The 72,089-nt window shown below is 39.0% G+C and overlaps 3 protein-coding genes across 3 annotated transcripts; 1 reads left to right on the top strand and 2 right to left on the bottom strand.

Moving 5' to 3' along the window:
- Positions 1–25,720: 25,720 nt before the first annotated feature.
- Positions 25,721–29,008, top strand: SPRR1B (small proline rich protein 1B). The gene is made up of 2 exons (XM_017955214.3): positions 25,721–27,339; positions 28,435–29,008. The coding sequence occupies exon 2, from the start codon at positions 28,454–28,456 to the stop codon at positions 28,721–28,723; it is 270 nt and encodes an 89-aa protein (XP_017810703.1). The 5' UTR covers positions 25,721–27,339; positions 28,435–28,453; the 3' UTR covers positions 28,724–29,008.
- A 6,805-nt stretch (positions 29,009–35,813) lies between these two features.
- On the bottom strand, positions 35,814–39,538 carry LOC100997976 (small proline-rich protein 2D-like). Its single transcript, XM_009181585.3, has 2 exons — positions 37,159–39,538; positions 35,814–36,446 (listed from the first exon to the last, which is right to left on the bottom strand). Exon 2 carries the CDS (start codon positions 36,425–36,427, stop codon positions 36,209–36,211), a length of 219 nt encoding a protein of 72 aa, XP_009179849.1. The 5' UTR covers positions 36,428–36,446; positions 37,159–39,538; the 3' UTR covers positions 35,814–36,208.
- A 10,909-nt stretch (positions 39,539–50,447) lies between these two features.
- On the bottom strand, positions 50,448–55,286 carry LOC100998324 (small proline-rich protein 2E). Its single transcript, XM_021923836.2, has one exon. The coding sequence runs from the start codon at positions 51,885–51,887 to the stop codon at positions 51,669–51,671; it is 219 nt and encodes a 72-aa protein (XP_021779528.1). The 5' UTR covers positions 51,888–55,286; the 3' UTR covers positions 50,448–51,668.
- Positions 55,287–72,089: the final 16,803 nt, after the last annotated feature.

Consider the following 72,089-nt stretch of genomic DNA (forward strand, 5'->3'; position numbering starts at 1 on the left):
TCCATTCAGAAAATAGAACACAAAAGAATCAACAATGTTTCAAGTAAAAATCCATATATAGTATAATTGTGCTTCATCAATTCATCTGGTACCTGAAACTAATTTTTGTTCTGCCTGATCTTGGGTTAGCAGTTTTATCAACCCATCAGCTTCTCCAATAGAGTTCTGGAAATCCTTACTCAGTCTAGTGGGATGGTCTTAAAGTCATTTAAGCAATGCCATCAGAAGCCTGTGCCCTAGTGTATCTGTTATAGTTTTTTTTCCATGTGTCTCTGAGACTTTTCCTTTTTATTTAAGATTAAGCACTTTGGCTTGTAGCTTATTAAAAACGTTTTCATACAGGAACCAGAGTAAAACAAAAACTATCTGTGGGTGACAAGACTTAAAATGGCTATGGTTAAAGATATGATCATGTGTTTGGAATTTATTCCTTCCAGTGGGTTCTTGGTCTCACTGACTTTAAGAATGAAGCCACGGATGCTTCCAGTGAGTGTTACAGCTCTTAAAGATGGTGTGTCCAGAATTTGTTCCTTCAGATGTTCAGATGTGTCCAGAGTTTCTTACTTCCAGTGGGTTCGTGGTCTCACTGACTTCAGGAGTGAAGCTGCAGGCCTTCGCAGAGAGTGTTATAGCTCTTAAAGGTGGTGTGTTCAGAGCTGTTTGTTCCTCCCGGTGGGTTCATGGTCTCCCTGACTTCAGGAACTAAGCCACAGACCCTCGCAGTGAGTGTTACAGCTCATAGAGGTAGTGCAGACCCAAAGAGTGAGCAGCAGCAAGATTTGTTGTGAAGAGTGAAAAAACAAAGCTTCCACAGCATGGAAGCACACCCAATCTGGTTGCCACTGCTGGCTCCAGTGGCCAGCTTTTACTCCCTTATTTTTCCTTGCCCATGTCCTGCTTATTGGTCCATTTTATAGAGCGTGGATTGGTCCATTTTACAGAGTGCTGATTGGTCCATCTTTACAGATTACTGATTGGTGCGTTTACAAACCTTTAGCTAGACACAGGGTACTGACTGGTGTGTTTTTACAGAGTGCTGATTGGTGCATTTACAATCCTCTAGCTAGACAGAAAAGTTCTCCAAGTCCCCACTGGATCCAGGAAGTCCAGTTGGCTTCACTTGTCAGTAGGAGTTTATTATTAAGTAATTGACAAGGAAATTTGGTTGTCTCTGTAATAGATATTTAAAACAACAACCAGATTTGTAACTAAAATTATCCCAACACATACCCTGAGCAGTGGAGATATCGATAAATTCCTATGAATGTCATACAATTTCTGAAATAGTCATATTAAAAATATTTACCCATGCAAATATCATATAGAGAAGGTTAAGCATCTCTTCTCATTTGACAACACATTTAATGCAATTGAACTATGAAAAACCATTATTTTGTTTAAAATGTCTCTTTTTACAAGGTGAAAGAAAAAAATATTTCACAATTTTCCAGGGACCCTCTGGGAACTATCAAGGTCAATTTGAGATCAAGATTTCATTTCACATTTTATTTTGGGAAGGCAAAACTGCCAAAAATGTTAAAAGGGTTGAACACTTAACTAAATAAGATTACTGATCACTATGAGACCATACTTGCCTACCTAGTTAACCAAAGTGACTCTAAAAAACTGCAAAAGTAACTATAGGAAGGAATCTTATTGTAAAATATCTCAGTTTTTTTTTCAAAGAGAGAAGACTTGGTTGTTTAAAATAGTCAGAACACGACAAAGGTCAACGTTCAACCATTATGGAAAACAGTATGGCGATTCCTCAAGGATCTAGAACTAGATGTACCATATGACCCAGCCATCCCATTACTGGGGATATACCCAAAGGATTATAAATTATGCTGCTATAAAGACACATGCACACGTATGTTTATTGCAGCACTATTCACAATAGCAAAGACTTGGAATCAACCCAAATGTCCATCAGTGACAGATTGGATTAAGAAAATGTGGCACATATACACCATGGAATACTATGCAGCCATAAAAAAGGATGAGTTTGCATCCTTTGTAGGGACATGGATGCAGCTGGAAACCATCATTCTTAGCAAACTATCACAAGAACAGAAAACCAAACACCGCATGTTCTCACTCATAGGTGGGAACTGAACAATGAGATCACTTGGACTCAGGAAGGGGAACATCACACACCGGGGCCTATCATGGGGAGGGGGGAGGGGGGAGGGGGGAGGGATTGCATTGGGAGTTATACCTGATGTAAATGACGAGTTGATGGGTGCAGCAGACCAACATGGCACAAGTATACATATGTAACAAACCTGCACGTTATGCACATGTACCCTACAACTTAAAGTATAATAACAATAAATAAATTTTAAAAAAAAAGAAAGAAAAAAAGAATCCATGTAAAAAAAAAAAAAAAAAGCATAGCACGTCATTCTGATAAGGCACAGAACTTTTGTTTCCCAGGCAGTTACATACAAGGTAAATTACACAAACCATTTTATAAGCTCTCATTTTTTTCTTTTTTCCCTCTGCATTCCTCTAGTCAATCTTGGCTGCCACAATCACAGACAAAAAGCATAAGGACCTTTTATTTCTTACATCTGTGGTGGAAACTTTAGCAGTAGACAGTACCTGCTACAGGCATGTCAGATAGATGCATTTCAATCTCATAAGGAGCAGGACATCCAACCACGTGATTACAACTCCTGGCTGGCTGACCACTGTGCAACTATAAACCTTGATGATCAAATGCAGGAAGGTCCTTGGTTATAATAGACACGATATGGCAGTAGGATGCCCAACATGCTACCGTGCGCTGTGAACAAATGTATATTACCCTTTTTGTTGTAGATGGAAAGTTATTAAACAGAGTCTAAAATTACAACCAGTTTCTGTTGGGGTTAAAGAAGTAGGCATTCTATGGTAGATCCAAATTATCCTGGAGAATGCCCCACCCAGAAACAAGGGAGACACTGAGGGGACTTATGAAATACTCAGACTAAACCACATCTGGATGTGACCACCACTCCTTTAACCCCAATGTAGGTGTCCAACATTTTGCATACAAAACATGGCTAACTGTGCTCTCAGGCCATTAGTACACAATGGCAACAATAAGCATGGTGGATTAAACGATATTGGCGTACCTGACAAAAAAGGGCTTTAGGAAACATAGGTGCTAATATAAACATTGTGGGACAATCTAAATTTCCCACCCTTTCTTAAACAGCTTTATGAAGCTATAATTGACATACTATACAATTCACCAATTTGAAGTATACAATTAAATTAATATATTCACAGATATGTGTAACCATCACAACAGTGAATTTTAGGACAATTTCATCACTGAAAAAAGAAAAATGCCACCTTCAGCTATTGTCTTCCTATTTTTTTACCCTCTCCCCAAACCCTAAGCAGCCACTAATCTACTTTCTGTCTCTGCAGATTTTCCTACCCTGGAAATTTTAAATGAATGACATGATATAATACATGGTCTTTTGTGACTGCTTTCTTTCACTTAGAATAAAGTTTTCAAGGCTCATTTATGTTTTGATATTAATCAGTTCTTCATGTCTTTTTAAAAATTTTTTGTTGTAATAAAAAATATATAACTTATCATTTTAAGCATTTTAAATATATAGTTCAGTAGCATTAATTACACTCGTATTGCTAAGTAATCATCATCACCATCCATCTCCATAACTCTTTTCATCTTGTAAAACAGAAATGCTATACCTATTTAAAAAACAAGCCATTTTTTCCTTTCCCCAGGCCCTGGCAACCACTACTCTATTTTATGTCTCTAGGATTTTGACTATTCTATGTACCTCATATAAGGGGAATAATAGAATATTTGTCTTTTAATGACAAGCTTATTTCACTTAGAATAATATCCTCAAGACTCATCTATGTCATAGCATATGTAAGAATTTCCTTCCTTTTTAAGGCCAAATGATATTCCACCATAGGTATATGCCACATTTGTCTTATTCATACCTCCATTGATGAACACCTGCATTGCTTCCACATTTAAGCTATTATGAATAATGCTGCTATGAACATGGGTATATAAATATCGCTTCATGTCCTTGCTTTCAATTAATTGAAGTATATACCCACATATGGAATTTATCGATCATATTGTAACACGTTTTAATTTTTTTTATTATACTTTAAGTTCTAGGGTACATGTGCACAACGTGAAGGTTTGTTACATATGTATATATGTGCCATGTTGGTGTGCTGCACCCATTAACTCATCATTTACATTAAGTATATCTCCTAATGCTATCCCTCCCTCCTCTCCCCTCCCTACAATAGGCCATGGTGTGTGATGTTCCCCTTCCTGTGTCCAAGTGATCTCACGTTCAGTTCCCACCTATGAGTGAGAACATGCGGTGTTTGTTTTTCTGTTCTTGCGATAGTTTGCTGAGAATGATGGTTTCCAGCTGCATCCATGTCCCTACAAAGGACACGAACTCATCCTTTTTTATGGCTGCATAGTATTCCATGGTGTATACGTGCAACATTTTCTTAATCCAGTCTGTCACTGATGGACATTTGGGTTGGTTCCAAGTCTCTGCTATTGTGAATAGTCCTGCAATAAACATATGTGTGCATGTGTCTTTATAGCAGCATGATTTATAATCCTTTGGGTATATATCCAGTAATGGGATGGCTGGGTCAAATGGTATTTCTAGTTCTAGATCCTTGAGGAATCGCCACACTGTTTTCCACAATGGTTGAATTAGTTTACAGTCCCACCAACAGTGTAAAAGTGTTCCTATTTCTCCACATCCTCTCCAGCACCTGTTGTTTCCTGACTTTTTAATGATTGCCATTCTAACTGGTGTGAGATGGTATTTCATTGTGGTTTTGATTTGCATTTCTCTGATGGAGAGTGATGATGAGCATTTCTTCATGTGTCTGTTGGCTGTATGAATGTCTTCTTTTCAGAAGTATCTGTTCATATCCTTTGCCCATTTTTTGATGGGGTTGTTTTTTTCTTGTAAATTTGTTTGAGGTCTTTGTAGGGTTTGGATATTAGCCCTTTGTCAGATAAGTAGATTGCAAAAGTTTTCTCCCATGCTGTAGGTTCCTTGTTCAATCTGATGGTAGTTCCTTTTCCTGTGCAGAAGCTCTTTAGTTTAATTAGATCATTTGTCAATTTTGGCTTTTGTTGCTGTTGCTTTTGGTGTTTTAGACATGAAATCCTTGCCCATGCCTAAGTCCTGAATGATATTACTTAGGTTTTCTTCTAGTGTTTTTATAGTTTTAGGTCTAACATTTAAGTCTCTAATCCATCTTGAATTAATTTTCGTATAAGTAGTAAGGAAAGGATCCAGTTTCAGCTTTCTACATATGGCTAGCCAATTTTCCCAGCACCATTTATTAAATAGGGAATCCTTTCCCCATTTCTTGTTTTTGTCAGATTTGTCAAAGATCAGATGGCTGTAGATGTGTAGTTTTTTTTCTCAGGGCTCTGTTCTGTTCCATTGGTCTATATATCTGTTTTGGTATCAGTACCATGCTGTTTTGGTTACTGTAGCCTTGTAGTATAGTCTGAAGTCAGGTAGCGTGATGCCTCCAGCTTTGTTCTTTTGTATTAGGATTGTCTTGGCAATGCAGGGTCGTTTTTGGTTCCATATGAACTTTAAAGCAGTTTTTCCAAGTCTGTGAAAAAAGTCTTTGGTAGCTTAATGGGGATGGCATTCAATCTATAAATTACCTTGGGCAGTACGGCCATCTTCACAATATTGATTCTTCCTATCCATGAGTATGGTATGTTCTTCCATTTGTTTATGTCCTCTTTTATTTCACTGAGCAGTGGTTTGTAGTTCTCCATGAAGAGGTTCTTTACATCCCTTGTAAGTTGGATTCCTAGGCATTTAACTCTCTTTGAAGCTATTGGGAATGGGAGTTCATTCATGATTTGGCTCTCTGTTTGTCTGTTACTGGTGTATAAGAATGCTTGTGATTTTTGCACATTGATTTTGTATCCTGAGACTTTGCTGAAGTTTCTTATCAGCTTAAGGAGATTTTGGGCTGAGATGATAGGGTTTTCTAATTATACAATCATGTCATTTGCAAACAGGGACAATTTGACTTCTTCTTTTCCTAACTGAATACCCTTGATTTCTTTCTCTTGCCTGATTGCCCTAGCCAGAACTTCCAACACTATGTTGAATAGGAGTGGTGAGAGAGGGCATCCCTGTCTTGTGTCAGTTTTCAAAGGGAATGCTTCCAGTTTTTGTCCATTCAGTATGATATTGGCTGTGGGTTTGTCATAAATAGCTGTTATTATTTTGAGATATGTTCCATCAATACCAAATTTACTGAGAGTTTTTAGCATGAAGGGCTGTTGAATTTTGTCAAAGGCCTTTTCTGCATCTATTGAGATAATCATATAGTTTTTGTCTTTGTTCTGTTTAGGTGCTGGATTACGTTTATTGATTTGCATATGTTGCACCAGCCTTGCATCCCAGAGATGAAGCCCACTTGATCATGGTGGATAAGCTTTTTGATGTGCTACTGGATTCGGTTTGCCAGTATTTTATTGAGGATTTTTGCATTGATGTTCATCAGGGATATTGGTCTAAAATTCTCTTTTTTTGCTGTGTCTCTGCCAGGTTTTGGTATCAGGATGATGTTGGCCTCATAAATGAGTTAGAGAGGATTCCCTCTTTTTCTATTGATTGGAATAGTTTCAGAAGGAATGGTACCAGCTCCTCCTTGTACCTCTGGTAGAATTCGGCCGTGAATCTATCTGGTCCTGGACTTTTTTTGGTTGGTAGGCTATTAATTATCACCTGAATTTCAGAGCCTGCTATTGGTCTATTCAGGGATTCAACTCCTTTCTGGTTTAGTCTTGGGAGAGTGTACGTATCCAGGAAATTATCCATTTCTTCTAGGTTTTCTAGCTTACTTGCATAGAGGTGTTTATAGTATTCTCTGATGGTAGTCTGTATTTCTGTGGGGTCAGTGGTAATATCCCCTTTATCATTTTTTATTGCATCTATTTGATTCTTCTCTCCTTTCTTCTTTGTTAGTCTTGCTAGCAGTCTATCAATTTTGTTGATCTTTTTAAAAAAACAGCTCCTGGATTCATTGATTTTTTGGAGGGTTTTTTGTGTCTCTATCTCCTTCAGTTCTGCTCTGATCTTAGTTACTTCTTGCCTTCTGCTAGCTTTTGAATGTGTTTGTTCTTGCTTCTCTAGCTCTTTTAATTGTGATGTTAGGGTGTCAATTTTAGATCTTTCCTGCTTTCTCTTGTGGGCATTTAGTGCTATAAATTTCCCTCTACACACTGCTTTAAATGTGTCCCAGAGATTCTGGTATGTTGTAGCTTTGTTCTCATTGGTTTCAAAGAACATCTTTATTTCTGCCTTCATTTCTTTATGTACCCAGTAGTCATTCAGGAGCAGGTTGTTCAGTTTCCATGTAGTTGAGCGGTTTTGATTGAGTGTCTTAGTCCTGAGTTCTAGTTTGATTGCACTGTGGTCTGAGAGACAGTTTGTTATAATTTCTGTTCTTTTGCATTTGCTGAGGAGTCCTTTACTTCCAACTATGTGGTCAATTTTGGAAAAAGTGTGATGTGGTGCTGAGAAGAATGGATATTCTGTTGATTTGGGGTGGAGAGTTCTGCAGATGTCTATTAGGTCCACTTGGTGCAGAGTTGAGTTCAACTCCTGGATATCCTTGTTAACTTTCTGTCTCATTGATCTGTCTAATGTTGACAATGGAGTGTTAAAATCTCCCATTGTTATTTTATGTGAGTTTAAGTCTCTTTATAAGTCTCTAAGGACTTGCTTTATGAATCTGGATGCTCCTGTATTGGGTGCATGTATATTTAGGATAGTTAGCTCTTCCTGATGAATTGATCCATTTACCATTATAATGGCCTTCTTTGTCTCTTTTGATCTTTGATGGTTTAAAGTCTGTTTTATCAGAGACTAGGATTGCAATCCCTGCCTTTTTTCATTTTCCATTTGCTTGGTAGATCTTCCTCCATCCCTTTATTTTGAGCCTATATGTGTCTCTGCATGTGAGATGGGTCTCCTGAATACAGCAAACTGATGGGTCTTGACTCTTTATCCAATTTGCCAGTCTGTGTCTTTTAATTAGATCATTTAGTCCATTTACATTTAAGGATAATATTGTTATGTGTGAACTTGATCCTGTCATTATGATATTAGCTGGTTGTTTTGCTCATTAGTTGATGCAGTTTCTTCCTAGCATCAATGGTCTTTACATTTTGGCATGTTTTTGCTATGACTGGTACTGGTTTTTCCTTTCCACGTTTAGTGCTTCCTTCAAGATCTCTTGTAGGGCAGGCCTGGTGGTGAGAAAATCTCTAAGCATTTGCTTATCTGTAAAGGATTTTATTTCTGCTTCACTTATGATATGTAGTTTGGCTGGATATGAAATTCTGGGTTTAAAATTCTTTTCTTTAAGAATGTTGAATATTGACCACCACTCTCTTCTGGCTTGTAGAGTTTCTGCTGAGAGATCTGCTGTTAGTCTGATGGGCTTCCCTTTGAGGGTAACCTGACCTTTCTCTCTGGTCACCCTTAACATTTTTTCCGTCATTTCAACTTTGGTGAATCTGACAATTATGTGTCTTGGAATTGCTCTTCTCGAGGTATATCTTTGTGGCATTCTCTGCATTTCCTGAATTTGAATATTGGCCTGCCTTACTAGGTTGGGGAATTTCTCCTGGATGACATCCTGCAGAGTGTTTTCCAACTTGGTTCCATTTTCCCCATCACTTTCAGACACACCAATCAGATGTAGATTTGGTCTTTTCACATAATCCCACATTTCTTGGAGGCTTTGTTCACTTCTTTTTACTCTTTTTTCTCTAAACTTCTCACTTCATTTCATTCATTTGATCTTCAATCACTGATACTCTTTCTTCCAGTTGATCGAGTCAGTTACTGAAGCTTCTGCATTTTTCACGTAGTTCTTGTGTCATGGTTTTCATCTCTATCAGTTATTTTATTGTCTTCTCTGCATTGATTATTCTAATTATCCATTCATCCATTCTTTTTTCGAGGCTTTTAGTTTCTTTGCTCTGGTTACGTAGTTCCTCCTTTAGCTCTGAGAAGTTTGATCAACTGAAGCCTTCTTCTCTCAACTCGTCAAAGTCATTCTCTGTCCAGCTTTGTTCCATTGCTGGCGATGAGCTGCATTCCTTTGGTGGGGGAGATGTGCTCTGATTTTTTGAATTTCCAGCTTTTCTGCCCTGCTTTTTCCCCATGTTTGTGGTTTTATCTGACTTTGGTCTTTGATGATGGTGATGTACTGATGGGGTTTTGGTGTGGGTGTCCTTTCTGTTTGTTAGTTTTCCTTCTAACAGTCAAGACCCTTAGCTGCAGGTGTGTTGGAGTTTGCTTGAGGTCCACTCCAGATCCTGTTTGCCTGGGTATCAGCAGCAGAGGTTGCAGAAAATAGAACATGGCTGAACAGAGAGTGTTGCTCTCTGGTCCTTGCTCTGGAAGCTTCATCTCAGAGGTGTACCCAGCCATGTGAGGTGTGAGGTGTCAGTCTGCACCTAGTGGGGAATGTCTCCCAGTTAGGCTACTCAGGGGTCAGGGACCCACTTGAGCAGGCAGTCTGTCTGTTCTCAGATCTCAACCTCCATGCTGGGAGAACCACTGCTCTCTTCAAAGCTGTCAGACAGGGACATTTACATCTGCAGAAGTTTCTGCTGCTTTTTGTTTAGCTATGCCCTGTCCCCAGAGGTGGAGTCTACAGAGGCAGGTAGGCCTCCTTGAGCTGCGGTGGGCTCCACCCAATTTGGGCTTCCCAGAGGCTTTGTTTACCTACTTAAGCATCAGCAATGGTGGGCACCCCTCCCCCAGCCTTGCTGCTGCCTTGCAGTTAGATCTCAGATTGCTGTGCTAGCAATGAGGGAGGCTCCGTGGGCGTGGGACCCTCTGGGCCAAGTGTGGGATATAATCTCCTGGCGTGCCATTTGCTAAGACCCTTGGTAATGTGCAGTATTAGGGTGGGAGTTACACGATTTTCCAGGTGTTGTGTGTCTCAGTTTCCCTTCGCTAGGAAAAGGAATTCCCTTCCCCCTTGTGTTTCCCAGGTGAGGCGATGCCTTGCCCTGCTTCAGCTCTCACTGGTCGGGCTGCACCCACTGACCAGCACCGATTGTCCAGCACTCCCCAGTGAGATGAACCCAGTATCTCAGTTGAAAATGCAGAAATCACCCATCTTCTGTGTTGCTCACACTGGGAGCTGGAGGCTGGAGTTGTTCCTATTCAGCCATCTTGGGCACCTGCCCCAGTTTTAATTTTTTAAGAAAATGTTGTACTGTTTTCCAGAGCAACTGTACCATTTTAAGCTACTACCAACAGTGCATAACAGTTCCAAATTCTCCATGTCCTCACCAACACTTCTTATTTTCTGATGTTTTGATGGTAGCCATCCTAATGGGTATGAGGTGGTATCTCATTGTAGTTTTAATTTACATTTCTCTAATGATTAGTGATGTTCAGTATCTTTTCATGTTCTTATTGGCCATGGCATACCTTGGCCAATGTTTTCTGAACTTATTTAAATAAATGCTTTGGCATGTTATTTGCCTAATTTTTCTATTTTTAATTGGGACATTTGGTTTTTTTTGTTGTTGAGTTTCAGGACTTCTCTATGCCTTCTGGATATTAATCCCATATGATATATATGACTTGCAAATATATTTTCCCATTCAGTGAGTTCCTTTTTTCTCTGTTGAAGACATTCTTTTGTATACATATATTTTTTTAATTTTCTAAGTCCAATTTATCTATTATTTGTTGTTGTCTGTGCCTTTGGTGTCATATTCAAAAACATCATTGCTAAATTCAGTGTTGTAAAGTTTTTACCCTATGTTTTCTTTGAAGAGCTTTATAGTTTCAGGTCTTACATTTAGGTCATGGATCCACCTTGAGTTTAATTTTTGCATGAGTTCTTAAGCAAGAATCCAACCTTATTCTTTTGCATGTGGATATCCAGTTTTCCCAGCACCATTTGTTGAAAAGGCTGCCCTTTGAAAAACAACTTTATCATATATTTGATGGTTTCTTTCTGAGCTCTCAGTTGTATTCTACTGGTTTAAATGTCTGTATTCATGCCAGTACCACACTGTTTTGATTATTAGAGATTCATAATAAGTTTTGATATTAACAGGTGTAGCTCTTTCTGCTTTGCTCTTCTTTTTCAAGATTCTTTTGGCTATTCAGGATCTCTTGAGATTCCAGATGGATTTTAGGATGAGTTTTCATATTTCTACAATAAATATCATTGGGATTTTGATAGAGATTACACTGAATCTGTAGGTCACTTTGGGTAGCATTGACATCTTAACAATATTAAGTCTTCCAGGTCATGAACACAGATGTCTTTCCATTTATTTTATGTCTCCTTTAATTTCTTTCAACAATGTTTTATAGTTTTATTGTAAAGTCCATAACTCCCTTTGTTAATTCCTAAGTATGTTATTCTTTTTCATTCCATTATAAATAAAATTATTTTCTTAATTTCCTTTCGATTGTGTATTGTTAGTACATATAGACATAATTGATTTCTGTGCATTGACTTTGTATCCTGCTATAATTTGTTACTAGTTCTAACAATGTTTTATAGAATCTTTAGGTCATATCATCTATTAACAGAGATAATTTTTACTTCTTTTCCAATTTGGATGCCTTTTATTTTTTCTCCTGTCTAATTACTCTGGCTAAAATGTCCAGAACTACATTGAATACAAGTGGCAAAAGAAGGCATCCTTGCCTTTTCTTCATCTTAAGGAAAAACCTTTCAGTCTTTCACCATTTAGTATGATGTTTTCTGTGGCTTTTTCATGACTTTTAGAATGTTGAACACTTTCTTCTATTCTTAGTTTGTTGGGAGTTTTTATAATATAAGAATGTTGAATTTTGTCCAATGCTTTCTTTGCATCAGTTGAGGTGATTATGTGATGCTTTTCTTTGTTAATTTAATGTGATATATTACAAGGGTCAATTTTCATATGTTGAACCATTCTTACTTTCAGGAATAAATCCCACTTGGTCATGGCATATAGTCCTTTTAACATATTGCTGAATTCAGCTTGCTAATATTTGTTAAAGATATTTGCATCAGTGTTCTTAAGAGATATTGGTCTGTAGTTTTCTTTTCTGTCAGTGCCTATATCTGTGCTTGTCATCAAGATAATGGTGACCTCATAAAAAGAGTTAGAAAGGGTTCCCTCTGCTTTAATTTTTGGAAAAGTTTGAAATAGATTGCTGTGAATTCTTCCTAAAGTGTTTGATAGAATTCCCCAGTGAAGCATCAAGTCCAAGACTTTTCTTTACAGGAATATTTTCAATTACTGATTCAATATCTTTACTAGTTATAGATCTATTTGGAATTCCTGTTTCCTTGTGATTTGGTCTCAGTAGGTTTTGTGTTTCTAGGAATTTATCCATTTCATCTAGGTTACCCAATTTCTGGGTGTACAATTGTTCATAACACTCCCTTATAATCCTTTCATTTCTGTAGAATCACTATAATGTCCCCATTTTCATTTCTTATTTTAGTGGTTTGAGTCTCTCATCTTTTTTTCCCTATTCCATTTAACTAAAAGTTTGTCAATGATGTTAATCTTTTCAAATAACTATTGTTTTATTGATTTTCTCTATTGTTTATCTCTGTTTCGCTTATCTCTGCTCTAATCATTATTTCTTTCCTTCTTCTAGCTCTGTTTAGTTTGTTCTTTTTCTAGTACCTTAAGTTGTAAAGTTAGGCTGTTGGTTTGAGATCTTACTTGTTTTTTTAAGGTAAGCATTTATAGCTATAAATTTCCCCCATGGTACTGCTTTCCCGTTTTAGGTTTTGATATGTTGTGTTTTTGTTTTCATTCATCTCTAAATATTTTCTAATTTACATTGTTATTTCTTCTTTGATCCACTGTTTAAGATTGTGTTAATTTCCATAAATTGGTAAATTTTCCAGTTTTTCCTGTTATTGACATCTAACTTCATCCTGCTCATTGAAAAAGATACCTTGTGTGATATATATCTTTTTTAATCTACTGAGACTTAATTTTTGTTCTAACATATATTTTATCCTAGGAAATGTCCCACATACACCTGAGAAGAATGTACATTCTGTTGTGGGATAGAGTGTTCTGTGTATATCTGTTAGATCTAGTTGGTTTACTGTGTTGTTCAAGTCCTCTATTTCCTTACTTATTTTCTGTCTGCTAGCTCTATTCATATTGAGAGTGTTATACTGAAGTCTCTGGCTATTGTTGTGGAATTGTCTATTTCTCCCATCAATTCTGTCAGTTTTTACTTTGTATGTTTGATGGTGTGATATTAGGTACATAAATATTTGTAATTGTTATATCTGAAAGATATATATAGCTGAAAGCTGTATTATACCTTTGGATGTGTGTGTGTGTATATATTTTTATATATATATATGTGTGTGTGTGTATATATATATATATATATCCTCTTTTTCTCTTACAACTTTTTTCCATTTAAAGTCTGTTTTATCTGATAGTAATATAACCGCCTCTGTTCTCTTTTAGTTACTATTTGCATAAAATATCTATTTTCATCCTTTCACTTTCAACCAATTCGTATCATTGAATCTAAAAAGAATTTTTTCTAGACAGCATATAATTGGATCATGTTTTCTAAATCATTTTGCCCATCTCTGTCTTTTGATTGGAGAATTTAATCCACAGACATTTAATTCAATTACTGGAGGGGAGGAGCCAAAATAGCTGAATAGGAATAGCTCCAGTCTGCAGCTCCCAGCAAGAAAAACACAAAAAGTGGGTGATTTCTGCATTTCCAACTGAGGTACCCAGTTCATCTCATTGGGACTGACTAGGTGGATGGCATGACCCAGAGAGAGCAAGGAAAAGCAAGGTGGGGTGATGGTTCACCTGGGAGGTACACAGGACAAAGGGACCACCCTCCTCCAGCCAAGGGAGGTGGTGAAAGACTGTTACCCACCCAGGGTACTATGCTTTTCCCATGGATTTTTGTAGTCCAAGAATCAAGAGATCCCCTCATGGCCCTACACCATCAGGGCCTTGGGTCTCAAGCACAAAACTGGGCAGACTCACCACAGCTGCTCCCATTGGAGGCTGTTTGGGCAGGTACTGAGCTGCAGGAGTTTTTACCTACTCCAATGGCATGTGGAACTCCAGTGAGGCAGGAGAACCATCCACTCCCATGAAAATGGGACTGAAACCAGGGAGCCAAATAGCCTCACTCAGCAGGTCCTGTTCCCAAGGAACCCTGCAAGCTAAGATCCACTGGCTTGAAATCCCTGCTGGCCAGTACAGCAGCCTAGAGTATGCCTTAGATGACTGAGTTCCTGCGGGAAGGGGTGGCTGCCATTACTGTAGTTCTACTTGGTGGTTTTCCCCTGTCAGTGTTAAGGAAACTGGGAGGTTTGGACTGGGCAGTACTCCCCTAGCACAGCACAGCAGCAATGGCAGATCATGGCCAGACTGCTTCTTTAGGTGGAAACTGGATCCATCCCTCCTCACCAGGCAGGGCCTCCCTGCAGGAATTCCAGCAACTCCAGCTAGGGGTTTACAGACAGAACTGTCATCTCCCTGGAACAGAGCACCTGGGGAAGTGGCAGCCATGGCCTCAGGTTCAGCAGACTTAATCTTTCCTACCTGCTAGCTCTGAAGAGTCCAACTGATCTGGATGAGAGGGATTCTCCCAGCACAGTGCACCAGCTCTGCTAAGGGACAGTTAGATGGCTTCCTTAAGCAGGTCCCTGATCCCATGCTTCATGACTGGGTGAGACTTCACAACAGCTGTTGCCAGACACCTCACACAGGAGAGTTCCAGCTGGCATCAGGTCAGTACCCCTCTGGGACGAAGCTTCCAGAGGAAGAAGCAGGCTGCCATCTTTGCTGTTCTGCAGCCTCCACTGGTGATATTCAGGCAAACAGGGTCTGGAGTGGACTCCCAGCAAACTGTAGCAGACCTGCAGAAGAGAAACCTGACCGTTAGATGAAAAACAAACAAACAGAAAGTAACAAAAACATCAACAAAAAAGACCCCACAAAGGCGGGGCATGGTGGCTCATGCCTGTAATCCCAGCACTTTGGGAGGCTGAGGTGGGTGGATCACGAGGTCAGGAGATCGAGACCATGCTGGCTAACACAGTGAAACCCTGTCTCTACTAAAAAATATAAAAAATTAGCCGGGCGTGGTGGCGGGCACCTGTAGTCCCAGCTACTCGGGAGGCTGAGGCAGAAGAATGGCATGAATCTGGGAGGCGGAGCTTGCAGCGAGCTGAGATCGCACCACTGCACTCCAGCCTGGGCGACAGAGCAAGACTCCATCTCAAAAAGAAAAGCAAAAAAAAAAAAGACCCCACAAAAACCCTATCCAATGGTCAACAGCCTCAAACGTCAAAGGGAGATAAATCCACAAAGATGAGGAAAAAGCAATGCAAAAAGGCTGAATATTCCAAAAGCCAGAATGTCTCTTCTCCTCCAAATGATCGCAACACCTCTCCATCAAGGGCACAGAATGGGGCTGAAGCAGAGATGGATGAACTGATGGAAGTAGGATTCAGAAAGTGGGTACTAACAAGCTTCACTGAGCTAAAGGATTATCTTCTAAACCAATTCAAAGAAGCTAAGAACTATGATAAAAGATTCCAGAAGCTGTTAACTAGAATAACCAATTTAGAGTGCAACATAAAGGACCTGACTGAGCTTAAAAACACAGCACCAGAATTTCGTGATGCAAACACAAGTATCAATAGCCAAATTGACCAAGCAGAAGAGAGAATATCAGAGCTTGAAGACTACCTTGCTGAAACAAGGCAGGCAGACAAGATTAGAGAAAAAAGAATGAAAAGGAATCAATAAAACCTCTGAGAACTATGGAACATGTAAAAGACAGAACCTATGACTGATTGGAGTACCTGAAAGAGACTGGGAGAATGGAACCAAGTTGGAAAATGCACTTTAGGATATCATCCAGGAGAACCTCTGCAAACTACCAAGACAGGTCAACATTCAAATTCAGGAAATCCAGACAACCCCAATAAGATACTCCACATGAAAATCTGCCCCAAGACAGATAATCTTCAGATTCTCCGAGGTCAAATAAATGAAGGAAAAAATGTTAAGGGCAGTCAGAGAGAAAGGCCAGGTCTCCTACAAAGGGAAGCCCATCAGACTCTCAGCGGACATCTCAGGAGAAACCCTACAATCCAGAAGAGATTGGGAGCCACTATTCAATAGTCTTAAAGAAAATAATTTTCAGCCCAGAATTTCATATCCAGCCAAACTAAGCTTTATAAGTGAACAAGAAATAAAATCCTTTTCAAACAAACAAATGCTGAGGGATTTCATCACTACCAGAACTGCCTTGCAAGACCTCCTGAAGGAAGTACTAAACATGGAAAGGAAAATCCGTTACCAGCCACTACAAAAACACTGAAGTACACAGACACTATGAAGCAACTACATTAACAAGTCCACAAAATTAACCAGCCAGCATCATGATGACAGGATCAAATTCATACATAATAATATTAACCTTAAATGTAAATGGGCTAAATGCCCCAATTAAAAGACACAGAGGGGCAAGCTGCATAAAAAGGTAAAGGCATTAACTAACTCCTTAATAAATGTCATAAAGATTATAAAAGGTTTCTGGAAGTTATATCTTATGGTCAAGATTAAAATTTTATAGATGGTTTATAAAATTTTGAAAAACAAATTTAATTGACTTCATGCTGTTTTTATTAGGACTTATTATTTGGAAAATTAAGTATCCTTATTATGCTTCAAAAACTACAGTATACCTGTTGTTAGATTCCAGTCTTGCCTAATGTTCCTCAACTGTTATTATTTTCTACAGTTTGGACCAAATTCTAATTTTCTTGGCTACAAGTCTTCAAAATAATGTTTTCAATTCTTTTCCTTCTTTTTCCCTTCATTTTTCCTAATTGAGAGTCACTGAAACCTAAGCTGTGCTTTCTTAAAACCCTACAAACTGAAGCTAGACAACTTAAACTTCGGAAGAAAATAACAGCAACCTATTTACATATATAAACCACTTTCATACCTGCCTACTAATGTATGGACTTCAGAGTAATGTACCCTATATCGATTTTCCAGGGTTTTCCTTTTGTTTGTTTTTCTCCCTTCCTCTCACTATTTTCTCTTCATACAACAAGAGATTTCACAACCTGCTAAAATGAGCTTTCCTAATAACTCAGGACCTACCCATCTAGGAATAAACCATCCTAGCCATGAGAGAACAGATGAAACCTGGGAACAGAGACTCAATTTCTTCTAAAATGCTTTCTCCAAAAGATTTTTCAAAAGAAAAGGGGGGAAGAATGAAAGGAAAATAAATCTTGGGGCCCCCAAATCACTAAGCTAAAGGGAAAAGTCAAGCTGGGAACTGCTCAGGGCCAACCTGCCTCCCATTCTACTCAAAGTCACCCCTCTGCTCACTGAGATAAATGCATATCTGATTGCCCCCTTTGGAGAGGCTAATCAGAAACTCAAATGAATGCAACTATTTGTCCCTTATCTACCTATGATCTGGAAGCCCCCATCTCTGCTTCCTGTTGTCCTGTCTTTTCGGACTGAACCAATATTCATCTTACATGTGTTGATTGATGTCTGATATATAAAACCAAGCTGTGCTCTGACCACCTTGGGCACGTCTTCAGGACTTCCTGAGACTGTGTCATGGGCATGTGTCCTCAACCTTAGTAAAACAAACTTTCTAAATTAACTGAGGCCTTCCTGATTTCACAGCTGGAATGAAGGTAAAGCAGCCCTCCCCAGATCCACTTCCTTATAGCAGGGATTATGAAAGCCCACTTGGCCAGAGACTCCTAACCAGACCTGAGAGGCCAGGGAGCTCAATCTTCTGAGGTAATACTTCCCACCCGAAACTGCTTAATATTCACTTAATTGTATCTTATTTGGATTGGGGTCTCCTTGCAATGCTAAGGCTATAGTTATTTGAAATGGATTTGCAGTTTGTACTTAAGGGTACTAAAGCAGTTCTTCTTGACTTCCCACTCAGATTACAGCTGTGGGACAGGGACTCAGAACTGGGAAGTGATTTATTTTAGAGTGCCATTCCTTGAGCAGGAGGAATGAATTAGACTCCATGCCCAGAGCACTTTTAGTGATATTTTAATCATCTGTATGATTTTGAGAATCGTCAGCATCAAAGACACTGCACTAGGCAATTTGGATGTTCAAAACTTAAATCTAGGTGCAGTGGCACATTCTGTAGTCCCACCAACATTGGAGGCTGAGGCTAGAGGATCACTTAAGCCCAGGAGTTTGAGGCCAGCCTATCAACATAGCAAGACCCCATTTCTTAAAAAGAAAAAAAAAAGTTAAATTCTTCCTTGCTACACAAATCTATGATCTATCAGAGAACATAACACGTGCACAAAATTGGCAAACATACAACATGGGGAGTGATAGTAGAGAGGACAAATCATGTACCATGCTGTGGCTAAATAAGGAAAATGAGTGTAAGGTTCTTGTATCATTTCGAACCCCAAGAACATGCCAACAGACAACATGAGACAAAACATGCTATTTTAATGAGCGCCTGGGTGCAGGCGAGCTGAGGCCCAAAATGGCATCAGCCCCAAGTGAGGACAGGGCAAACATTTTATAGCCTCCTGTAAACAGGAAGTGTCCTAGTCTGACGCAACTGCTACGTTGTACCTGGATGGCCTCTTTCAGGATCTTCAGGGGTACGTGTCTTCCAGCCTGGGTAGGTGTCTTCCAGCTGGGGTAGGTGTCCTCCAGCCACCTCTCTTCCTGCTTCTGCTATCTTGCTGACACACGCTGCTGACGCAAGTGGCCTTGCACCTTGGGACTGGTCCTGAGAAGGGAGGAGTTATTCACCTCCTTAAACCTTCAGGCCCCGGGAGAATCTTACAATGAGACCATCAGGGAGGACAGCCATGAGGGGTGGGCAGGTGCAGAGAAGTAGTGTCGGCGTGGAGAGCCTTCCAGAAAACATGTGCAGTGGGCACCATGTGAAAACAGGGTCACAGCTGGATCATATGGGCCTCAGGAAGAGGTTTAGATGGAGTTTTCCTATGAGAACTATGGCACTGCATAAGGTAGGCATGACTGAGTAGACTTTAGACTATTGACCTTTCCAAATTATTGCAAATCTGGGGCGTCCCATCAGTCCTCAAAGGCTTGTTAGGCTCCCTCGCTAGTGTATGCTCTTAGATATACCAGGAAAAATGAAGCTTAGAGGATACGACTTATATGGAGCAGAACAAATCAACTTTAACTCTCTCCCTTTGAAACTGCATGGGGATTATCAAAGTTTCCTTTGATATTAAATTCAGAAAACAGGAAGAAAGAGAAGAGCCCAGGAGTTCAAGGTTCTCATTCCTCTGGGGACATGCAATAAGATGTTTGGCATTGAATTTAGCTTCATTCCTACTTAATCAAAGCACTGAATCTACTTTTTTGTCTCTAGGTCCAGCATCCTTTGAAGCATGAGTTCCCACAAGAAAAAGCAACCCTTTACCTCACCCCCTCAGCTTCAACAGCAGCAGGTGAAACAACACAGCCAACCCCCGCCTCAGGAATCATTTGTTCCCATAACCAAGGAGCCAGGCTACCCAAAGGTTCCACAACCAGGAAACACCAAGATTCCAGAGCTAGGCTACACCAAGGTCCCTGAGCCAGGCTGCAACAAGGCCCTTGAGCCAATCTACACCAAGGTACCAGAGCCGCATCCTTCAACAGTCACTTCAGGCCCAGCTCAGCAGAAGACCAAGCAGAAGTAATGTGGTGCACAGACAAGCTCTTGAGAAGCCGACCACCAGATGCTGGACACCCTCTTCCCATGTGCTTCTGTGTCTTAATTGTCTGTAGACCTTGTAATCAATACATTGTCACCCCAAGTCATAGTTTCTCTCTTATTTGTATCCTAAAAATATGTACTATGTAGCTTTTGTTCACACACACTCTGAAGAATTCTCTAAGTCCCTGAGTTAAACAGAAAGTCTTAATGGTTTTTCTGGTCTTCAGCTGCTCAGGGTTCATCTGAAGATTCGAATGAAAAGAAATGTATGTATCCCTCATTAAATCGCTTTTAATTGCAGTCTTGGCTATGTGTGTCATTGACTGAATCTTCCTGCTTCCTTGTTTCCCCACTGTGAGTTAGGACCTATAGAGACAGAGGAGTTGGTGTAGAAGTCATCTATCTAAACCCAGTACTGTATGTTTCTATGTGTGTGGGGGGTACACTTGGGGGGTGTTCCTGGAATGGCAATGGGTATTCTGTGATGGTGCATAGATATTGTCACTTTGGGAAGCCACAGGCTCTCCTCTTGCACTGAACTGAGTCATGCCTGGGTCCCATGGTGCCTGCTCCAGGCCACCTCTAATCCTTAGTATCCTTCCCACTAATTTCCTGTCTATTCTTAGAAAACTTTACCCCTACATATTTGAACTTGATATTCTATTTTTCTTTATTGATTTTACCTTCCAGATACCCCAACACATATAAACATACACATACACACTCATTAAAAGGCAGATTCATTTTAAATAGTCACACACTCACATAATCACTCACACAAGCTCTACTCTCATTGGCTCAGGCAATGTTACCTTTTGCTGGGTATCCGCCATGTACAGGGAGGTCTGAAGCTGGAAGAGCAAAAGGGAGTGGAGGATACACAGTGCCTTCCTTGCATAATTTTGCAGTCCTGTCTAGAAGTTAGAATAAGGAAGGAGACCACCCCCCATATTATCTTATGCCCAATTTCTGCCTCCAAAGAAAGAAGAAGTAAAAACTAAAAGGCAGAAATGAAATCCACAGGCAGACAGCCCAGCACCACACCCTGGGCCTGGTAGTTAAAGATCGACCCCTGACCTAATCGGTTCTGTTATCTATAGATTACAGACATTGTGTAGAAATGCACTGTGAAAATCCCTACTTTGTTTTGTTCCGATCTAATTACCGATGCATGCAGCCTCCAGTCACGTACCCACTGTTTGCTCAATCAATCACGACCCTCTCACACGCACCCCCTTAGAGTTGTGAGCCCTTAAGAGGGACAGGAATTGCTTGGCTCAGGAGGTTCGGCTCAGAAGTCTTGCTGATGCCCCTGGCAGAATAAACCCCTTCCTTCTTTAACTCGGTGTCTGAGGAGTTTTGTCTGCGGCTCGTCCTGCTACAAGGACATTCATATCTTTCTCACACAAACAAATACGCACTATACAGTCTCTCTCTCTTTCTCTCCCCCATCCCTCTTTTTCTTTCTCTCCCTCAGAATAACCCACAGAAACAGATTTGTTGAGTAATTCCAAACAAGATGTGGGTTTTAAGCAGGGATTAGGATTACACAATTTAGGTGAGGTGAATAACTGGCCACCAACTTAGGAAAGAGTACGTAATTAAGGCATAAAACCTCAGGAGTGAAAGGATACTTAAAGAGCACCTGGTAGAGTTGCTCCATTTCTTAAAGAAATTGATACCCAAAAAGTTAATTAAGGTAACCCTGAAATTATGTTTCTGCATCACCCTGGAGCATAATTCCTCAGACTCCCAGCTCCCAACTCTCTCCTGCAGTCTTGTCTTTTTTATTTCAGGGGTGACCAACAGGTTTGCAGGTCTGTGTTGAGTGGCTCTGGGATATTGTAGAATGGTCTGTAACAGCAGAAAGGATGACAAAACTTCTGAAGGTCTACAGTAATCACTGGGGAACAAACCATTTCCTGACAGGTTGCATGGTTCATAATATCAAAGAAGTGTGAAGCCGGTGACAGGTTACACCTGCATGATACACAGGTACTCCAAATGGGTTTTGCCAGACCTCAGAGATATTTGGAAATGATAAGACAAAAATTGTCCAAAGAATCATTACAAGATGATGAGTAGTTGTCAAACTGGCAAGAGAGAATGATGTCACTTGGGCCTGTTAGGTATGTGCATGATGAGGTGGCTTCAAATTACTGCTGATTCTGTGATAGAAAGTCTAGAGATAATTTCAGGACCAATCACAATTAAGTAGGCTGATTCTGGGTGGGGAAGTGGACTCTATGATACACAGCTATTATGAATGTAAAGTCATGCACTTGCTTGTTCCCATTGTTTGAGACTGCTTTTTAAAAATACATATTTATTGTGGAAAATATATCTCACACATAAAAATTGTGCTTTAAAGCGTTTTTATGTGGGTTTTTTTGGTATTCATTCCATTTACAATGCTATGTGTCTTTGTTAATATATATATGTGTATGCATGTGGGTTGATGGAAGATAAAAAAATCCCAATAATACAGCAAAATATAAACAGCGGTTAGTTATCTTTGGCTGTTTAATGTTAGTGTTCATTTTAATAGCTGTTTTTCACATCATGAATTATATAGTATTTTTTTTCCTTTTTTTTATTTTTTGAGATGGAGTCTCACTCTATCGCCCAGTCTGGAGTGCAGTGGCTCAATCTCAGCTCACTGCAACCTCTGCCTCCCTTTCTTTCAGATATTGCTAAGTAACAAGAATAGTGTTCTTCTGGCAGTAGCCTTGCCAGTCAGCTCCTATAATCTTACCTGCATATCCTGTTACATATTCTTCCTGGGGTCTAGAGACATAGTCTTCCAGTGTCCAGCACCTTTCACGTTTTCACAAAGCCCACCTCACCACTGTCCACAACTACACTGTCTCTCCTCAGTGTCTACCTCTTCAGTAACCACCTAGACAGTGTCTACCAGAGTCTACTTTGAAGCCTCTTTCATCTGGTCAGCAGCAACACATTCCCCAAAGCAGTCTCAGAAGCTGGTAGTGGGGAAACATGACAAAGACAAATGGATCCTCCCTCTCATGACTCTCCATCAAATGTTCTTCAAAGCCTGAAATGATGAAGGCCTCTTCACCAAGCTTCAGTCTCTAATCTCCCTGGGATGAGGCTAAACAGAGAAGGGTTCTTTCCTGAATTTATTGTCATGCAGCATTCCAGGATAAGCAAGAAAAGGACAAGTCCCAGCCACATCAACCTTTCCAGAGTCTCCAAAAAAGGAACTTAAGTCAAATTCAACTTTCTTACAGTGAACTGTCCAACTTTCTGTGCTCTGTGTATTGATTTCCATCCTTATAATGATTGTGTTTATATATCTGCTTCCTGAATTATGTGCCTCTTTCATGATCGTCTTAACCTGATTCCTACAGTAAGTTGTGCCTGACACTAATGCCTCATGGGCAGGAAGTTTATTTGGGAATGCAATCCCAAGGAAGAGGAATAATGGACAAAGGGAAATACGAGAAGGAAGGAATGTTCCTTCAAGAAGGCATTACCATTTTGCACATCAGAACAGCTGACAGTCAAGTCCATGGGACTTTTTTTTTTAATAGCAACTCAGTAAATGTATTGACTTATTTTAGGACTGTAACAATATAATTGTTTTCATTTCAGTACTTAGTCATTTATAATTGCGAAGACATTGCCTTATAGGTCCTTGGATAATGGGGAAAGGGAGAGAAAGTGACTTTGTAACTTAATTGGTATATATGATGTCAGTTAATGATTATTGAACAATCCCTGTACCTGTTACTCTTGTAAACACTCTGCTGTTATTAACCTATTTAGTCCTCCCAGCAACACTGTGAGATAGCTACTACCATCTTCATTTTATGTACAAAGAAATTGAAACATAGGTTAGGGAAATAACTTGCCCAGAGTCACCAATAGCTCAGTTGGGACCAAAACTCAGTAAGTCTGGCTGCAGAGTTCATACTTGTAATCATTATTTTATAGTCACTTCTCAAACATAAAGTACCTAATACGGGTGCTCTACTGATAGCTTGACAATTGTTAGTTCCTCCCAAACGTGTACTTTCTTCCTGAAATATTTTATTATAATTACTACAAAGCTATTGAAAATTGAATGTTGAAACGAGTGTCTTACCTCTTTTTTTATTGGGTCATATAGTAGTTTCTTCCTCCTCCCCTTCCCCCCTCCCCCCTCCTCCCTTTTCCTCCTCCTCCTCGTCTTCCTCCTCCTCTTCGTCTTCCTCCTCCTCCTCCTCCTCCTTCTTCTTCTTCCTCCTCCTCCTCCTCTTCTTCTTCTTCCTCCTCCTCTTCTTCTTCTTCTTCATTCCAGAGGCACACATGCAGGCTTGTTCCATGGGTAAATAACATCTTGCTCAGGGTTGCTGTACAAATGACTTCCATCACCCAAGTTGTGAGCACAGTATCTGACGGGTAACCTTCCAACACATTCCCATCTTCCACCTCCCCCCAAGCACTCCTGAGTGTCTATTGTCCAACCTCCAACCTTTGTGTCCATGTGTATTCAATGCTTTGCTCCCACTTATAAGTAAGAACATGCAGTATTTGGTTTATTCTTGCATTAGTTCACTCAGGATAATGGCCTTCAGCTTCATCTGTATTGCACAAAGAATATATTTTAGCAAAGATGTGAAATCAATGAAGATGCTCAGCAACAGTGAACTGAATAAAGAAAATGTGATTCATATACAAACATCATGGAATACTATGCAACCATAAAAAAATCCATGGATGGGACTTTCTGATGATCTTTAAGAAGTAGTCTCAGAACTTTCTGTCCTGGAGATGAAGGCGGGAAGTATTTATCCATTGTCTTCTTTCACTTTCCCTCACTATCATCATTTGTCAAATCTGTGCCCATATGTATTGACTACTCCACACATCCCAGTGGTACACACACAAGCATTCCATGAGTGCCCTGCACTGCAGGATCATAGGAGCCCCAGATCAAGAAGAGAGAGGTATGCAGTATGGTCCTGCAGAGCAACTTTATCAGGTATCTTCTGCACAAAGCCCATCCAAGCCTACGTGAAAAGAGCCATATGACTGTGTACGGATAAAAGGCAGGGCAGAGAGAATTTGCAAGGAGATCCATGAGGTGTCAAGTACAATTAATCAGCAAGTCCAAGAAAGGTCAGGCTTTGATGTTAATAAAAACAATGAGCAGCGTTCTTTCATCCTGAGAAGGACAGACATAAAAGTCAGAGGACTATGGGGATACATTAGTTGCAATCAGCAGCCATATGGCTTCCCAGTAAATCCATGGCTGATCCAGCACTACTGATGAGGAAACTGAGCTTTCTTGTATAGTGAAAAAAAAAAGCAGCTGGGGGGTCTTTACACCTAGCTATTCAATGTAATTTAGAAAAAACAGCAGAAGAGTAAAATGAGAAAGTCTAGAAGCTAGACTGAGAATAGCGCTGACTGAGGGAGAGGAGATATGTCAAGTGAGTGCATCAAGTCAACACCTACAGAGCATCCTGAATGAAAGTTCCCCCAAGACATATGGGTCTAGGAAAGACATGCGAGGCAGGGGCCGAGCCTCAGAGCTGAGGTTCAGGATAGCCAAGTCCTGGCCCTGGTGGCATGGAGGACCGAGAAGCAGGAAGCAGGTTGCCTTGGGCCTGATAATCCCACCATATTGCAAACAAAGTGTGCTTATAATTCCCTTTGTAGGGTCTACAGGGAGCAGGTTTGAGGAGAGGCTTGTGTCCAAGTCTAGAAAAGAGCTCAACTGATGCAAGAGGCATGGTGATGACAGTGGCCACAGACCAAAGTGAAGTGACTACTTAAACAAGGAGAGAGAGAAATAGATATGTGGATGTATTCGTCCATTTTCATGCTGCTGACAAAGACAAAACAGGGACTGGGCAATTTACAACAAAAAGAAATTTAATGGACTTAGAGTTCCACATGGCTGGAGAGGCCTCACAATCATGACAGAAGGCAAGGAGAAGCACATCACATATTACATGGATGGCAGTAGGCAAAGAGAGAGCTCGTACAGGAGAACTCCACCTTTTCAAAACCATCAGCTATCTTGAGACTTATTCACTATCACGAGAACAGCACGGGAAAGACCTCCCCCCATGATTCAATTATCTCCCACCAGGTCCCTCCCACAACATGTGGGAATTCAAAATGAGAGCTGGGTGGGAACACAGCCAAATCATAGTGGGTAAAATGACAGAAACATCTCTCTCTTGCTAAGCTCTTACAGCTTTTCTCAGCTTACACCATAGGGCCTGCCGCAAGGAAGGATTTCCCCTATAAAAAATTTCCTGGTATTCTCAAAACAGCCTCTGATGTCTCTTTGCAAATAATATCATCCATCCATCTCTCCATCCTTCCATTCATTCATTCATTTATTCTATAATTGTCAATTCTCTGAGCAGCTACTACACACCAGGCACCATGTGAAAATGGAAGGTAGAACGGTGGCTAAGCAGAGGAAACTCTGGTGGTAGCTGGCTGGTCCTGGGCTGAAGTTCATGAGAGGTGACACAGCTGTGCAGCCAGCAGGTGCTCTACAAACATTTAGATGAGTGAAAATAGTGAGGGAGTGACCATCCAACACCTGGATTTGAAGGATATTTTGGGTTCTCCAAAAACCACACTTGCAACAGGTTGTATACTGCAGGTAGGCCTGGATTAGTGACCTAAATTTCATCTCCTTGAGGAGAGTGAACTTTGATATAAGGGCTCAGGGAATCCCAGCTCCTTTGTTCCTTCCCATGTTGGCTGCAGAGAAGGGATTCCCCATGAAAACCAGGGTCTTCAGGGGCTGCTGTCACAATGAACAGAATAAACGGATGGACTAAAAGGGCCAAGTTGCTCCAGAGCTTCTGAATGTGACCATTCTTCCCAGAGTTTCACTGCTCAGAACTCTCCTTCATAGAAAGAGGTTAGCCTGCCCTTATGCTATTTACCCTGAGTTCCTCCTTGGAGAAAAGGCTTTTTAGAACCAAAAGAATCATTTTAGTTTCTCCTTTCCCCTGCCAGGCAAGAGTATACTGAGTGATGGATTAACAGAATATTACTATTTTTCACCTGGTCACCATGCCTTTGGCCTTCCAGAAGAACCAGAAATACCTGTTGTTTATCTCTACATTCACTTCAAATATTAAACAGCCCTACAAGTGTCACCTGTGCTGAGGATTAGACTCTTGCAGAAGATAGGACTGTTTCTGGTTCCAGCAGCCCCAGAATGTCTTCCTTCTCTCTCTTTCAGCCCACACCACCCTCCCTGTAAACACTACACCTGGGAGCAAAGGGTGCTCAGGGGGATAAAGCCCAGGTGACATCCTTGTCAGACAGCAAGTGCCACAGGTTTCATCACAAAAGTGAGTCAACAGGTGGATAAGGGAAGAGGGGTGAATCATGTCTGACAGGTAAGGAATGTAGGCACAGCAGCCCAGATAGATCCTGTTTCCTTGAGGCAGGGCTTGCTCCCTGCATAAAAGAACCAGTTGGCTGGGAACACTACGCCAGTTCCAAGGGATCAAACGGAGTATTCCTCTCTGCACACCAGGTCAGTCTCTTTACTTGGAACTCTTTAGCATCCATTCTATGTATTTAATTTTTATTAGAGTCTCCTTGGCCTTCTTGGTATTTCTTTTCCTCATTATTGAATTTGTTCATAGCCATGCAGACTGTTCAGCTGAATTATAACCTCTAGGAATATCTTCATTTTAAAAGTAATCATACTGTGGGCTTGAAGAGACTTTAGACATTATCAGTTCTTCTTCATTCACTCTTTCTGTGTCAGCAAGAAGGAGGTTGGTTTATTCAAGGATCCATAGTAAATTTGTCATAGAGTAAGGACTAGAACCCAGGTCCACAGCACTTTCCCTGACATTATAATTCCTTCTTATTTATAATTTTAATACAGAGAATTTTATTCTTTCAACAAATACTTTTGTGAGAGCTTACTATATTTGGCAATTTGGTTGCAAAGAAATAATTTAAGCAGCAGAAAATGTACTCTATGATACTACAATTTAATCAGGAAATAAGAGCTAAAATGCAATGTATAATAGTAACATCAGTGCCAGGTGATTAGGGCAAGTTCTGTAATAGTTTGGGAATACAGAGATTTATGGAAGGCTTTCTCTAGAGAAGCCCCTAAAAGTCCCATATGAAGTGATTTGTGGTGTTTCGTTAGTGCTTGAATGAGCAGGAACAAAGAAAACATTTAAGACAGATGAGCACTTGAGCTAGGCCAGAGGTGGGATTGTGTAGTGTTCTAGAGAGGTCGGAGTTATATCATAGATGGTAAGCTATGATATTTACCCACTCAGAAATGAGTGGGTAGATTTAATTTATTAGGGTTTTTTTCAAATAGCCTCACATTTCCAATGATCCAGTGTTATGAGTCTCATATTCCTGCTAGAAGCCTGTTATTGTGCTGTGTAGGAAGAAAGAGAGCACCAGGTGAGGCCTTGCTCCAGTGGAGCAAGAGCAAATCATCTTTGAGTTCCTCTTCTTCCAAGGCTCAGAAATTAATCAAGTATTCCTTGTGGTCAAGAAGAGGGAAGAACATTTGCTTTTTAAGAGACTTGAAGTGGTATTCACCATGGCTTATTCCCTAGTTATTCTCTGTTGAAATCATCTGTTCTGTCTCTAGGACCAGCCACTGTTGAAGCATGAGTTCCCAGCAGCAGAAGCAGCCCTGCACCCCACCCCCTCAGCTTCAGCAGCAGCAGGTGAAACAGCCTTGCCAGCCTCCACCCCAGGAACCATGCATCCCCAAAACCAAGGAGCCCTGCCCCCCCAAGGTGCCTGAGCCCTGCCACCCCAAAGTGCCTGAACCCTGCCAGCCCAAGGTTCCAGAGCCCTGCCACCCCAAGGTGCCTGAGCCCTGCCCTTCAACGGTCACACCAGCACCAGCCCAGCAGAAGACCAAGCAGAAGTAATGTGGTCCACAGCCATGCCCTTGAGGAGCCAGCCACCGGATGCTGAATCCCCTATCTCATTCTGCGTATGAGTCCCATTTGCCTTGCAATTAGCATTCTGCCTCCACCAAAAAAGAATGTGCTATGAAGCTTTATTTCCTATACACTCTGAGTCTCTGAATGAAGCTGAAGGTCTTAGTACCAGAGCTAGTTTTCAGCTGCTCAGAATTCATCTGAAGAGAGACTTAAGATCAAAGCAAATGATTCAGCTCCCTTATACCCCCATTAAATTCACTTTCAGTTCCACTTTTGACTGTGTGTCATTGACTCTACAACTTCATTCCTTTCCCTCATGAAGCAGGAGCTGTACACAGAGATGGGTTGGTGAAAAAGGGCTTTGTCCAGAAGGCATCTGATACTCACATTAGGAGGGTGAGGGGCTGCCCCGACAAGCATTCCTGGGCTGCCTATGGGAAGTTGTGCAATGCCACCTGGAGGCTGTTGCTTTGGGCATCCAGGGCTGGAGCAGGGCTCTCCTCTTGCAACTCGATGAGTCATGCCAGAGTTTAGTTAGCACCTGTCTAAGCTGACTCTGACTCACTAATCCTGAATGCCTTCCCTCCAAATCTGACTTTTAGACTGCTAACTTATCAGCCAATTGCTGTTTATTTCAAGTAATGTTTCCACATATGCTAACCCGCTCCTTCTCACTAATTTCTCTCTGATACCTACAACCTAGATTTCCAAAGACGCACAGACTCCGCTCTTTTTCTCAATTAGTCATTTCTAGTCTCTGAGTGCCAACTCTGGACCAGAAACAGAATAAGGGAGATTTAAGGTGCTTGCCAGGGGCATTTGCAGTGCCCTGGAGGGATGTACTTCACTCCCTACCCCACCCCTCATTCAAACACACATACACACATATACAACAACACACATGAGATCTGGAGTCCTCACAGAGTAATGCACAAAAGCTGATCCAGTTTGGAGACTGTTTCTCTCACACAGGTGCGAACCACGGAAGTGAGAACTGTAAAACCCACCCTCACTCATCTCCCTGTAGTATCAACATGTTTCCAGTCAAATTAAACAAGATAGAATTATCAACAGTGTATTCATATACATGTGCATATATGTTTATATTGATGGAAATATAGGTTACTTTTGCATGTAACTGGGAAACAAAGCAAGTTTTTCTGCAGTAGTATAAAAGAGATTCTTTTTCTTAAGATGGAAAATGAAATAATAAAACAATTACATGCCATTGATATAACTCAAGAAATTGTGATACTTTTGATCACGGCATTTTTACTTGATTGTATTATTTAAAATTACAAAGCCTATATGAAAAATGTTTACCCTAAAAGTTGTATTACCCTAAGGGTTTTCTTGTTTAATTAGTAGGTAAAATCTAACATCATATCCAAATATAAGTGCCTCCTAGCACCAAACCAATTAGCCAAGCAGAAAAAAAAGTGTTGTAATCATGCTAGTCAGCACAGATTAGCTACTATAACAACACCCCCTATGTTGTTGGGGCTTCATTGAGTAAAGGTTACTTTGCACTCATATAAAAGTCCAATATGGGTTAGTAAAGTCTCTGTTACACAGAGTCATGAAGAGACAGTCCTTCCTTCATATGTCTCACCATCCTAAGTGCTGTGCCCTATAAATCCAAGCACAAGAACAGGGAAATAGACTGAATATAAAGGTGCCCCTGCACTTACCCACTTGGAACAAGAAACCGCACGCATCCCTCAGTTCTTATTGACTTGTGTAGAACTTGGTCACATAACCCTGTCAATCTCACAAAGTTAAGAAATGTAGTTTCTGGTGTGCTCAGAAATAAGAGGAAGACACAGATTTGGGTGAGCTTCTCAAGCTTCAGCCACAGAATAGCCTTCTTGTTCTCAAATATCCATCTGTTCCTTTTGTCTCATAAGCGGAACACAAATCCCTAAGAAAAAAAAAAAACCTTATGGTCCCCGCCAGCTCAAAATCTAGGATCTCTAGATAACATGAAATTCTCTCCATCGTGTCTTCCTATGGCTTCTTTTGTTCAGCAAATTATGAAACAAACAAATGGGCCATTTCTTCCTGTTGTCCAGCAACCAATGACAATGCAGGTACAGGAGAGCTAAATCAAAACTACCATGTTCAAAGGAAGATAATGGTGACACATGGAAGCCACTAGGCCTTAGTACTCTGAAATCCAACTGGGCAGGCATTGTGAAGCCACAGTCTTCCCACTCCAATATACCAGAAGTGGTAGAAGTTCCTTTTAAAGTGTTAATTCTGTTCTCTGAAAGGAACTCCTTTTAATTTTGCTATTCATTGTTCTGCCATCTGTAGAATTATCCTTTTTTTAATACTCTTCTCTATGATCAAACCTGAGGTGTGTATAGTGGATTGTGCCCTTCTTGGTTAGGTAAGCTTTGCAGCTCACTTTTCTTTCTTAAATTTTTTATTATTTTTTTCTTTTCTATAATTTCAACTTTTTTTTAGATTCAGGAGTTGATATGGTTTGGTTCTGTGTCCCCATCAAATCTCATGTGGAATTGTAATCCTCAGTGTTGGAGGAGGGGCCTGGTGGGAGGAGATTGGATCTTGGGGGCAGACTTCCCCCTTGCTGTTCTCATGATAGTGAGTGAGTTCTCACAAGATCTGGTTGTTTAAAAGTGTGTAGCACTTCCACCTTCGCTCTCTCTCCTGCTCTGCCATGTGAAGATGTGCCTGCTTCCTTTTTGCCTTCTGCCATAAGTGTAAGTTTCCTGAGGCCTTCCCAGCCATGCTTCCTGTACAGCCTCTGGAACTGTGAGTCACTGAAACCTCTTTTCTTTATAAATTACCCAGTCTCAGGTAGTTCTTTATAGCAATGCAAGAACAGACTAATACAGGGGTATACACTTGTAGGTTTGTTACATGGGTGTGTTGTGCGATGCTGAGGCTTGGAATATGAATGAGTCCATTACCCAGATAGTGAGCATAGTAACCAATAGGTAGTTTTTCAACCCATACCCACCTCTGTCCCTTCCCCCTCTATTACTCACCTGTGTCTATTGTTGACATCTTTATGTCCATGAGTACCCAATTTTTCAGCGCCCATTTGTAAGTGAAAACATCTGGTATGTAGTTTTCTGTTCTCACATTAATTTGCTTAGGATAGTGGCTTCCAGCTCCATCCATGTTACTCCAAAGAACATGATTTAATTCTTTTTTCTGGCTGTGTAGCATTCTATGGTGTATATGTGCCACATTTTCTTTATCCAATCCACTGTTGATGGGCACCTAGGTTGATTCCATGACTTTGCTATTGTGAATAACACAGCAATGAACATACAAGTGGATGTGTCTCTTTGGTAAAATAATCTATTTTCTTTTGCATATATACTCAGTAATGGAATTGCTGTGTGAAATGGTAGCTCCATTTTAAGTTCTTTTAGAAATCTCCAAATTGCTTTCCACAATGACCGAACTAATTTATATTCCCATCAACTGTGTATAAACATTCTCTTTTCTCCACAGCCTTGGCAGCAACTGTTGGTTTTTGACTTTTTAAATAATAGCCATTCTAACTGGTGTGAGATCTCATGGTGGTTTTGATTTATATTTCTGTGGCGATTAGTGATGTTGAACACTTTTTCATGTTTTTTTGGCCACTTCTATGTCTTCTTTTGAGAAGTGTCTGTTCATATCTTTTGCCCACCTTTTAATGTGATTGTTTGGTTTTTGCTTGTTATGTTGTTTAAGTTTCTTTTAGATTCAGGATATTAGACCTTGTCAGATAATTTACAGATATCTTCTCCCATTGAGTAGGTTGTCTGTTTGCTCTGTTGAAAGTTCCTTTTGCTGTGAAGAGGCTCTTTAGTTTAACTAAGTCCCATTTGTCAACTTTTAGTTTCGTTGCAATTCTTGTTAAGAACTTGGTCATAAACTCTTTCCCAAGACCAGTGTCCAGAATGGTGTTTCCTATGTTTTTTTCCAGGATTCTTATATTTGAGGCTTTACATTTAAATCTTTAATCCATCTTGAGTTAATTTTTGCAGATGGTGAAAGATAGAGGTCCAGTTTCATTCTTCTGCACATGGCTAGCCAGCTATCCCAGCACCATTTATTTAATAAAGAGTTCTTTCTCCGTTGCTCATTTTTGTTGACATTGTCAACAATTAAATGGCTGTAAGTGTACAGCTTTATTTCTGGGTTCTCTATTCTGATTCATTGGTCTATGTGTCTGTTTTTGTGTCAGTATCATGCTGTTTTGATTATTGTAGCATTATAGTATAGCTTAAAGGCAGGTAATGTGATGCCTCCAGCTTTGTTCTTTTTGTTTAGGATTGCTTTAGCTATTTGAGCTCTCTTTTGGTTTTATATGAATTTTAGAATAGGTTTTTCTAATTCTGTGAAAAACAGCATTCATAGTTTGAAAGGAACAGTGCTGAATCTGTAGATTGCTTTGGGCAGTATAGCCATTTAACAATGTACAAAATCAGTAGCATTTGTATACATCAATAACGTTCAATCTGAGAGTCAAATCAAAAATAGAATCCCATTTACAATAGCCATGGAAAAAAATAACTAGGAATACATATAATCAAGGAGATGAAAGGGAGAATATACAACATCCCTACAGGGAGAACTATAAAGCACTACTGAAAGAAATCATAGATAACACAAACAAATGAAAAAATTCCATGTCCATGGATGGGAAGAATGCAGCTCACTTTCTAACAAAGTGTGGTTTAAGGCTCTTAGAAAGCTGTTTTGCTTCATTTCCTTTTGTTTTGTTTTAAGATCTAGCTTGTGCTTACCTTGGGAATATGATTCCTCAAAATTTAGTAGATTTCTAATCTATTTTCTTCTAGCCAGTTCTATATGCTAGTAACTATACCCACATTTCTTTCACAGATGAAATTCTTGTGCTTATTTATTCCTTCCTTTTTCCATGTCTTTCTTCCTCAACTGTGGCTTCTTTGACACTATTTGGAAAAATAAACTTAGATGTGATGACACTAAAACTTAATCTAATCTTAACTCCAAACCTGAGTTTTAATGAACTTCTGTCTCTCAAAATTATTCTCGATTTTATCTTTCTATTTAGAAGTGATCGAGTTTCCCAACTTTGCAGATTTTTGGTTTCCTTGTATTCTCTTGCATTAATGTTTACAAAAGAGCCCATTTTCTTTGTTTTTAAAATACCTTTATTGACACAAAATTTACATACCATAAAATTCACCCTTTTGAAGTGTACATTCAATAGTCCTTCGTAGGTTCACAGTTACACAATTATCACCAGTATCTAATTTCCGAATCCTTTAATCACTCCTCCTCCAGATAACTCCATACCGATGGGTCGTCAATCCTCATTCCCCTGCCCCTGGACCCCAAGAAATCACAAGCCTACTTTCTGGTTCTATAAATTTGCCTATTCTGGACATTTCATATAAATAATATTATACAATATGTGGTCCTTTGTGTCTGGCTTCTTTAACTTTGCATAATATTTTAAATACTGATTTTTGCTGTAGCATGTATCAGTATTTCATTCCTTTTAATTGCCATCTTTATGTCATGAGTACCCAATGGTTAGCTTCCATTCATAAGTGAGAACATATGGTATTTGGTTTTCTGTTCTCATATTAATTTATTCAGGATAATGGCCTCCAGTTTCATTCATGTTGCTGCAAAGGACATGATTTCTTCCTTTTTCATGGCTGTGTAGCATTCTATGGTGTATATGTAATTGTATGTATTCAATTGTAACTTTTTAATTTAATTGTAACTTTGTACCCATTTAATTATTATTTAATCATAATTAAATTGTATTATTTATATTTTGTTACTGTAATAATACAATTAATTATATAGTTTAATTATAAATAAAAATTATAGTTCATTATTATGTTTATTTGTAACTTTATACCCATTTAATTGTAACTTTGTACCCATTAACTAACCTCTCCCCACCCTTCCCTCCCTCCCCTACATACTCCCTAATCCCTGGTAACCACTGTTCTACCCTCTATCTTCCTGAGAGTAACTTTATTAGCTCCAATATATGAAGGAGAACATACAATATTTGTCTTTCTGTGTCTTACTTATTTCATTTAACATAATGTCCTGTAAGTTCATCCGTGTTGTCACAAATAAGATTATATTCGTTTCATTGCTGAATAGTGTTCTACTGTGTATATAAACCACATTTTCCTAATCCATTCATCTGTTACTGGACACTTAGGTGGATTCCATATCTTGGCTATTGTGCAAAGTGCTGTGATAAACAGGGGAATGCAAATATCTTTCTGACATACTAATTTCATCTCTTTTTGGTATACACCCTGTAGTGGGTTTGCAAGATCATATATTATTTCTATTTCTAACTTTTGAGGAGCTTTCATACTGTTTTCCATAACGGCTGTACACATGGTATTAGGTTTTCTGTTTCTGATTTCGTTGGCTTAGCATAATGGCCTCCAGTTTGATCCACATTGCTACAATACACATGATCTGATTTTTTTTTATAGCTGTGTAGAATTAATGGCATATATTCATCACATTTTTTAAATCCACTCTACTATTGATGGGCATTTAGGTTGATTCTATGTCTTTGCTATAGTGAATATGGCTGCGATAAATATACACTTGCATGTGTCTTTATGTTAGGACAATTTATATTCCTTTGGGTATATACCCAACAGTGAGATTGCTGGGTCAAATGGTAGTTCTGTTTTCATGATAATGTATTGCTGCTAATAGACTACTATCAAATGAGTAGTAATGATATGTCAGGAATTGTGTCAACCGAATTCTTGATATTAATTCCATTTTATGCCCAAGATAAGTTTGTAATATAAATATTATTTTCCACATTTTGGAATAAAGAGATTAAAATCCTGGTTGATTTGTTCTTCAAATCAATCAAACACTAATTAAGGAAAATAAAAGGGGTTTAGAATGATATAAAAATAATCGTTGATATGACCCAAAATTCAGATGACAATAATTGTGAAATCCTGGTCCTGGGATAAGAGAAAGATAGAACTAAATCCAAATGATCATATAACATTACTAATAAAGCAAATTTGAAAAGAAACAAAAGATTCATTGACACATATTATGCATAGATACTTTATTCAGGGAGTGAAAGGAAAGTGACAACTACACAGGTGGTAGAAGCTCATGCCCAGGGGACAGACAGACACAGAACACATCAACAGAATTCTCTGATGGTTCCCAGGGAGAGAGCTGCAGCTCTTTCTTCTGAAGCTCTGGAAGCCGGCACAGCCCAGGACTTCCTTTTCTCAGCTCCACCTGGACAGTGGCAGTATGGCAGCCTCAGAAAGGAAACCTTTTGCTGTCACGGATCATCACGGGCAGGTCACTGGTTAAGGAGAAAGAAGCTCCCTGTGCATCCATAGAAGGCTTTGGTGAGAAGATGCAGGTGGAGCTGTGGAACAAGGTGAGCCCATTATCTTTATCCTTTCATGGTCCTGATGAATCCTGAAGCTGTTACTTGCTCTTGGGTGGACACTTTGGCTGGCAGGGTGGGGAAGGTGTCACCGGAGGATATTTCTGCTGGCACTGCTGAGGTGGGCAGGGCTGTGGACACTTTGGTGGTGGGCAGGGCTCAAGGCACTTCGGGGGTGGACATGGCTCTGGGCACTTTGGCGTGGGGCACACAGGAGGTAGCTGGCAGGGCTGCTTGCACTGCTGCTGTTGATAAGACATCCTGCTGGAGTGTCAGAATCTGAAAGAAATTATACGACAGTGTTCACGGGAAGGGACTCCTCCAGAGAGAGAAGCCAAAGCTTATGTAATACCATGAAATATTATTGCTCCCTCTCCAAGAAATTATTTAAACTCTTAACTGCCTTTTCAAGACTCCCTCATTTCTCCCTTCCACTTTAGCAAATTGCTTCCTTGGCCCTGGGAAATCTTGTGTTTTCTCATACAATTTTTCCAAGGAAAATATCTCTGTAGTAATGAACCAAGCATGTCATCTCTGTGAAAATAACATCTTTAGGAAAGGCAGTGGCAAGTTCAGATACCATAAGCAATCTCACAAGCCATTTCTATTATCATTATCTGTAGTAAAGTCCCAGTGGGTTGATTTGAGCACAGAACAAAGGGCTGTTTGGGAAGGATTGTAGACTCTTGGCACCTGTTAAGACACAAACCTTTGAAAAAGACACCAGGAAAACATGGGGAAAAAATACTTTGTTCTTTTTTCTTCTTAAATTCAAAGCTTTCCTATTAAATTCTCTGTCCATATGGACACCTAACTGTATACAAGAAACAAGCTAAAATAGAATATCACCATACTCTAATTCTAAATTTCCATCTACTAAGTAACATCAAACCCATGGTCACAGAATTGTATCAACCAAACTTGCTGTTTTCAGATTAAATTCAACATTTCAGGGCATAAAGAACTGAGGAACTTAAGGACTCACACTCACCAGGTTCTCCAAAGCAGATCGGTGCTAGAGTACCAGGAGTTTAAGAGTGGTGCAACAGGGAACCTCTTTATAGGACTTGCTGCCCCACCCAGTGGGAAGTGGGAACTGCCTAAAAGTGGGCTTGTCCAGCAACGTCCAAAGTAAAATACAAATGTATCCATATCTGGCATGAGAGGGATTCTCAAACTAGGAAATATCCTGTTCTGGAATCTCCCCACTGGGTTAAGTGCTTATGACTCACAGAGGACCTGCCTTAGATCTCAGTTTCAGTGACTTATGTCAGAGAGATAATCAAGGGATTCTCTAACTGGTTGTCCAGGGCTCTCTTTCTTGATTGGGAACAATGATCCTTTCCTATCTTACCCACTCTGAGTCATAAAACTTCCTGTCCTCATCCACTCTAGCTGAATGCCATATTGTTGTACATGAACCCAACTCTACCTCTACTTTCCTCCTACAATTGGCCAATGTGCTAGAAGGAAGGAGAGACCTAACAAAGGCCTGAGCTAAGCTTTTTCTTTGCTAAGTTCCATGACGGCAGGCATGTCACCTCTCCTCCCTGGGATTATAAACAGAGGAGAATAATACTTACCTCTGGGTTTGCAGGCTGACCACATTGTGCTATCTGCTGATCCTGTTCAAGACTGAAATTTTCTTTGCCACCTATTTCTCGCATAAAACCTCAGATTTTTACATATATTCCTTTCCTCTTTGAAGCTGTCTTCTATACCACATTTGTAGCTTCTACACTACATTCGTAGAGGCAATTGCATCCCAGGACAGATTCGAGAGCAAGATCTAGTCTCTCCAGCACGTTTGCTACTTTCTGCCATTAAGGATGTGTACTACAGCCTTTTTGTTTATAAAAGGTAATGGAGAGAAGGAAACCAAAGTTACAAGTATTCACTCAAAATCTATGTATGGAACCATGCCTATATGGTTCCCTGTGAGCATCCTATAGAGAACAAGCTGCATAGACATTATCGTATGTAAATAATTAAAAGTAGGTTTGCAGAGTGAGGAAGGTCAGAGCACTTAAAGTCTAACTCTGAGGGAAAATACAAACAAAGGGTAATCCAATATGTATTCTTCCTCTCTACTTCCAAACAACTTTTAGATGCTTCTCAGTGTTTTTTAATTTGTTTGCATGTTCTTCCTTTTTCTTTTCCATAAACCTTCTAGTCCCGCAAACTGCTAGATTATCAATTCATACCCCAATGTACACCTCTCATCTGTCCATTTTGGTACATATTGTTCACGTAACACATATATTGTCAATGCATTCAGTGATTGTTCTTTCACAACTTTTTAAAACTCTTCCTGCAATCAGTGAGCTTTTCTAAGTATTGTGTATTAAACATATAAAGTGATGTTGCTACAGCTTCCTTATCTGGACCATTAATCAGGAAGTTCTCCAATAATGTGGTTTTAGAAGTGAATAAGAAGAAAGGAGAATGAGGAAGAGGAAAGACTCAAAATCACTGGAGCAGTCACCAGCTGTCTCCGGGAAAGGCAGGAGTGTTGAATGAAGCCAGCGTAACATCCCTCAGTTAAGTAGGTTAGGTACCCAGAACAGCTGTTGCTCCTGTCAGTAAGGAAGAGCTTTTGGCCAAGATCACCACTGCCCAGGACACTACAGAAATAGAGTCATCATGTCAGCACCCTGAAGCCAGGTGTTTACAAATGGTGTTCTCACTAAATGCTTCCTATAGACTATTACACATGCCAAGCACTTCACTGGGCAAAGTAAAGGTCATTTACTCAATAAATCACCTACTACTCCCCAAGAGCCTCACATCACATCTAAAACATAAATCCATAGAGAAATGTCTGATTTCTGCCATGCAAAACTGAAGAATTCGCTGCCAAATGAGATCACTGTGTGAGATAACACAGTTTAGGTCACACCCTGAGACTCCCCTTCTGAGGACACCCCACTCAAACAGGCTGCTTATCGCAGCAGTACAGGCACCAGAGTGGCAGCAGCCCTAGTGCCCCCAGCATCTCAGACAGGGTCACTTTACAAGTTGAGGTGGAGAACTGGAAACTCACAGTTCCTCACAGACCATACATGAAGAGCGACCACAACATGAAGAGGGGCAGCTAGGAGTCACAGTTTCCCCACGTTAGGACATCCAGGCCCTGAGACATGGAGCAAGGCACACTTCACACACACACACACACACACACACAGAGAGAGAGAGAGACACGCACACCTCATGGGTCTTTATCATCTATCTTCATGTCTAAAGAGCTTAGCTTTATGTTCTTTAAGAGTCTAATATCCTGGCTGGGCGCAGTGGCTCACCCCTGTAATCCCAGCACTTTGGGAGGCCAAGACGGACGGATCACGAGTTCAGGAGATCGAGACCATCCTGGCTTACACGGTGAAACCCCGTCTCTACTAAAAACACACACACACAAAAAAAAAAAAAAAAAAAAAAAATTAGCCGGGCGCGGTGGCGGGCGCCTGTAGTCCCAGCTATTCGGGAGGCTGAAGCAGGAGAACGGCGTGAACCGCAGGGGGCGGAGCTTGCAGTAAGCCAAGATCGCGCCAATGCACTTCAGCCTGGGTGACAGAGCGAGACTCCATCTCAAAAAAAAAAAAAGAGTCTAATAGCCTTAGGTTCATTCCTATTACTTCCACTCCATAATTTTCTAGGGGATCATTAAGTATGAATTATTAGTACTTAAAAATGACGGGAAAGAACAAAAAATTTATTTGGTCTAATACTTGATTCAACATTTTATCTCACATTTTACTATGATACATTCCACTAAACCAAATAGTGCTAGCAAATGAAGTTTTAAAATTAAATATGTAAACAAATAAAGAAACAAGAATCATGGCAAAATATTCTTCTTATGCTCAGAGAAATGGTAACTGTAAGCCCCCATGCATATCTGCCTTCTGCTTTTATTTCTGAATGGAAGGTTTAGTCTCCATTGTCTTTCCATAATTCGATGTATCAGATAAATATACGGTAGAATTCTGAAGATAATTAAGAAGGATGTTTTGAAAGATTATTTAATATTATTTAAAACCTTCAAATTTTACTAAAACTTATGTAAAGGATGATAACATTTTCATTAACATGTATTTATTAAAAGTTAGGAAATATGTAAAACAACCAATTAAATGTGATTATATTTGGCTGGTATAATTATAAATGATGTTTATTTTCCGGTTTTACTTTTCAAAATATTCTCCCAATGTTACCTATTATTGAGTAAGGAATCTTAAAATCCTACTTTGAAAAGCTGGCAGAGACAAGCCTGTCCATTGTCCAATTAGTGAGAAAGCGGTCTTCCTTCTTTTCAGCATTTTTGGCCAGACACTAAAGGTGGGACTGGATGTAAGCAGCAGTTGTTTTATTGTTATAGCTCTACATTTGATCACCTCACTACTAAAATCTTTCTTGAAGAAAACCCCAGTAATAACTCCCGTACTCATAGCATTGACATATACACACAGAAGCCACAGACACTCCATAGCCATATGTATCTCATATGTATCTATGAAACAGTTTACCAAAATTAGGAGATCATACTAGGGTAAAAAAAATCAGGAATGAGTTTGACTACTATCCAAGAGCCAGGGGGATGGAAAGCATAAATTGGCCATAATATGATGAAATTGGAAGAAATGGGTGATTAGTAGAACAGGTAGTAACGATAATAGAAAATAGTGATAATAATAGTACCTACCGCTAATTGTCATGAGAAAACAACTAAAGCAGAGACTGCATTTAAAGTATTTAGCACAGGCTACAGATAGGACTCAAAATGCTAAAGTAATATATTGTTAATGAAACAGATAGAGACAAGATATCCAGTTCAAGTTGTTTATGGTTGAGAAAGTTATTTGCTTCACCTTTAACATCTTTTATATTATCTTATTGAAGTGTGTGCCAGAAGTTTTTAGGACAAAGCAAATGCAAATATGTGATTTAAATGAAGTGTGCAGAAACAATACGATGGGATGATTTTGACACTTATTCTATGTGATGAAAATGAGAGTTAACATAAGCAGAGATTTTGAGCATAGGATAGAAACCAGGTGGTTTAATTGTTCCCTGACGTTTGGACTCTCTCTGACTTTCCTCTGAATTCAGTTAATATAAGAAAATAAATCTAAATACAATAAATAGCAATATGTGGATTTGTTCATGTGTAAAAACAAATAGCATTTACAGAGATTTAGTATTCTGTGTGAAAAAAATATACAATGTTACCTCCAATTTAGTTTGCTGTTACTGTAGTTAGTTGTTTAGGATAATAAAGAAATCATTCCTTTAAATATCACTTTCCTTCTGGTGGCAAATTACCTAAATTTTAAGCTAAATCCTTATAAGAAACTGAATAGCTCTTTAGCATTAATCTTCCCAAAGTGAATAGACCCTATATATTCTACTTTTATTGTCTCTATATGTTAGATTAGTGTATTTAAAAGCATAATTTCAAGAGCTATTAGTAATATAAAGGAATCCCATATGCTTAGTGTTAAGATGAGAATGAGAAGGATATGTGGTAAATAATGGAATGAATCAGATACTTCTTTTTGTAAGAATCTTTTCAAGATGATGAACTTGCATAGGCCATGGTTTCCCTCCAAAAAAGTTAAAAAGGAAAACAAAGAAACACAGACAAAATTGTGAAAACATTTGGAGAGAAAAAACTGTTTGAACTCTAACATATAAGACAAGAGACCTGAATTCTGCTGTAAGTGGGAGAAAGGCTAAATAAAACATAAAAGTTATGAGAAAAGTCAAAACTAATTCACAATCTTAAAGAGATAAACATAATTTTATTATATGAGTCAACAAAAGCACATTCAAAAATTGATCTAACAGATTTCAAAATATGTTGACAAAAAATAATCTGCATTCAAATAATTATAGCAGCTTTATTCATAATCTCCAAGATCTGTGATCTACCAAGATGCCCTTCAACAATTCAATTGATTAACTGGGGTGCATCACACCCAAGCAATGGAATACTATGCAGTGATAACATGGAATGACCTATCAAAACTCACAGACATGGCTGAATTTTAAATGAAGCTGATACATAAGAAATAGTCTCAAAGGCTACATACTGTATGGTTCCATTTATACAAATTCTGAAAAATGCAAAATTACACATCCAAAAAGAACAAAAAACTCCCAGTTAAATTAATTCAATGACACCCATACTGAGACGTATTATAATTAAACTATCAAAAGAGAGAATATTGAAAGCAGCAAGAGGGAAGTGAATCATCATATCTAAGGGATTATTAATAAATAGTTGACCAAATTCTTACCAAAAATCTTTAGGATCAGGAGGCAATGGGATGATAAATTGAAAGTTAAAAAAACCTAGACTTCTTTCAACCTAGAATTCTACAGCTGGCAAAATTGTCCTTTAAAATGATGATAAAATTATAATGTTCTTGGAAATCAAAACTTAAGGCAGTTCATTACCCCTAGATTTTCTGTATGAGAAATGATAAAGAGAGCCTCTGAGGTTGAAAAAAGTGCTGGAGAGAAATTTGAAACTGTATGAGAACACAAAAATCTCTGGTAAGTGTATACAGGTACATAAAAGCCAGCATTATTGTAATTTTAGCTTGTAACTCCACTTTTTATTTTCTACAAGATTTAAAATGCAAATGTGTACAAAATAATTGCAAATCTGTGTTAGTGAACACACAATGTATAAAGATGTAATTTGTGAACTCAACATAAAAAGAGGATAAGATTGTATGAGTGAACTTCTCTTGTTTTTATTTTTATTTTTATTTTTGAGACAGAGCCTCACTTCATCACCCAGGCTGAAATGCAGCGGCAAGATCTTGGCTCACTGCAACCCCTGCTTCCTGGTTTCAAGCAATTCTCGTGCTTCGGAAATCACGCCCAGCTGATTTTTGTATTTTTAGTAGAGACAGGGTTTTGGCACGTTGGCCAACTGGGTGTGAGTCAACTTTTCTATGCTATTGCAGTTACATAGTGTTAATTCAAATTAAATTACTATAACTTTAGAATATTATACATAATCCCAATCAAAATCACAAAATAAATATTTTCAAGTATACACAAAAGTAAAAAGGCAATAAAATAGTTTTAGTACAAAAAAATCAAGTAAATATAAATCAGAAAGTGTTGAAAGACAAATAATATACAGAAAAGAGTGAATGCAGAAGGAAGACCTCCCTTATCAGTAATTACTTTAAATGTGAATGAATTAAACTTTCCCCAACACCACAAACTGGGGAACTGAATCAAAAAGAAAAAAAAAATGATTCAACTATTTGCTGTTTAAAAGAGACTGACTTTACAGCTAAAGACACAAAGGAGGTGAAAGTAATAGGAAAGAAAAAGATATTTCATGTAAATTGCCAGAAGAGACCAGACGTGGCTGCACTAACATTAGACATCATTAACTTTAACTTGAGAACTGTTATACAGTACTACAAAGGACATATATATAGATAAAGAGATTTATTCACCAAGAAATTATGCAAGTTATAAACATACATTTACTGAACATCAGAACTCCAGAATATATGAAGATAGAGTGAGAGAAATTAAAAGAAGAAATAGATAGGTCTAAAACAAATGTTGAAAACTCTAATACTTCCCTCTCAAAAATGGATAGAATGATAGAAATTAAAAACAATAGCGGACTTAAATATATAAACCAATTGGAACAAACAGACAAATATAGAACACTCCAACCAGAAAGAACAGGATATCCCTTACAGTTTTCTTAAGAGAAAATGGAAGAACACTCTCCAGGATAGACCACATAATAGGCTACAAAACAAGTTAATATATTTTAAAAGGCTAAAATCATACAAAGTACTTTTCCAATCACAATAGAATAAAATTAAAAACCTATAACCCAATTAAAACTGGAAATTTCACAAATTTGTGGAAATTAAACAACAAACTCTTAAATGACCAACAGGTCAAAAAAGAAATCACAGAGAAAATTAGAAATCACTTGAGACTACTGACAACAAAACACATCAAACTAAAACTTATAGTTTGCAGCAAAAGCAGTGCTAACAGGGAAATTTATAGCCATACCCACATACATTTTTAATGACAGAAAAATATCTCAGATCAATAACCTCATGTTACAGCTTAGGAAACTACAAAAACTAAAGCACACTAAACCCCAAAAAAGTAACTACGAGCCTAGAGTAGAGATACTAATAAAGTACAAGCGAACCGTAGAGAAAAATCAATAAAATTAAGTTTTATTTCTTTGTAAAGGTCAATAAAATTGAAAAATCTTTAGACAGACTAACTACAGGGAAAAAATGCAATATAACGTTCAAATAGCTAAAATCTAAAAGAAAGTGAGGAGGTTACTACTGATTTTACAGAAATAAAAAAATTTTAAGCAGAAACTATGAACAATTCTGTCAGTTTATCAGATAACCAGTTGAAATGAACAAACTCTTAGATATACACTATCCAGCAAACCAAATGTTGAAGAAATAGAAAATTTGAAAAGATACAATAAGTAAAGAATTTGAATCACTAATCTAAAATTTCACAAGAAAGAAAAGTGTTGACCCAGAAAGATTTACTGGAGAAGTATATACCAATCCTTCTCAAACCCTTTCACAAAAGAAAACTGAAAATAGGGACTACTTCCTGTCTTTTTCCATGAGGCTCGCCATTATCCTGATACAAAAGCCAGACAAAGACACTACAAGAAAACTACAGACCAATATTCCTCATGAATATTGATGCAAAAAAGCCTCAAAAACATTTAGCATGCCAGATAATTCCTGTGGCCCTGGGCAAGATGGCCAACAGGACGCAGTCAGGTGGAACAGCTACCACTAAGGGACGGAGATGACAGGTGCACTTCTAACAGATATTCAGAGAGAAGGCACTGAGAGTGAATGAAGAGAAGATCCTGAAGCTAGGCTGAAAAGAGAGAAAGTTGGGAGCCCTGCACAGGGACACTACACACCAGGACTGGTTCCTAGCCTCCAGTAACTCCAGGGGAACAGCTAAGTTGAACCCGCAGGGAGCAACCCACTCCCGCCATGGGCCTCTGGAATCCCTGCAGGAGGAGACCCCCTCAACCACCAGGGACACTCCAGTTGGCAGGGAGAGCTGCTTAGAGAAGTGACAGGGGCAGCATGCCAGCTGATGTGGAGCCCAAAGGGTTTGGTTGGGGAGTGTCTGTAGTGGAGCAGGGCCAGGGATGGCCATCTCACTAGGCTAAACTTGCTCACATTGGAGACTTTAGCCCTTGGGGAGCTGTTGGACCTGAACTGTGCAGGTCAATCTTGTGCTTCAGATTGGGAAAGTCTGACCTGAGCACTCCGTGGTCAGCTGGTCTCTCCCGTCTTGCCAGCCTGGCTATACCTGCTTGCAGGGCAAACTCATGTGACCTTGGGACCCACATTGTAGCCTCTGTGCTGACAGATCACAGCTGACAAGTGGAGAACTCCAGCTGGGCAGCCACCCACAGTCACCTACCAGCCCATCTGCTCACTCCACACACTACAGCTTCCCCTGGGCCCAGAGCAACACTCCATGTCACTTTGCTGGCATGTGTGTGCATGAATGGGTTTTGTTTTCCTCTCCCTACCAGTGCATGTGAGTGTGTGCATCCTACCCTGCCACTGCTGCAGTGAGAGTACAGTCAGCTCATTCTCCCTAGCGATGACCATTGTAGTCACAGAGCCATGGCAAGCACAAAGCCAGGAAGCCACACCCCGGCCAGTGCACTGCTCATGCCAGTGTATACCCTTGTGCCAACACTGCCATAGGAGTGAAACCAGGCACTGAAAACAGTGGAAACTCCTCACCCCAAACAACCACCCCTGCCCACAGCACAGAGAGAAAGCACACAGACCTGCACCCACCACACCCCACCCACAACCCAAGAACACTACAAGTATGACCACACACACACAGTCTCCAGCAGGGACCCTGTACCCTGCCAAGAAACATTGCTTCCACCACTGTGGTGAATGTCCCCACAGAGGCAAGTACACTAGCACCTGCAAGAACCCTGCCTCAGCCTAAAAGTATGCACCCTGCCATGCTGCCACTGCTCCTGGCATATACAAACAGGAATGGATCCCCCTGCCCCTACACTACAAAACACTTTGGCTGACACCACTCATCACAGTGTAGTGACCAGGGGTCAGGGAGCACCTCAGCCTCCAAACCACAGTGGATTCCTAACCTGGGGGAGCCAAAGAACAAAGTCAGGCCTGATACAGTTCCCCCAGAGTTACGGCATGCAGTCCATGAGTTGGGAGCTGAGTGCTGGGACCCTAAAATCTTTCACAAATGAAGCCAGTCATCTGAATTGACCTTACACCATAATCAAAACCTCAAGGTTATCAAATGAGATTTAAAAAAATAAAATCCATCTAAACATCACCAACCTCAAAGACTGAAGGAATATAAGACACAAAGATAAGAAAGAAGCAATGCAAGAATTCTGAAAACTCAAAACACCAGAGTGCCTTCTTTCCTCCAAATGACCACATGACCTCTCCAGCCATGGTTCAGAACTGGGCTGAGATGGCCAAAATGCTAGAAATGGAATTCAAAATATAGATAGGAAGGACGATCAATAAAATGCAGGAGTATTCTGAAACCCAATCCAAGAAGACTAAAAATCACCATATAACAATGCAGGAGCTGACAGACAAAATAGTCAGTATACAAAAGAACATAACTGACCTGATAGAGCTGAAAAAGACACTAGAAACTATACATTTTGTCGTGTGTTTCTCAGTTCTATCAGGTCAGTTATATTCTAATGCAATCACAAGTATTAGTAATAGAGTAGAACAAGCAGAGAAAAGAATTCCAGAGTTCGAAGACTAACTTTTTGAAATAAGACAGTCAGACAAGAATAGAGAAAAAAGAGTTAAAAGAAATGAACAAAATCTCAAAAAATAGTATTTTCTAAAGAAACAAAATATGTGAATCATTGATGTCCCTGAAAGAGATAGGGAGAGTGTAACCAGCTTGAAAGCATATTTCAGGATATCATCCATGAGAACTTCCCCAACCTAGCAAGACAGACAGACATCAAATTCAGAAAATGCAAAGAACCCTAGTAAGATACTACAGCAGAACATCATCCCCAAGATATATAATCATCAGATTTTTCAAGGTCAAATGAAGGAAAAAATGTTAAAAGCAGCTAGAAAGAAAGGTCAGGTTTCCTACATAGGGAAACCCAGCAGACTAACAGCAGGCCTCTCAGCAGAAATCATGCAACCCAGAAGAGATTGGGAGCCAGTTTTCAACATTCTTAAAGAAAAGAAATTCCAACCTAGAATTTCAACTAGAAACTAAACTTCAAAAGTGAAGGAGAAATAAGATACTTTTCAGACAAGCAAATGCTGAAGGAATATGGTACCACAAAACATACCTTACTAGAGCTCCTGAAGGAAGTGCTAAGTATAAAAAGGAAAGACTATTATCAGCCACTACAAAAACACACTTAAGTACACAGAACAGTGACACTATAAAGCAACCACATACATAAGTTTGCAAAATAACCAGCTAACATCATGATGACAGGATCAAATCCACATATTTCATTAGGCTCTAATCAAGAAGATCTTTGAAACTAATGAGAATGAAAATACAACATACCAGAATCTCTGGAACACAGCTAAAGCCATATTAAGGGGAAATTTATAGCACAAAATGCTCACATCAAAAAGTTACAAAGGTCTCAATTTAGCAACATGACATCACAACTAAAAGAACTAGAGAATCAAGAGAAAACCAACCCCAAAGCAAGCAGAAAATAAGAAATACCTGAAATTAGAGCTGAACTGAAGGACACTGAGACATGAAAAATCATTCAAAAGCTCAACAAATCCAGGAGGTGGGTTTTTTTAATTAATTAAATAAATAGACTGCTAACTAGACTAATAAAGAGGAAAAGAGAGAAAATCTAGGTAAACACATTTAGAAATGACAAAGGAGATATTACCACTGACCCCACAGAAATACAAATAACCATAAGAGAATATTATGAACACCTCTATGCACGTAAGCTAGAAAATCTAGAAGAAACAAATACATTGTTGGACACATACACTCTCCCAAGCCTGAGCCAGGAAGAATTTGGATCCCTGAAAGGACCAGTAATGAGCTCCAAAATTGAAACAGTAATAAATAGCCTACCAATCAAAATAAGCCCAGGACAAGCCAAATTCACAGCTGAATGTGACCAGATATACAAACAAGAGCTAGTATCTGCTCTTGTTTTCTGCTAAATAAATATTCCTGCTAAAACTATTTCACAATATTGAGGAGGATGAACTCCTCCCTAGCTCATTCTATGAGGCCAGCATTATCCTGATACCAAAACCTGACAGGGACACACACACACACACACAAACAGCAGGTCAATATCCTCAATAAGCATCAATGCAAAAATTCTCAACAGAATACTGGCAAGCTGAATCCAGCAGCACATCAAAAAGCTTACCCACCACTTTAAAGTTGGCTTTATCCCTGGGATGTAAGGTTGGTTCAACAATAAACATATCAATAAATGCAATTCATCACATAAACAGAAGTAAAGGCAAAAATCATATGATTATCTCAATAGATGCAGAAAAAGCTATCCATAAAATTCAAAATTCTTTCATATTAAAAACTCCCTATAAACTAGGTACAAAAGAAACTTACCTCAAAATAATAAAAGCCATCTACGTAAAACACACAGCCAATATCATACTGAATGGCGAAAAGCTGGAAGCATTGCCCTTGAATACCAACACAAGACAATTATGCCCTCTTTCACCACTCCTATTCAACCTAGTATGGGAAGTCCTGGACACAGCAATCAGGGAAGATAAAGAGAGAAAGGCATCAAAATAGGAAGACAGAAAGTCAAACTATTCGTATTTGTACATGACATGATTCTATGTCTAAAAAAAGCCCTATAGTCTCGAAACAAAAGCTCTTTCAGCTGATAAACAACTTCGGCAATGTTTCAGAATTCAAAATCAATGCACAAAAATTACTAGCACTCCTATACAGCAACAAAAGACAAGGCCAAGAGCCAATTAACAAACAATCCCATTCACAATAGTGGCAAAAATAATAAAAATACCCGGGAATACAGCTAACCAGGGAGGTGAAAGATCTCTAAACGGAGAGCTACAAAACATCGCTGAACAACATCAGAGATGACACAAATGTAGGGAGCACATTCCGTGCTCATAAATAGGAAGAATCAATAATATTAAGATGACCATATTGCCCAATTTACAGATTCAGTGTGATTCCTATCAAACCACCAATGACATTCTTCACAGAAGTAGGAAAAAAAACTATTTTAAAATTCATATGGAACCAAAAATGAGCCCAAATAGTCAAGGCAATCCTAAGCAAAAAGAAAAAAACTAGAGGCATCACACTACCTGACTTCAAACTATACTACAAGTCTACAGCAACCAAAACAACATGGTACTTTTACAAAAACGGACACACACTAATGCAACTGAATAAGGAAGCCAGAAATAACGTATCACACCTGTAACTATCTGATCATCTAAAAAATTGACACCATTATCCTTAGCAAACTAACACAGGAACAAAAATTCAAATACCGCTTGTTCTCACTTATAAGTGTGAGTTACATGATGAGAAAACAAGGACACCTCAAAGCGGCAGACACTGGCAGCTACCACCGGGTATGGAGAAGGAGAGGATCAGGAAAAATAACCATATTGCCTATATGTGATATGAGCTTGCCTATATAACAAACCTACACATGTGCCCCTGAACTTAAAACAAAAGTTAAAAAAAACTATGCTGGAGAGGGTGCAAAGAAAAAAGAAGCCTTGTATACTCTTGGTGGGAATGCAAATTAGTACAGTTGCTATGGAAAACAGTAAGAAGATTTCTCAAAAAACTAAAAACAGAACTACCATTCAATCCAGCAATCCAGCTGCTGTGTAGCCATCCAAAGGAAAAGAAATCAGTACGTGAAAAAGGATGCCTGAACTCCCATGGTTAATGCAGTACTATTTGCAATAGAAAAGATGTATAACCTAAGTGTCCATTAATGAATGAATGAACAAAGAAAATATGTATATACACGCAATGAAATACTATTCCATTATAATAAAAAGAATGAAATCCTGTCTTTGGCAGCAACATGGATGGAACTGGAGGTCATTATGTTAAGTAAAATAAATCAAGCAGAGAAAGGCAAATATTGCATGTTCTCACTCATATGCAGGAGCTACAAAGGTTGATCTATAAAGATGAATAGTAGGATGATAGATACCAGAAGCAAGGAAAGTTGTTCAGGGGGATGGAGAATGAAGAAATACTGGTTAATGAGTAAAACCATATAGATACATAAAATTAGTAAGTTTTAATATTTGATAGCAGAGGAAGGTGACTACAGTATACGACAATGTATTGTATGCTTCAAAATAGCTAGAATTAAAATGTTCCCAACAAAGAGCAATGATAAATGCTCCAGGTGATGAATGCCCGACATTTCCTGATATCCTGACTTGATCATTACACATTCTATTCATGCAAAAAAATCACATGTATGCAGTAAATGTGTACGAGTATTGTGAATCAATACAAGTAACATTAGAGAGTCTTCTTATTTCCTATGTTAGTTACAGCCAAGCCACTCTCTTGCTGGAACAAATACGGTAGTGCTTGTAGTGGGGAGTGATGATGATGATGATGATGATGATGATGGTGATGGTGAAAACAGTGATGATATGTTGCTGCAAATAAAACTCTACCAAATGACAGCTAATTACGTGTCAGGTATTGTGCCAACCAAATATCAGATAGTAATCAAATTTTATGCCTTAGACTAGTTTGTGATGTAAATGTTAGTTTGCTTACTTTGCAGTAAAGAGACTGACATTCAGAGAAGTTGAATAATATCATCCTCAAATCAATCAAATGCTAATTAAGGAAAGTAAAAGGGGTTTAAAGTGATACAGGAATAATCTTTGGTATGACCCAAATTGTGAGATCCTGCTGTGAATCAAAGAAAGATTGAAATAAATCCGAATGATTACATGATATTGCTAATAAAGCAGATTTGAAAATAAACAAAGATCCATTCACAAATATTATGCATAGATACTTTATTCAGGGAGTGAAAGGAAAGTGACAACTGCACAGGTGGTAGAAGCTCATGCCCAGGCTCATGACAGACACAGGAAACATCAACAGAATTCTCTGATGGTTCCCAGGGACAGAGCTGCTGGTCTTTCTTCCAAAGCTCTGAGAACGGGCACTGCTGAGGATTTCCTTTCTAAGTCTCCACCTGGATAGTGGCAGTATGGCAGCATCATAAAGGGAAGCTTTTGCTGTCAGGGCACATCACGGGCAGATCACTGGCTAAGGGGAAAGAAGCTCCCATGTATCCCTGGATGGCTTTGATGAGAAGATGCAGGTGGAGCTGTGTAACGAGGTGAGCCAAATATCCTTATCCTTTCATGCTCCTGATGAATCCTGAAGCTGTTACTTGCTCTTGGGTGGACACTTTGGCTGGCAGGGTGGGGAAGGTGTCACCGGAGGACATTTCTGCTGGCACTGCTGAGGTGGGCAGGGCTGTGGACACTTTGGTGGTGGGCAGGGCTCAGGGCACTTCGGGGGTGGACATGGCTCTGGGCACTTTGGTGTGGGGCACACAGGAGGTGGCTGGCAGGGCTGCTTGCACTGCTGCTGTTGGTAAGACATCCTGCTGGAGTCTCAGAATCTGAAAGAAATGATATGACAGTGTTTGTGGGAAGGGACTCCTCCAGAGAGAGAAGCCAAAGCTTGTGTAATACCATGGAATGTAATTTATCCAATCTCTAAGAAATTATTTAAATTCTTAATTCCCTTTTCACAACTTTCTGGTTTCTCGCTTCTGCTTTAACAAATTGCTTCATTGTCCCTGGGAAATCCTGTGTTTTCTCATACAGTTTTTCCAAATAAATTATCTCTGTTATAAAGAATCAAGCATGTTATTTCCCTGAAAACAACCAATTCAAGAAAGGTGGTCACAAGTTCAAACCCCCTGGGCAATTTAATAGGCTATTCCTTTCATCATTATCTGTTATAAAGTCCCAGTGGGCTGACTTGGGCATAGAGCAAAGGGCTGCTCAGGGAGAACTGTAGTCTCTCACACCTGCTAAGACACAAACCTTTGTAAAGGACACTGGAAAGACAGAGAATAAAGAAAAATCCTTGCTCTTTTTTCTTCTTCATATCAAAGGTTACCCCTTAACTTCTCTGTCCATATGGATACCAACCTGTATAACAAAAGAAAGCTAAAATAGCATATCGTTGTGCTCTAACCCTAAATTTTCATCCACTAAGTAACATCAAGTCAATATTCATAGGATTAGATCCACCAAACGTGCTATATTCAGATTAAACTCAACATTTCAGGGCACAAAGAAGAGAGGAACTCAAGGAAGCAGACTCACCGGGTTCTCCAAGGCAGATCAGTGCTCAGGTACCAGGGGTTTAAGAGTCGTGCAGCAGAAGATCTCTTTATAGAGCCTGCTACCTCACCCAGCAGGAAGTGAAACTACCCAAAACAATGCTGATCCAGCAATTTCTTAAGCCAAATGCAAATTTATCCACGACTGGCATGTGCAGGATACTCAGAATAGGAAATATCCTGTGCTGAAATCGCTCCACTGGGTTAAGTGCTCCTGACTCACGGAGGCCCTGCCTTGGATCTCAGTTTCAGTGACTTACGGCAAAGAGGGACTTGGGAGAATCTCTAACTGATGGTCAAGGAATCTCTTTCTTAATTGGGAACGAAGATCTTTTCCTGTCTTACACCTTCCCTAAATCATAAAACTTCTGCCCTGATTCACTTTATCTGAATGCCATATTGTTGTACATGAACTCAATTATACCTCTACTTTCCTCATGCAATCTGCCAATGTGCTAGAAGGAAGGAGAGACCTAACAAAGGCCTGAGTTCTAGTCCAAGCCTTTTCTTTGCTCTGTTGTATGACCACAGGCAAGTCACCTCTCCTCCGTGGAACTATAAACAGGGAGAGTAATACTTACCTCTGGGTTTGCAGACATTGACCGCGTTGTGCCACCTGATGACCCTGTTTGAGCTTGAAATTTTCTCTTCTACCTCTTTCTTTCTCTCATAAAACTCCAGATTTTACCTATATTAACTTCCTCTTTAAAACTGTCTTCTCCACTCCATTTGTAGAGACATTTGTCCCCCAGGATAGATTCCAAAGTGAGATTGAGTCTCCCCAGCACGTTTTCTACTTGCTGCCCTTAAGGATGTGTACTATAGCCTTTTTATTTACAAAAATGTACTCTTGGACACCACCTTAAGGAAACAGAGACAATGGAACCAAAGTTACAAGCATTCACTCAAAACCTATGTATTGAACCATGCCCATATGGTTCCCTGTGAACACCCTATAGAGAACAAGCTGCATAGATTCACGTTATCATATGTAAATAATTAGAAGTAGGTTTGCAGAGTGCAGAAGTTCAGAGTACTTAAAGTCTGAAATCTAGGGGAAAATAAAAACTAAGTATAATCCAATATGTATTCTTGCTCTCTATTTCCAAACAGGCTTTAGGTGTTTGAAAGACAGTGTTTTGAAATGTGTTTGTATGTTCTTCCTTTGTCTTTTCTATAGACCCTCTAATCCCACAACCTGCTGGATTATCAACTCACACCCCAATGTACACCTCTCATCTGTCCATTTTGGCACATATTGTTCACTTAACACATATATTGTCAACGCATTTAGTGATTGTTCTTTCATATCTTTTTTAAACTCTTCTTGCAATCAGTAAAGCTTTCTAAATATTGTATGTTAAGCACTTAAAGTGATATTTCTATAGCTTCCTTATCTAGACCATTAATCAGGAAGCTTCCCAAGGATGTGGTTTTGCAAGTAGATGATAAGAGAGGGGAACGAGGAAGAGGAAAGACTCAGAATTATTAGAGCAGTCACCAGCTATGCTCCAGGAAGAACAAGTGTTGAATCAACCCAGCATCACATCCCTCAGTTAAGCAGGTTAGGTACCCAGAACTGCTATTTCTCCTGTCAGTAAGGAAGGGCTTTTGGCTAAGATCACCACTGGCCAGGACACTACAGAAATAGAGCCATCACATCAGAACCTTGAGGCCAAATATTTACAAATAGTGTTCTCGCCCAATGCTTCCTATAGACTATTACACATGCCAAATACTTCACCGGGCAAAGTAAAGGGTCTTTACTCAGTAGGTCCCCTACTACTCCCCAATAGCCTGACATCACATCTAAAACACAAATCCTTAAAGAAATATCTGATTTCCGCCATGCAAAATTGAAGAATTCGCTGCCAAATGAGATCACTGTGTGAGATAACACAGTTTGAGTCACACCCTGAGACTCCTGTTCTGAGAACACCCCACTCAAACAGCAGGCTCATCACACCAGTGCAGGCACTAGAGTGGCAGCAGCCCTAGTGCCCTCAGCATCTCAGACAGGCTCACTTTATAAGTTGAGGTGGTGAACTTGAATCTCAGAGTTCCACACAGACCAGCCACATGAGGAATGGCCACAATATGAAGAGGGACAGCTAATAGTCACAGCTTCCCCAAGTTAGGACATCCAGGCCCTGAGACATGGAGCGAAGCATACTTCACACACACACACACACACACACACACACACGCACACACACTCCATGGGTCTTTATTTATCTATCATCTACCTTCATGTCTAAAGAGCTTAGCTTTATGTTTCTTAAGAGTCTGATAGCCTTAGGTTCATTCCTATTATTCCTACTTCCTAATTTTCTCAGGGATCATTAAGTATGAATTATTAGTTCATAAAAATGACAGGAAAGAATAAAAACTTTTATTTGGTCTAATATTTGATTCAACATTTTATCTCACATCTTACTACGATATATTCTACTATACAAAATAGTGCTGGCAAATGAAGATATAAAACAAAATATGAAAAAACTAAAGAAACAGGAATTGTGGTAAAATATTCTTGATATCTTAAGAGAAATAGTAACTGCAAATCCCCATGCATATCTGCCTTCTGCTTTTATTTCTGAATAGAAGGCTTAGTCTGCATTGCCCTTCCATAATTCAATAAATCAGATAAACATATGGTAGAATTCTGAAAGTAATTAGGAAAGACGTTTTGGGAGATTATGTAATATTATTTAAAACATTCAAATTATACCAAAAATGTATGTAAATCATGATGACATTTTCTTTTTTTTTTTTTTTTTTTTTTTTTTTTTTTTTGAGACGGAGTCTCGCTCTGTCGCCCAGGCTGCAGTGCAGTGACCGGATGGCAGCTCACTGCAAGCTCCGCCTCCCGGGTTTACGCCATTCTCCTGCCTCAGCCTCCCGAGTAGCTGGGACTACAGGCGCCCGCCACCTCGCCCGGCTAGTTTTTCGTATTTTCAGTAGAGACGGGGTTTCACCGTGTTAGCCAGGATGGTCTCGATCTCCTGACCTCGTGATCCGCCCGTCTCGGCCTCCCAAAGTGCTGGGATTACAGGCTTGAGCCACCGCGCCCGGCCGATGATGACATTTTCATTAACATATTTATTAAAAGATAGGAAGCATGAAACAACATATTAAATGTGATTATATTTGGCTGGTGTAATTACAGATGATGTTTACGTTCTTATTTAACTTTTCAAAGTATGCTTCAAATGTTACCTATTATTGAGTAAAGAATCTTAAAATTCTACTTTGAGAAGCTAAAAATAGACAAGCCTGTCCATTGCCCAATTAGAGAGAGAGAGTTTTTTCGTTTTGTTTTGTTTTCATTTGTTTGTTTGTTTTCAGCACTGTTGGCTAGACACAAAAGGTGGGGCAGGATGTAAGTGCAGTTGTTTTATTGTTATAGCTCTACATTTGATCACATCCCTTCTAAAATCTCTCTTGAAGAAAACCCCAATAATAATACCCCTTCCTCATAGTATTGACATATACACACAGATGTTTACAAATGGTGTTTTCTCCAAATGCGAGAATTGTAGTAACCACAGACACCCAATAGCGGTATGTATCTGTGAAATCATTCACCAAAATTGGGAGATTGTTCTAGAGTAACAAAATCAGGAATGATAGTAACAAAATCTACTATCCAAGAGCCAGGTGGATAAAAAGCATAAATTGGACATGATATGATGAAATTGGAAGAAACGGATGATTAGCAAGACAGGTAGTAAGGATAATAGAACATGGTGATAGTAATGGTAACTACCACTAAATTGTCATGAGAAAACAATTAAATCAGAGACTGCATATAAATACTTAGCACAGGCTACAGATAGTGCTCAAAATGCTAAAGTAACACATTGTTAATGAAAGAGATAGAAGCAAAATATCAATTTCAAGTTCTGTATGGTTAAGAAAGGTATTTGCTTTCTCTTTAAGATCCTTTATGTCATCCTTATTTTAAGTGTGTGCCAGAAGTTTTTAGGACAAAGCAAATGCAAATATATGATTTGAATGAAGTGGGCAAAAATAATAAGATGGGCTGATCCTGACATTTATTCTTATGTGATAAAAATGAGAGTTAATCTAAGCAGAAATTTAGATCAGTTCCTAGTTGTTTGGACTCTCTGAGACTTTCCTCTGAATTAAGTTAATACAAGCAAATAAATCTAAATATAATAATTAGCAATATGTGGATGTGTTCATTTGTAAAATATTAACATATATAGATATTTAGCATTCTGTGTGAAAATATATTTAATGTTACCTCCAATTTAGTTTACTGTTATGTGGTTAACTCTTTAGGACATTTAAAAAACACTCATTCAAATATCACATTCTTTCTGGTAGCAAATTACTTAAATTTTAGGCTAAATCCTTATAAGAAACTGAATAGCTCATTAGCACTAACCTTCCCAAAGTGAATAGACCTTATAAATTCTACTTTTATTTTCTCTATATGTTAGATCAGAATATTTAAGAGCATAATTTCAAGAGCTGTTAGTAATGTAAACAGCTTGCTTAGTGTTAATGAGATTAAGAAGGACATATGCTAAATGATAGAATGAATCAGACACTTCTCCTTGTAAGAATCTTTTCAAGATAGTGAATGTGCACAGGCTGTGGTTTCCTTCCAAAAAAAGTCAAAAAGGAAAACATGGAAACACGAACAAAATTGTGAAATTTTTTTTTTTATTATTATTATACTTTGAGTTCTAGGGTACATGTGCATAACGTGCAGGTTTGTTACATATGTATACTTGTGCCATGTTGCTGTGCTGCAACCATCAACTTGTCAGCACCCATCAACTCGTCATTTACATCAGGTATAACTCCCAATGCAATCCCTCCCCCCTCCTCCCTCCCCATGATAGGCCCCGGTGTGTGATGTTCCCCTTCCCGAGTCCAAGTGATCTCATTGTTCAGTTCCCACCTATGAGTGAGAACATGCGGTGTTTGGTTTTGTGTTCTTGTGATAGTTTGCTAAGAATGATGGTTTCCAGCTGCATCCATGTCCCTACAAAGGACACAAACTCATCCTTTTTTATGGCTGCATAGTATTCCATGGTGTATATGTGCCACATTTTCTTAATCCAGTCTGTCACTGATGGACATTTGGGTTGATTCCAAGTCTTTGCTATTGTGAATAGTGCCGCAATAAACATACGTGTGCATGTGTCTTTATAGCAGCATGATTTATAATCCTTTGGGTATATACCCAGTAATGGGATGGCTGGGTCATATGGTACATCTAGTTCTAGATCCTTGAGGAATCGCCATACTGTTTTCCATAATGGTTGAACTAGTTTACAATCCCACCAACAGTGTAAAAGTGTTCCTATTTCTCCACATCCTCTCCAGCACCTGTTGTTTCCTGACTTTTTAATGATCGCCATTCTTGAAGAGAAAAAAACTGTTTGAAATCTAACACAGGGGAGAGCTGAAATTCTACTGTAAGTTATAAATATATGAAATAAAACATAAACATTATTACAACAATCAAAACTAACAGTCTCACAGAAATAAACACAATTTTACAATACGATCCAGCAAATTTTGATTTAGTACATTTCAAAATATTTCAGCAAAAATAACCTGCATTCAAATGATTGCAGCAGCTTTATTCATAAATTCCAAGAAGTGTGATCTACCAAGATGCCCTTCAATAAATGAATCGATAAACTGTGGTGCATTAAACCCATGCAGTGGAACACTATGCAGTGATAGCACGGAATGATCTATCAAGAAATACAAAGATATGAATGAATTTTAAATGCAAACTGATAAGTAAAAAAAACTCAGTCTCAAAGGCTACATACTGTTTCTAAAATGGTTCCATTTTTATGATTTTTGCAAAATGCAAAATTACACATCCAAAAAGTGCAACAAACTCCAAGTTCAAGGAATTCAATGACACCCACACTGAGACACATTATAATTAAATTACCAAAAGAGAGAATATTGAAAGGAGGAAGAAGGAAGTGAATCATCATATCTAAGGGATCCTTAATAAGTGGTTGACCAAATTCTTATCAGAAGTAGTTTTCTGAATAAGTAATTTTCAATATATCATCCTACTGCCTCATGATCTCCAAGGCTGTAGAATTCTAGGTTGAAAGTGATTTCTTTCAAGGTTGTAGAATTCCAGAAAGAAACCACTTTCAACTTAAAATTGTACAGCCAGCAAAATTGTCCTTAAAAATGAGGGCAAAATTATGACATTTCCAGAAATCAAAACTTGAGGCAGTTCATTGCCCCTAGATTTTCTGTATTAGAAATGATAAAGACAGCCTCTCAGGTTGAAATAAAAGGATGTTGGGCCAGGCGCGGTGGCTCACACCTGTAATCCCAGCACATTGAGAGGCCAAAGTGGGCGGATCACGAGGTCGGGAGTTCAAGACCAGTCTGACCAACATAGTGAAACCCCATCTGTACTAAAAGTACAAAAATGAGCCAGGTGTGGTTGTGTGCACCTGTAATCCCAGTTACTCAGGAGGCTGAGGCAGGAGAATTGCTTGAATGCAGGAGGCGGAGGTTGCAGTGAGCTGAGATTGCACCATTGTACTCCAGCCTGGGCAACAGAGAGAGACACAGTCTCTAAATAAAAAAGATGCTGAAGAGAAACTGTATGAAGATGTAAAAGTACCTGATAAACTTGCACAAGTACATAAAAGCCAGCATTATTGTAATTTTAACTTGTAACTCCACTTTTTATTTTCTACAAGATTTAAGATGCAAATGTATACAATATAATTACAAATCTATGTTTGTGAACATACAATGTATAAAGATGTAATTTGTAAAAACATAAAAAGAGGAAGGGGTTGTATGAGTTAATTTTTCTATGCAATTGAAATTGTTGGTGTTAATGCTAATTAGATTAGTATAACTTTAAGATATTATATACAGTCTCCACTTTAACCACAAAATAAATATTTTAGAATACACAATAGAAAAAAGACCATTTAAAAAGTTGTACTACAGAAACAAAAAACTAAACACAAATCAGGCACTGATGAAAGATAACATAGAGAAAAGCATAAATGCAAAAAGAGAACCTACCTCATCAGTTATTATTTTAAATGTAAGTGAATTAAACTTTCCCCAGCAACAGAATTGGAAGCATGGATCATAAATTAAAAAATTGATTCACCTATTTGCTGTTTACAAGAGACTAACTTTACAACTAAAGACACAGAGAAGTTGAAAGTAATAGGATGGAAAAAGATATTTTATGTAAATAGTAGCAACAAAGGACCAGAGGTGGCTACAATAACATCAGACACAATTAAGTTGAGTACTGTTACGAGACTATAAAGGACATATATATTGATAAAGAGATTTGTTCACCCAGAATATATAGAAGTTATAAACATACATTTCCTAACATCAGAACTCTAAAACATATGAAGATACATTCAGAGAAATTAAAAGCAATTGATAGTTCTATAATAAATGTTGAAAACTTAAATACTTCACTTTCAAAAATGGCTAGAATAATAGAAGTCCAAAAAGAAAATAGAGAACTTAAAAATATAAACCATTTTGTCCAAACAAAAAAATACACAACACTCTACCCACCAACAGCAGGATACACCCTACAGTTTTCTCTGGAGAACATGGAACACTCTCCAGGATAGGCCACATACTAGGCTAGAAAATAAGTTAATATATTTTAAAAGACTAACATCATACAAAGTACTTTTCCAATCACTTTGGAATGAAACTAAAAATATATAACCAACTTAAAACTGGAAAATTCACACATTCGTGGAAACAAACAAACAAACAAAAACCACTCTTAAACAACCAACATGTCAAATAAGAAATCACAGGAAAATTAGAAATAGCTTGAGACTACTGACAACAAAAACACATCATACCAAAACTTCAGGATTGCAGAAAAAGCAGTGCTAACAGGGAAATTTATAGCCATAACCACATACATTTTTAATTTAAAAAATTCTCAGATCAATATCTTCATGTTACACCTTAGGAAACTACAAAAAGAAAAGTAAACCAAACCCAAAAAAGTAAATGTGAGAGACTAGAATAGAGATACATAAAAGATAAGAAAAAAGTAGAGAAAATCAGTAAAACCAAGATTTATTTCATTGAAAAGGCAACAAAATTGACAAATTGTTAGATTAACTACAGAAGAGAAAAATGATGTAACACTCAAATAGCTGAAATCTTAAAAGAAAGTGGGGAAGTTACTACTGGTTTTACAGAAATGAGAAGAATTTTAAGAGAAAATATGAACAATTCGATGTCAGCTTATCAGATAACCCAGCCGAAATGAACAAATTCTTAGAAACACACTTTCTACCAAACCAAATCATAAAGAAATAGAAAATTTGAACAGTTGTGTAAAATGTAAGGAGATTGAATCACTAATCTAAAATCTCACAAGAAAGAAAAGCATTGACCCAGAAAGATTTATTGGCGAAGTATATACCAATCCTTCTCAAACTCTATCAAAAAAAGAAAACTTAAAATAGAGAATACTTCCTGTCTTATTCCATGAAGTCAGGATTATACTGATGGAAAATTCAGACAAAGACACTAGAAGAAATGAAAACTACCCACCAATATTCCTCATGAATATTGATGCAAAAAAATCCTCAAAAACATTTAACATACCAGCTAATTCCTGTGGTTCTGGGCAAGATGGCCAACTAGACGCAGCGAGTTAGAACAGCTGCCACTGAGGGATAGAGACAACTGGCCCACTTTTAACAGATTTTCAGAGGGAAGGAACTGAGAGTGAAGCAAACACAAAACAGAGAAAAGTAGGGATTGCAATCCCAATTTCAGACAAAAGAGACTTTAAACCAACAAAAATCAATAAAGACCAAAAAAAAAAAAAAAAAAAGGATTACATAATGGTAACGGGTTCAATTCAACAAGAATATCCAATTGTTTTAAATATAAATGCACCCAACACAGGAGCACTCGCATTCATGAAGCAATTTCTTATTGCCTTTCAAAGAGAATTAGACTTCCACATGATAATAGTGGGAGACTTTAACACCCCACTGACAGTATTAGACAGATCATGGTGGCTGAAATTTAACAAATATATTCAGGACCTGAAATCAGCACAGAACCAAATGGACCTGGTAAACATCTACAAAACTCTCTATCCCAAAACAAGAGAATATACATTCTTCTTTTAGCCACACGGCACAAACTCTAAAATCAATCACATGGTGGGAAATAAAACACTCCTCAGCAAATACAAAAGAACTGAAATCATAACAGCAAGTCTCTCAGAAAACAGCACCATGAAATTAGAAATCAAGACTGAGAAATTCACTCAAAACCATACAATTACATGGAAATTCAATAAGTTGCTCCTGAATGACTTTTGAGTAAATTATCAAATTAAGGCTGAAATCAAGACGTTCTTTGAAACTAATGAGAATGAACATACAACATACCAGAATCTATGGACACAGTTAAAGAAGTATTAAGAGGAAATGTGTAGCACTAAATGCTCACATCAAAAAGTTAGAAAGATATCAGTGTAACTACCTAACGTCACACTAAAAGAACGAGGAAACCAAGAGAAAACCAACCTCAAAGCAATCAGAAGAGGAGAAATAACCAAAACCAGAGCTAAACGGAAAGAGACTGAGATATAAAAAAAAAAAAAAAATCAAAATATCAACAAATCCAGGAATTACTTTAAAAATAATAAAATAAATGGACTACAACTAGACTATAAAGAAGAAAAGAGAAAATATTCAAATAAACACAATTAGAAATGACAAAGGGGATATTTACAGATAAATTCTACCAGATGTACAAATAAGACCTGGTACCATTCCTGCTGAAACCATCCCAAAAAGTTGAAGAGGAGGAACTCCTCCCTAACTCATTCTACAAAGCCAGCATCATCTTGATACCAAAACCTGGCAGAGACACAAACCCTAAAAAGAAAATTTCAGGCTAATATCCTTGATGAAAATCGATGCAAAAATTCTCAACAAAATACTGACAAACCTAATCCAGCAGCTCATCAAAAAGTCTATCCAGCAGAATCAAGTTGGTTTTATCCCTGGGGTGCAAGATTGGTTGAACATACACAAATCAATAAATTCGATTCATCACATAAACAGAACTGAAGATAAAAATCACATGATTGTCTCAACAGATGCAGAAAAGGTTTTCCATACAATTCAACACTGCTTCATGTTAAAAATGCTCAGCAAACTAGATATTAAACAAATGAATATTCCTCAAAATAATAAGAGCCATCTGTAACAAATCCACAGCCAATATGATACTGAATAGGGAAAAGCTGGAAGCATTCCCCTTGAAAACTGGCAGAATACAAGGATGCCCTCTCCCACTACTTCTATTCAACGTATTATGAAAAGTCCTGGCCAGAGCAATCAAGAAAGATAAGGGTAGAAAGGAGATCAAAATAAGAAGACAGGAAGTCAGACTATCCTTGTTTGCACATGACATGATTCTATATCTAAAACACCCTGTTGTCTAGGAACAAAAGTTCTTTCATCAGATAAACAACTTCAGCAATGTTTCAGGATTCAAAAACAGCATACAAAAATAAATCACTAGCACTCCTATATACCTACAACAGCCAAGCCAACAGCCAAATCAGGAACACAATCCCATTCACAACAGTGGCAAAAAGAATAAAATACCTAGGAATACAACTAACCAGGGAGGTGAAAGATCTCTACACAGAGAACTATAAAGCATTGCTGAACAACATCAGAGATGACACTAATAAATGGAAAAACATTCCAAGCTCATTAATAGGAAGAATCAATACAGTTAAAATGGCCAAGCTCCTCAAAGCAGTTTACAATTTCAGTGTGATTCCTCTCCTATCAAACTACCAATGACATTCTTCACAAAACCAGAAAAAACAATTATAAAATTCTGTGGAATCAAAAATGAGCCTGAATAGCCAAGGTAATCCTAAGCAAAAACAAAAAAGCTGGAGTCATCATGCTACCTGACTGCAAACTATACTACAAGGCTGCAGTAACCAAAACAGCATGGTACTACTACAAAACAGACACAGAGATTAATGGAACAGAAGAGAGAACCCAGAAATAAAGCAACACACCTGTAACCATCTGATCACTAAAAAATGTGACAAAAACAAGCAATGTGGAAAGAACTCCCTATTCAATAAATGGTGCTGGGACAACTGGCTAGCCCTATGCGTAAGATTGAAACTGGATGCCTTCCTTATACCATATACAAAAATCAACTCAAGATGAATTAAAGACTTAAATGCAGAGCCCCAGATTATAAATACCCTGGAAGACAACCTAGGCAATACCATTCTGGACATAGGGACAGGCAAATATTTTATGACAAAGACACCAAAAGCAATTGCAATGAAATAAAAATTGACAAATAGGATCTAATTAAACCAAAGAGCTTCTGCACAGCAAAGGAAACTATCAACAGAGTAAACAGACAACCTACAGAACGGTAGAAAAGTTTTGTAAAGCGTGCATCTGATAAAGGTCTAATATTCAGCATCTATAAAGAATTTAAACAAATTTACAAGAAAAAAAACCAACCCCATTAAAAAGTGGGCAAAGGACAGAAATAGACACATTTCAAAGGAAACATACACATAGCCAACAAGTATATGAAAAAAAGAACTCAATACCACTGATCATTAGAGAAATGTAAATCAAAACCACAATAAGATACTATCTCACACCAGTCATAATGGCCATTACTACAAAGTCAAAAAATAAAAAGTGCTGGAGACTTGCAGAGAAAAACGAATGCTTATACGTTGTTGGGGGAAGTGTAAATTAGATCAACCATTGTGGAAAACAGTGTGGCAACTACTCAAACAACTGAAAACAGAACTACCATTCCAACCAGCAATCCCATTACTTGGTATATACCCAAAGGAATATAAACCATTCTGTGTCATAAAGACACACGCACATGTTATGTTCATTGCAGCACTATTCATAATAGCAAAGACATGGAATCAAACTAAGTGCCCATCAATGATAGACAAGATAAAGAAAATGTGATACATATATACCATGAAATACTATGCAACCATAAAAAAAGAAATCAAGGGGGGTCGGAGCAAGATGGCCGAATAGGAGCAGCTCCAGTCTTCAACTCCCAGCGCCAGCGACACAGAAGACCGGTGATTTCGGCATTTTCAACTGAGGTACTGGGTTCATCTCACTGGGGAGTGCCGGACGATCGGTACTGGTCAGCTGCTGCAGCCCCACCAACGAGCTGAAGCAGGGCAAGTGCATTGCCTCACCTGGGAAGCTGCAAGGGGAAGGGAATCCCTTCCCAGCCAGGGGAACTGAGACACACAACACCTGGAGAATCGGGTAACTCCCACCCCAATACCGCGCTTTGAGCAAACAGGGCACACCCAGGAGATCATCCCACACCTGGCCGAGGGTCCCACACCCACGGAGCCTCCCTCATTGCTATCACAGCAGTCTGTGATCTACCGCAAGGCAGCAGCGAGGTTGGGGAGGGGCTCGCCTACGAGGCTTAAGTAGGTAAACAGCCGCTGGGAAGCTCCAACTGCGGGCTCACAGCAGCTCAAGGAAACCTGCCTGTCTCTGTAGACTCCACCTCTGGGGGCAGGGCACAGTGAACAATAACAAAGCAGCAGACACCTTCTGCAGACGAAACCACTCTGTCTGACAGCTTTAAAGAGAGCAGTGGATCTCCCAACACGGAGGTTAGATTCAGAAGGGACAGACTCTGCTCAAGCGGGTCCCCTGGACCCCCTGAGTAGCCTAACTGGGAGACATCCCACTAGGGGCAGTCTGGATTCCCACACTCACAGGGGTGGAGTACACCCCGAGAGGAAGCTTCCAAAGCAAGAATCAGACAGGTACACTTGCTGTTCAGAAATATTCTCTATCTTCTGCAGCCTCTGCTGCTGATACCCAGGCAGATAGGTCTGAGTGGACCTCAAGCAATTCCAACAGATCTACAGCTGAGGGTCCTGACTGTTGGGGAAGGGAACCATCAAACAGGAAGGACACCTACACCAAAACCCACTGTACATCACCATCATCAAAGACCAGAGGCAGATAAAACCACAAAGATGGGGAAAAGCAGGGCAGAAAGCTGGAAATTCAAAAAACAGGCGAGCCGCGATCTCCCCGCAAAGCGGGAGCCGCAGCCCATCACCAGCAAACGGATCAAAAGCTTGACGGAATGACTTGACGATGAGAGGAAGAAGGCTTCAGTCCATCACCCCCAGAGCTAAAGGAGGAATTACGTACTCCAGCACAAAGCAAAACTAAAAAATCTTGGAAAAAGTGGAAGAATTGATGGCTAGAGTAATTAATGCAGAGAAGGTCATAAACGTAAATGAAAGAGATGAAAACCATGACACGAGAAATAATGCGGACAAATGCACGTTTGGGTGCAACCACTGACCAACTGGAAGAAAGAGTATCAGCCATTGAGGTTCAAAATGAATGAAATGAAGCGAGAAGAGAAACCAAAGAAAAAAGAAGAAAAGAAATGAACAAAGCCTGCAAGAAGTAAGGGATTATGTAAAAAGACCAAATCTACGCCTGATTGGGGTGCCTGAAAGTGAGGGGGGGAATGGAACCAAGTTGGAAAACACTCTTCAGGATATCATCCAGAAGAACTTCCCAACCTAGTAGGTGGGCCAACATTCAAATCCAGGAAATACAGAGAACGCTACAAAGATACTCCTCGGAGAAGAGCAAACTCCAAGACACATAATTGCCAGATTCACCAAAGTTGAAATGAAGGAAAAATCTTAAGGGCAGCCAGAGAGAAAGGTCGGGTTACCCACAAAGGGAAGCCCAATGACTAACAGCAGATCTCTCGGCAGAACCTCCAAGCCAGAAGAGAGTGGGGCCAATATTCAACATTCTTAAAGAAAAAGAATTTTAACCCAGAATTTATCCAGCCAAACTAAGTTTCATAAGTGAAGAGAAATAAAATCCTTTACAGATAAGCAAATGCTTAGAGATTTTGTCACCACTAGACCTTACCTTTACAAGAGACCTTGAAGGAAGTACTAAACATGGAAAGGAACAACCGTACCAGCCATCTCAAAAACATGCCAAAATGTAAAGACCATCTAGGCTAGGAAGAAACTACCAACTAATGAGCAAAATAACCAGTTAATATCATAATGGCAGGATCAAGTTCACACATAACAATCTTAACCTTAAATGTAAATGACTAAATGCTCCAATTAAGACACAGACTGGCAACTGATAAAGAGTCAAGACCTAATAGTCTGCTGTATCTGTGGAGACCCATCTCACACGCATTACTACATAGGCTCAAAATAAAGGGGATGGAGGAAGATTTACCAAGCAAATGGAGAAACAAAAAGCTGGGTTGCAATACTAGTCTCCTGATAAAACAGACTTTAAACCATCAAAGATCAAAAGAGACAAAGAAGAAGCCATTACATAATGGTAGTGGATCAATTCAACAGGAAGAGCTAACTATCCTAAATATATATGCACCCAAATAAGGAGCACCCAGATTCATAAAGCAAGTCCCAGGGAGACTTACAAAGAGACTTAGACTCCCCATACAATAATAATGGGAGACTTCAACACTCCACTGTCAACATTAGACAGATCAACGCAGGACAGAAAGTGAACAAGGATATCCAGGGAATTGAACCTATCTCTGCAGCAAGCAGACCTAATAGACATCTATAGAACTCTCCACCCCAAATCAACAGAATATACATTCTTTCAGCACCACATCGCATCGCATTCAAAATTCTGACCACGTGAATTGGAAGTAAAAGCACCCTCAGCAAATGTACAAGAACAGAAATTATAACAAACTGTCTCTCAGACCACAGTGCACCAAACTAGAACTCAGACTAAGAAACGAATCAAAACCTACCAACTACATGGAAACTGAACAACCTGTTCTGAACGACTACTGGGTACATAACGTAATGAAGGCAGAAATAAAGATGTTCTTTAACCAATGAGAAACAAAGATACAAATATACCAGAATCTCTTGGGACACATTTAAAGCAGTGTGTAGAGGGAAATTTATAGCACTAAATGCCCACAAGAGAAAGCAGGGAAAGATCTAAATCACACCCTAACATCGCACTAAAAGAACCGAGAAGCAAGAGCAAACACATTCCAAAAGCTAGCAGAAGGCTAGAAATAACTAAGATCAGAGCAGAACTGAAGGAGATAGGAGACACGAAAAACCCTCCAAAAAATCAATGAATCCAGGAGTTGGTTTTTGAAAAGATCAACAAAATTGACAGACCACTAGCAAGACTAATAAAGAAGAAAAGAGAAGAATCAAATCAACTAAATTAAAATGCTAAAGGGGATATCACCACCGACCCCACAGAAATACACAACCACCACTGAGAATACTATGAAACACCTCTAACAAAATAAACTGGAAAAATCTAGAAGAAATGGATAATTTCCTGACACTTACACTTTCCAAGACTAAACCAGGGAAGAAGTTGAACTCTGAATAGACCAATAGCAGGCTCTGAAATTCAGGTGATAACACAGCCTACCACCAACCAAAAAGTCCAGGACCAGATAGATTCACGGCCTAATTCTACCAGAGGTACAAGGAGGAGCTGGTACCATTCCTTCGAAACTATTCCAATCAATACTAGAAAAGAGGGAATCTCCCCTAACTCATTTTCTGAGAGGCCAACATGATCCTGATACCAAAGCCTGGCAGGACAAAAAAGAGAATTTTTAGACCAATATCCCTGATGAACATCGATGCAAAAATCCTCAATAAAATAATTGGCAAACCGGATTCAGCAACACATCAAAAGCTTATCCACTATGATCAAGTGGGCTTCATCCCTGGGATGCAAGGCTGGTCTAAATATCTACAAATCAATAAACATAATCCAGCATATATAAACAGAACCAAAGACAAGAACCACATGATTATTTCAATAGATGCAGAAAAAGGCTTTGACAAAATTCAACAGCCCTTCATGCTAAAAACGCCAATAAATTCGTATTGATGTGGAACATACCTCAAAATAATAAGAGCTATTTATGACAAACCCACAGCCAATATCATACTGAATGGGCAAAACTGGAAAAATTCCCTTGAAAACTGGAATTAATGACCCAGATGCTGATATGGAACTGACCAGCATTGATAAGCAACTTCACAAAGTCTCAGGATACAAAATTAATGTGCAAAAATCACAAGTATTCTTATACACCAGTAACAGACAAACAGAGAGCCAAATCATGAAATGAACTTCCATTCAAGCAATTGGCTTCCAAAGAGAATAAAAATACCTAGGAATCCAAACTTCTACAAGGGATGTAAAGGACCCTTCAAGGTGAACTACAAACCACTGCTCACTGAAATAAAAAGAGGACACAAACAAATGGAAGAACATACCATGCCTATGGATAGAAGAATCAATATCGTGAAAATGGCCATACTGCTCCAAGGTAATTTTATAGATTCAATGCCATCCCCATCAAGTTACCAATGAGTTTCTTCACAGAATTGAAAAACTGCTTTAAAGTTCATATGGAACAAAAAAAGAGCCTGCATCTCCAAGACAATCCTAAGTCAAAAGAACAAAGCTGGAGGCATCACGCCAATTGACTTCCAAACTATACTACAAGGCTACAGTAATCCAAAACAGCATGGTACTGGTACCCAAACAGAGATATAGACCAATGAACAGAACAGAGTCCCTCAGAATAATACCACACATCTACAGCCATCTGATCTTTGACAAACCTGAGAAAACAAGAAATGGGAAAGCATCTCCCCATTTAATAAATGGTGCTGGGAAAATTGGCTAGCCACAAGTAGAAAGCTGAAACTGGATCCTTTCCTACCCCCATACCTAAAATTAATTCAAGATGGATTAGAGACTTAAATGTTAGACCTAATACCATAAAAATCCTAGAGGAAACTCAGGTAGGTACCATTCAGGACATAGGTGCATGGCAAAGACTTCATGTCTAAACACCAAAAGCACCCGCAGCAAAAGCCAAAATTGACAAATGGGATCTCATTAAACTAAAGAGCTTCTGCACAGCAAAGAAACTCATCAGAGTGAACGGGAAACCTACAGAATGGGCTAATATCCAGAACCTACAAAGAACTCAAACAAATTTATAAGAAAACAAACAACCCCATCCAAAGTGGGCAAAGGATAAGGAATAGACATTTCTCAAAGAAGACATTCATACAGCCAACAAACACATGAAAAATGCTCATCAATAATTGGCCATCAGAGAAAATGTGCAAATCAAACCACAATGATACCATCTCACACCAGTTAGAATGATGCATCATTAAAAAGTCAGGAACAACAGGTGCTGGAGATGGGATGTGGAGAAATAGGAAACACTTTACACTGTTGGTGGGATTGTAAACTAGTTCAAATCCACATGGAAAACAGTATGGCTTATCCTCAAGGATCTAGAACTAGATGTACCCATATGACCCAGCCATCCCATTACTGGGTATATACCCAAAGGGATTATAAATTATAAAGGTTATAAAGACACATGTACACGTGAGCAAGCTTATTAAGTGCACCATTCACAATAGCAAAGACTTGAATCAACCCAAATGTCCATCAGTGACAGATTGATTAAGAAAATGTGGCACATATACACCATGGAATACTCATGAGCCATAAAAGGATGAGTTTGTGTCCCTTTGTAGGGACATTGATGCAGCTGGAATCCATCATTCTTAGTAAACTATCACAAGAACAGAAAACCAAACACCGTGATGTTCTCACCATAGGTGGGAACTGAACAATGAGATCACTTGGACTTGGGAAGGGGAACATCACACACCGGGCCCATCATGGGGAGGGGAGGGGGGAGGATTGCATTTCAGAGTTATGTACCTAATGTAAATGACGAAGTTGATGGGTGCAGCACCAACAAGGCAATAAGTATAATATATGTAACAAACCTGCACGCTATGCACATAAAAATCTCTACAACTTACAGTATAAATAATAATAAATAAATTTAAAAAAAAAGAAAAAAAAAGAACCAACTCAGAAAAAAAAAAAAAAAAAAAAAAAGAAATCAAGTCATTTGCAGGAGCATGAGTAGAGCTGGAGGCCATTATCCTCAGAAAACTAATGCAGGAACAGAAAATCAAATACCACATGTTCTCACTTATAACCGAAAGCTAAATGCTGAGAAAACATGGACACATAGAGGGGAACAACAGACAATAGGGCCTATTGGAGGGTAAAGGTTAGGAGGACAGAGAGGATCAGGGGAAATAACTAATGCGTACTATGATTAATAACTGGGTGATGAAATAAGCTGTACAATAAACCCCAGTGATATGCATTTACCTATATAACAAACCTGCACATGTGCCCCTGATCTTAAAATAAAAAAATTTTTAAAAATAGCAGATGCTGGACAGGACGCAAAGAAAAAAGAAGTCTATATACTTCTGGCGGGAATGTAAATTAGTACAGCCGCAGTGGAAAGCAATACAAAGATTTCTCCAGAAACTAAAAACAGAACCACTGTTCAATCCTGAAATTCAACTACTGTGTATCTATCCAAAGAAAAAGAAACCAGTCCATCAAACGGATGCCTGAACTCCCATGGTTATTGCAGTACTATTCACAATAGCAAAAATATGTAACCTAAGTGTCCATTAACAAATAAATAGAAAAAGAAAATATTGTATAGACACACAATGAAATCCTATTTTGTTGTAAAAAAGAATAAAATCATGTCATGTGCAGCAACACAGATGGAACTGGAGGTCATTATGTTAAGTAAAACAAGTCAAACAGGGAAAAACAAATACTGCAAGTACTCACTCATCTGTGGGAGCTACAAAAGTTGATCTATAAAGGTAGACAGCAGAATGATAGATACCAGAAGCAGGGAAGGATGTTCAGGGGGTGGAGAATGAAGAGATGCTGGTTAAATAGTACAAACATAGATATACGTAAAAGAGGTAAGTTTAAATATTTGATAGCAGAGTATGGTGACTAATTTACAACAATGTATTGTATTTTTCAAAATAGCAAAAAGAGAGGAATTAAAATGTTCCCAGCAAAGAGAGAAATGATAAATGCTCAAGGTCATGGATTCCCTAAATTTCCTGATATCCTGACGTGATCATTACACATTTGATCCATGTAACAAAATATCACATGTATTCCATAAATGTGTACAAGTATTATGAATCAATTAAAAGTAACAGTAGGGAGTCTTCCTATTTCCTATATCCGTTATATCCAAGCCACTCTCTTTCTGGAACAAATATCTTGGTGGTTGTAGTCGGGGGGGGGTTGATGATGATGATGGTGATGATGCTTGTGGTGGAAATGATGATATATTGCTGCTAATAAGCCTCAATTAAATGACTGCTATTATGTGTCAGGCATTGTGCCAACCAAATTTCAGATAGAAATTAG

Source organism: Papio anubis, chromosome 1 (assembly GCF_008728515.1).
Source record: "Papio anubis isolate 15944 chromosome 1, Panubis1.0, whole genome shotgun sequence".
Lineage (NCBI taxonomy): Eukaryota > Metazoa > Chordata > Mammalia > Primates > Cercopithecidae > Papio > Papio anubis.

Bases quoted from the DNA above. Each gene is read 5' to 3' on its own strand.
- LOC100997976 (XM_009181585.3), bottom strand. From the start codon at position 36,427: ATGTCTTATCAACAGCAGCAGTGCAAGCAGCCCTGCCAGCTACCTCCT.
- LOC100998324 (XM_021923836.2), bottom strand. From the start codon at position 51,887: ATGTCTTACCAACAGCAGCAGTGCAAGCAGCCCTGCCAGCCACCTCCT.
- SPRR1B (XM_017955214.3), top strand. From the start codon at position 28,454: ATGAGTTCCCAGCAGCAGAAGCAGCCCTGCACCCCACCCCCTCAGCTT.